Source organism: Microtus oregoni, unplaced genomic scaffold (genome assembly GCF_018167655.1).
Source record: "Microtus oregoni isolate MIOR12 unplaced genomic scaffold, Mior012 000080F_ref0000499, whole genome shotgun sequence".
In the NCBI taxonomy this organism is placed as follows: domain Eukaryota; kingdom Metazoa; phylum Chordata; class Mammalia; order Rodentia; family Cricetidae; genus Microtus; species Microtus oregoni.
Genome location: NW_024544538.1, coordinates 1,172,455 through 1,244,543, shown reverse-complemented (window position 1 = coordinate 1,244,543; position 72,089 = coordinate 1,172,455). Strand labels below are relative to the sequence as shown.

At 40.4% G+C, this 72,089-nt stretch overlaps 1 protein-coding gene across 5 annotated transcripts; it reads right to left on the bottom strand.

Annotated features, from left to right (window-relative positions):
• Positions 1-47,651: 47,651 nt before the first annotated feature.
• Igsf1 (immunoglobulin superfamily member 1) lies at positions 47,652-63,152 on the bottom strand. Of its 5 annotated transcripts, none has more exons than XM_041642881.1 (20): positions 63,041-63,152; positions 60,550-60,672; positions 60,372-60,398; positions 59,707-59,988; positions 59,151-59,438; positions 57,037-57,321; positions 56,511-56,804; positions 55,760-56,011; positions 55,324-55,450; positions 53,224-53,327; positions 53,098-53,130; positions 52,450-52,740; positions 51,963-52,241; positions 51,099-51,386; positions 50,051-50,338; positions 49,571-49,858; positions 49,146-49,433; positions 48,738-49,016; positions 48,209-48,332; positions 47,652-48,057 (listed from the first exon to the last, which is right to left on the bottom strand). In XM_041642881.1, the coding sequence occupies exons 2-20, from the start codon at positions 60,587-60,589 to the stop codon at positions 47,922-47,924; spliced, it is 3,993 nt and encodes a 1,330-aa protein (XP_041498815.1). In that variant the 5' UTR covers positions 60,590-60,672; positions 63,041-63,152; the 3' UTR covers positions 47,652-47,921. The 5 variants fall into 5 exon arrangements, with proteins under 5 accessions (XP_041498815.1, XP_041498818.1, XP_041498819.1 ...); XM_041642884.1 differs by having other exon boundaries at positions 52,450-52,737; XM_041642885.1 differs by having other exon boundaries at positions 53,224-53,294.
• Between the last annotated feature and the right edge of the window lie 8,937 nt (positions 63,153-72,089).

Here is a 72,089-nt window from a genome sequence, read left to right as displayed (position 1 = left end):
CCTGAGATATATACATATATATGATATCAAATATTGATTCTAAACATGTATATGAGTTTGTAGAAAAAGATCTGAAACCAATGAATTTCAGAAAACCTTCTGTAGTAATCCTAAGGAAGAAAGTGACAAAATTGAGCTTTAATGAGTTTGCTTTTTAACCAGTAGCAATTTAAAATTGGTTTCTTTTTTTCCTCTTGCCCTGAGGGGAAAGAAAGTGCATTTGATAGACTTCCTATACTTATTACACTGACTTATATGGCAGGAATCTGACATGTCCCAATCCATCACTTTAATACATACATGATCAGATCCTTGTGACTGTAGGTATCTGAGTAAGACGGATATCTTTCTTGCATCTTTTAGTTTTCATTCTGATATTTGACTTGGGTGATGGAGAAAACTCAGTTTTTTTTCCTGCTACTTCCTCTACTCTATAACATTTGAGTGTTCTGGTCATCACTACTCAAAGTTCTTTATTTGAAGATTCTTGTTTCTAGATTCTTATCCCTCTGTGACAAATGCTAAGCTGCTACCACACTCACACTGACATGGTGTCTTTTCTTCGTGTTAGGACAGTGGTTCTCTACCTTCCTAATGCTGCGACCCTTTAATACAGTTCCTCATGTTGTGCTGACCTTCAACCATACAATTATTTTCACTACTATTTCACAATTGTAATTTTGCTACTGGTATGAAACATAATATAAATATCTATATTTTCCAATGGTCTTAGGTGACCCCTCTGAAAGGGACATTTGACTCCCAATGAGGTTACAACCTACAGGATGAGAACTGTTATGCTAGAGGATTTGTTGTGTCACAGAGAAACAGTAGCTAAGTGCATAAGATTTCATGTCATGCAGAACTGAGTCTGAGTTCTTGCTCCATTGCATGCTGTCTGTTTGACTTGGGGCAACTAACTTAGTAGCTTGTTGTGTCAATTTTTAATGCATAAAAATGAAGAATAGGAACAATAGTGAAATGACCTCATAGACATGCATGCACTTTCTATAAAGTCATGAAGTAATCCATACACAGTGATGACAAAACCCATCAGCAGCTCCACTAAACTTTGACTTGTAGGTGATTACTCCAAAGTTGTTGTGTGTGTCGTCTCACTTTGTGTTCTCTTGTTTTCCTTCATAGAACTAGTGCAAGAATGGAATGTCCTACGCATTTTCAGTAACTGCTGATGGGACTTGTACATATCCCAGTTCAAATATGGAATTTTCACTTTAGCCCCTGTGATCAGAAACCTAAATATATGTTTCTTACCTTGAATGTCTTCTTTTCCTCCACTCCAGAAGACTGGGCACCATAACCTCCTCATTTGGATGATTCATTCTGACATAGAACCAGGCTCCAACTTCTAGGGCATTCTGAGTCTAGCTGCTGTTCCAATGGCTCAAATTAATATCCTCCTGGAACTTCCTTCCATTAGAGATTCAGGTCCTGCCTGTTTGTTTAATATGTTGTACTCATGAAAATCGATTTCCCTTAAGCCTCTTTCCCAGGGGTAATATTTCCCCCACTTAACTGGGAAAGTTAAATAAAATGGTAGATTATCTTGCACCAGCAAATGCCTCACTAAACCTTGAATTCTGAACTTGGTGAGCTCAGAGGAGCCAACTGTAAGCAACATTTTAAGGGTCATTCTTCACCTCTTCAAGAGAGCTGAGCAGGCGGCATATAAATCAATACTGATGCTTCTAAATGACTTGTGACTATTCATTAAAATACTCTTTGACAACCTTTTCAAAGCTGTCAATTCACGTTATCGAATCCACTCAAGAGGAAAATAACTGCGTTCTGCAGACAGAGAAATGTACTGAGTGCTTGACGCAGGTACAACTCACCATAGGTGCAATTTGAATTCGATATTGAATATTTCACTAAAAGCATATTATTGTAAACGTTGGTAGAACTATCCCAAAGTCAAATGCATTCAGAAAAAGCAGTTATTTATTTATTTATTTTCACCTCCCTCCCCTCCTCCCAGTCCCCACAACACGCTTCTGTTCTTCCCCAGATCCACTCCTCCTCCATTTACTTTTCTTATCTAAAAGTAGTCTTGTTGGAATTTTGGAGAAGTGAGAAATACTTTTTAAGATTGCTATTAGTCTGGATCCTAAGTCTGTCTTATAAATTTAAATTTTCAAAATTTTCATTAAGTGGGTCATCTCTGTCATTTAAATTGACTATTAATTCACAAACATTATAGTCTGTAAGTGTGGGACTCTGATTTCTCTAGGATTCAGATAGAATCATGGATGCTCTTATGTCCTTAATGTTGAGACACTGTCAAAGAGCACACTTCTTTTTCCTGCTCAGCACAGTTATCTTTCTCTAAGGTAGGCATTAAGAGCCAAAGATGCTTTCATGTTTCCTAGAATACTCCCCAGGACAACAACAGGTACATGTTAGGACTTTTCCTGTATCTTTATTTCTTAGGATAAAAAGAAAAAAATCAATCTGGAGGTGGCTACATGGTACAAAATCTAGATAATAGGTTTAGTTCTCAAAAATGCTGTCTGTACATAAGACTTGTATCAGGGGAGACTGGACAGTTGAACAGAGTGTTCTGAAATCTGTTGATGAGGCTGTGTTGCAGATTGCGGGAGGCCCTGTGAACTTTCATTTGATACCAGAATCTATTAGGAAGGCCCCATGCCCATTATTTAAGTGTTAAAAGAAAGGATTCTTCTGGAAGACAGATATTGATTTGCACAGTAGTGGTAGAGGAATGGAGAGGGCACATACTGTGACATCAGAGAGAACCCATCAAATCCCAGTCTGTCCCCTTAATAGATGCATGGCCTTGTACAAATTTCTTAAGTTCAGTGGAGAACATCTACTTCATGCTCAAAGTTTAAACAATATAGCTATCATTGGGTTTCTGTGCAGTTTAAATGGTAGTACCATATACACGAAGTCCATATTAAATAGATATTCAATAAAAAACAATTTTTCCTTCCATGTCTTATGCTTTGATGAAAATGCAGGGAGAATACCATGGGCCTCATTCATTACAAAGAAAGGCACATGAAATGTTAGTAATGGAGACTGGGAGTTTTAAGAGAAGCACAATTTTGTGTCAAAGTTCATAGGAGACTCAATTACTAGGTATCACATTTCCTGGGGCAAAAATCTGACCATAACTCACATGATTTACAGAACAATGGAAATTTCATAGAATACAAGTCAAGCTTAGCGATGATCTTACTTGGATGTAGCTTTGTCCTTCACAGGACTTACTTAAGAGCTGCCAAGAAAAGACATTTTGAAAATCGGATGATTGGTTCTCAAAGTTTACTGGTAGACTAAAATCAAAGTTTGGACTAGGCAATCTTTGATTGTTGAAGAATGCCATCAACGTAGAGTGGTGGCTGGGACCTGGGTAGGCAAGTAATTGCTGTTACATAAAGGACTCTAATTTCCTGTTCTGTATTTTTATCACAGATTCTAGATGGTGAATTGAATCATAAGTTTAATGAACCCCTCTTGTAAGAATTTGTAGTAAGTAGGAGGGTGGTTTTCATCAAAGCATAAGTGGAAAGGACAAAGGAACAAGATCTGAGGTTGTCATAGGAACCTCTTTCCCTTCAAGGGCCATCAGCAGGATTAAATAATGGTTTTGGTGCGTACTCGCAAAACTAAGCATCATGGAGAAGGGTAAAGCACAAGCTAGAAAAGAAGATGTGTGGGAGTACGAGACAAGAGAAGAAAAAGAAAAAGTGGTTGAGTGTTAGTGCTACCACTAGCAAGTTTAATCTCTCCACAGTTGGAGTTGGCCAAACTCAGAGCCCACTCCCTTTGTTCCACTTGAGTATGCAGTCTCCAGCTACTCAGCTGACTGATACTTACCAAGTAGTTATTTTGTACCGTGGAAGGCACTGTGGGCAACACAGGCAATATTAGAACACAATTGAGTGTGAAGGAATATTGGGTGTGTCATACAAGAAAATGGGTTTCATATAAATCTGAGATGGACAGTGCAAAGTACTAGAATTGCAAGCAGCAGAGAAAGTTTTCTAGAGTAGAATTCCGGATGTAAAAGACTTCACTCTGTATGATAAAAGGGGTCATTCAAAACAGATAAAATGGATTGATCATAGAGACAGAAAGATACTCTACTCTGTTTTATGTGTACTAGGTACCACGTTAAGAACTCCAGGAAGCATTACCCTACTACAGATCACAAAAAAACAAGATCCCATTTTTTTTTTACCTTGACTTTATAGATGAGGAATCTGAGGCCAGAGAGGCCAGGTAAAGTCCAATGTTACACAGATATGAAATATTAGATACTGGTTTCTACTCTGAGACTTTATGAGTCAAGAGCTAATGCATACAGTTATAACCACTATACTATTTGCAAGTCAGCTCACAATGTGTATGAAAGCTCAGTATGGCTGGAGTATAAGACATATGAATAGGGTGAATGAGAAGTAATGGGAAAGGCAACTGCTGCCCTACTGTAGAGCTTCTCCTCAGGAGCCAAAAGAGTGAAGGCTGCATCTAATAAGCAACAGGGAACCAACCTTATGAAGACTTAAAGCAGTGATCTGACAGTCTAAAAGGTACTTTAGGAAGTTTTATCTGTCAGCAGTGCAGAGGATGGATGGGAGCAAGGACTGGGTGGAATCACTTAAGAGGTTATTGCAATATACGAGCCTGCGTGTTGGATTCTGTATAAAGCACTCAAATTAAGAAAGGAAGGGAGAACATGGACAGAAATAAAATGTGAGTGAAAAGAAAAGCTAGACTAACTGGATGTGGGGCTGGAAAAAACAATCATTTCAGTGAGGTTGGAATTAAATAATGAGCACTAAGTGTTGTATTTTGTCACTAGAAGAATAGTGATGCCAGTCATGATATTGGGAGACTGCTAACCTGTAGAGAAATTTGAACTCAAGATCATGAAAACTACAGGAAATCTTCAGAGTTATCCTTACAATTATGGAAAATATGAGATAAACCTGGGCAAAGAGAAGAATGTAGAGTACAAGCTTAAGAGTCTGTATTGAGTTCCTGTGACAAGGGGTCACAGTAAAGGGATAGGTGAGAGAGATAATAGAGGGAGGACAACAAGAGAAAATTATACAAAATGGATTTGTAGAAAGGTGAATAATCAACATTATAAACATAACAGAAGGGTGAGTGTAGTAGTAGGAGCGGCGGGCCTGCGTCCCCAGAATCCCGGCCGCCTGGTAGCTTATGCCCCGAAATAACAACACACAAACTGTATTCTTTTAAACACTGCTTGGCCCATTAACTCTAGCCCTTACAGGCTAATTCTCATATCCCGATCAACCCATGTCTAATAATCTGTGTAGCATCAGTCTTACCGGGAAAGATTCAGCATGTCTGACCTGGCAGCTTGCTTCATGGCATCTGCCTGGGAGAGGGGAGCATGGCCTCTGAGCTCACTTCCTCTTCCTCCCAGCATTCTGTTCTGTTTACTCCTCCCACCTATGTTTTAACCTATGAGACCAAGCAGTTTCTTTATTACTTAACCAATGATCTTCCTCCATCAGGTGAGGAGGAAAATAAAAACAATGAGAAATCCTAATTCAGGTAATAACAAGATTTATAATGATTGGTGGGGATTAGTCCCAAGATAGAGCCAATTGTAAGGTGGTAAAGATGGGGATAAGTCTGACATATTGGAGAAAGTGAGCATACAATATGTTCAGAATTTTTCTGATGAACTTCAAGGACTAAACAGATACTCAAAGGATGCTGCTGGGGCTATGAGAGATCTCCTTGCAGTAAGAATGAACTTTGTAAATTTATTAACTAAAAATAAATATTCTCAGACTAACATTTATTAGTGCTGATGTAAGGATTCGAGAAAAGGCTATGGGGTCTGCCATCCCAGTGATTGGAACTAGGTCTTGATGATGATGATGATGAGAAGGGATAAAGCTAAGAATTAGGTGGAATGTCTTCTTCAGCAAATACAGTGGTGTGAGCTTCTTTGGAAAGTGAAAAGAGAGGAGAGAACAACTGGAGACACAGAAATCCTTGTGGAGACATAATGGGGCTTTAAACTGCAATCATTTTAACTTTTTAAAGAAGCCTGTGTATCTTGCGCAGGAAGATAGTGGTGACTGAAAAGATTCACTAAAGAATGAAAGGTAAATAAGAGTGAGACTGAGAATATCAAGAATATATGCTGCAAGCAAAAGTAGAGTATGTGGAGCCCAGGAACTGCTAATTCAGGAATATAGATTGAGTACCTATTGTATCTCTCTTTTTAAACTTATATTAATTTTGAGATTATAGTATAATTACAACATTTCTCCTCTTCCCCCCTCCCTTCAAAAGCCTTCCATATCCTGCTTTTTGCTGTCCATAATGACCTTTGTTTCTTTGTTATTGCATGTGCATGTTTATATGTATATACATATATGCTCTTAAATATACTTATTTATTGTTATTTATGTGCATGTATATGTGCTTGCATGGATTTATATGCATCGTGTTTGTGCAGAATGTGGAATTACATGTAATTGTGTGTTGTCTGATGTGGGCATGGAGTGTTGAACTTGGATCATCTGGAAGAGCAATAAATGCTCTAAATTGCTGAACCATCTCACCAGCTCTCATATTTCTTTTCTTACAGGAGCTATTCAAAGGTTTGTGGTAACTATCACAGATCATAATTTTTCTTCAATCAAGAATATCATATCAAGGCAGTGGTGGTGCACGCCTTTAATCCCAGCACTAGGGAGGCAGAGGCAGGCAGATTTCTGTGAGTTCGAGGCCAGCCTGGTTTACCAGAGCTAGTTCTGGGACAGGCTCCAAAGCCACAGAGAAACCTTGTCTCAAAAAATACCTAATAAATAAATAAAACTACAAGATGCACAATCTTTCAGTACTCAGGAGGCAGAGGCAGGCAGATCTCTGGGAGTTCGAGGCCAGCCTGGTCTACAAGAGCTAGTTCCGGGACAGGCACCAAAGTTACAGAGAAACCCTGTCTCGAAAAACCAAAAAAAAAAAAAAACAAAAAAAGAGTATCATAGCAACCCTAAACCCCAGGTACCAGTATTATTTTCCCCAAAGAACTTCTATCCTGGAATTTAATTATTAGTCTTTAATAAAAGCAATTCTGGACAGAGAGGACCTAACCAAGATAAATCTCTAGAAGATAAGACACTTTTAGAGAAAACCACATTGGATATCAAGATTTTGCTTGTTGTTACCACAATCCAAAAGCAGATTATTGTGGTAAAAACTTTATCATCCTGTGTCAAATGCCAATTTTTACAGTGTAGAAGATGAAAGAATGCTTACCTGCATCAAAGACAAATGAAACAAGGAAGAAGAACTGAATAATAGGAAACAGAGCATAAAAGAAACTCTCTGGGGGATAAGGAGGCCAGTGCTACTAATCAAAATATCTGTCAACCACAACACTGCATCTCCTATTATTTAATTCTCTCAAACAATCTTATTAAAATGGCTACCAGATGAGATCAGGCACATTCAGGACAGAATGGTTGTAGAGCAGAACTTCAAAGAAGAGCTAATACCTATACTCTTCAAAATGTTCCATATAATAGAAACAGAAGGAATATTGCCAAACTCTTTCTATGAGGCTACAGTTACTCTCATACTGAAATCATACAAATATTCAACCAAGAAAAATAATTACAGACCAGTCTCACTCATGAACACTGATGCAAAAATACTCAATAAAATACTGGCCAACCAAATTTAAGAACACATAAAAAATCATTTACTATGATAAAGTAGGCTTCATCCTAGAGATGCAGGGATGGTTCAACATCTACCAATATAATCCACCATATAAATAAACTAAAAGAAAAAACATATGATCATCTCATTAGATGATGAAAAAGCATTTGACAAAATCCAACACCTCTTCATGATAAATGTCTTGGGGCGACCAGGGATACAAGAAATATATATAAACATTATAAAAGCAATATACAGCAAGCTGACAGCCAATATCAAATTAAATGGAGGGAAGCTCAAAGAAATTGCACCAAAACCAGGAAAAATATAAGGTTTTCCACTCTCCCTATCTATACAACATAGTATTTAAAGTTCTGGCTAGAGCAATAAGACAACAAAGGAAATCATGGGAATTTGAATTGGAAAGAAAGATGTCAAACTTCTGCTATTTGCAGATGATATGTTAGTATACATAAGTGGCCCCAAAAAGTCTACTGGGAACTCCTATATCTGATAAATACCTTCAGTAATGTGGCAGGATACAAGATCAACTCAAAAAAATCAGTAGCCCTCCTATATACAAATGATAAAGAAGCTGAGAAAGAAATCAGGGAAACATCACCTTTTACAATAGCCACAAATAACATAAAATATCTTGGGGTAACACTAACCAAAGAACTGAAAAACCTGTTTGACAAGAACTTTAAGTCTTTGGAGAAAGAAATTGAAGAAGATAACAGAAAATGTAAAGATTTCCCAAGATCTTGGATAGCTAGGATCAACATAATAACAATGGCAATCCTACCAAAAGCAAACTATAGGCTCAATGCAATCCCCATTAAAATGCCAACACAATTCTTCACTGACTTTGAAAGAACAATAATCAACTTCATATGGAAAAACAAATAAAAAAAGGGATAGCCAAAAGAATCCTATACAATGAAGGAACTTCCAGAGACATCACAATCCCTGACATCAAGGTCTATCATAGAGCTACAGTAATGAAAACAGCTTGGTATTGGCATAAAAATAGATAGGTTGACCAATGGAATCAGATAGAAGACCTGGATATTAATCCACACTCCTGTGAACATCTGATTTTTGACAAAGAAGCTTAAATTATACAATGGGGGAAAAAAAGAAAGTGTCTTCAACAAATGGTGCTGGCATAACTGGATGTCAACATGTAGGAGAATGAAAATAGATACACATTTATCCCCATGCCTAAAACTCAAGTCCAAGTGGAGACCTCAATATAAATCTGGCCACACTGAACCTGAGAGAAAAGAAAGTAGGAAGTACCCTTCAGTGCATGTAGAAGAAGCGGCAGCGAGCCACTTCGCACCACCAGGCTAGCTTTACCCAAAATAATTACACGGAAACTGTATTCTTTTAAACACTGCCTGGCCCATTAGTTCCAGCCTCTTATTGGCTAGCTCTTACATATTGATCTAACCTATTTCTAATAATCTGTGTAGCCCATGAGGTGGCTTACCAGGGAAGATCTTAACCTGAGTCTGTCTGGAGTGGGAGAATCATGGCGACTGCCTGACTCGGCTTTCTTTCTCCCAGAATTCTGTTCAGTCTACTCCGCCTACCTAATTTTCTGTCCTATTAAAGGGCCAAGGCAGTTTCTTTATTTAACCAATGAAATCAACACAAAACAGAAGACTCTTCCCCCATCAAGTGCACTTCCTAAATATAACCCAAATAGCACAGACACTGAAAGCAACAATAAATAAATGGAACCTCCTGAAACTGAAGAGCTTCTGTAAAGTAAAGGACACAGTCAATAAGACAAAATAGCAACTAGTGAGTGGGAAAGGATCTTTACCAACCACACATAAGATAAAGAACTCAAGAAATTAGACACCAAAATTCCAAATACCCAATTTAAAAATAGTATACAAAAGTAAACAAAAAATTCACAACAGAAGACTCTCAAATGGCCAAAAGACACTTAAGGAAATGTTCAACATCCTTAGCCATCAGGGAAATGCAAATCAAAATGGCTCTGAGATACCATCTTATACCACTCAGAATGGCTAAATCAAAAAACACAAATGATAGCTTATGCTGGAGAGGATGTGGAGTAAGGGGAACTCTCATCCATTGCTGGTAGGAATGCAGACTTGTACAACCACTCTGAAAATCAGTAAGACAGTTTCTCAGAAAATTGGGAATCAACCTACCTCATGACCCAGCAATATCACTCTTGGGCATATACCCAAAAGATGCTCAATCATACTACAAGAACATTTGTTCAACAATGTTCATAGTAGCATTATTTTATAGCCAGAAACTGGAAACAACCTAGATGCCCCTCAACTGAAGGATGGATAAAGAAAATGTGGCACATTTACACATTGGAGTACTACTCAGTAGTAAAAAACAATGACATCTTGAAATTTGCATGCAAATGGATGGCACAAAAAAAAAAAAAAACATCCTGAGTGAGGTAACCCAGACTCAGAAAGAAGAAGATGGTATGTCTTCGCACATAAGCTGTAAAGCAAAATATATTGAGCCTATACTTCATGATCCTAGAAAAGCTAAGTAACAAGGTGAATCCTAAAAAAAAAAATGTACATAAAAAATGTACATAGATCCATTGGAAAGGGGAAATAGACAAAATCACCTGACAAAATTGGGAGCATGGGGTTGGGAGGAGAAGGGAGGATGAAAAAAGGCAAGAGGAAAAGGAAAGGGGGAAGGAGAGCTTGCGGTAATGGGATAACTGAGATGGAGGAAGGATAGAGATGAGAGCAAGGAATGAGATATTTTGATTGAGGGAGCCATTATGGGGCTAGCAAGAAACATGTAGGAATCCACAAGAATGACCCAAGGTAATACCATAAGCAATAGAAGAGAGAATTTCTGAACTGGCCTTGTCCTGTAGTCATATTGATGACTATCTTAAATATCATCATAGAGCCTTCATCCAGCAACTGATGACAAAAAAGGCAGAGACCCACAGCGGGGCGCTGGACTAAGCTCTAAGTTCAGTTGAAGAATGGGAGGAGTGAGAATATGAGCAAATAGGTCAAGATCATGATGGGGACACCCACTGAAACAGTTTACCTGAGATAATGGGAGCTCATCAACTCCAGCTGGACAGGGAAGGTACCAGCATAGGTCCAAAACAGTCCCTCTGAATGTGAGTGACAGTTGTATGGCTGGGGTGGACCAAGGAGCCAATGTCAGTGGCACCAGGATTTATCCCGACTGTTTGTACTGACTTTTTGCAAATATATTCTCTTTGAATGGGATACCTTGTTCAACCTAGATATAGTAGGGAGGGCCTTGACTATTTCCCAAAGTAAAGTGCCTTACCCTGTCTGAAGAATGGATGAAGGAGTGAGATGGGGGATTAGGTGGAAGGAATTGGAGGAGGGGACGGAGTGGGAACTGGGATTGGTATGTAAAATGAAAAAAAAAAAGATAGTTTGTTTTCTTTTTGAAAAAAATAAGAAAAGAAATTTAAAAAAAGAAATGGCTATCATAATTCTCATTATAACTGGAGTGAATTAGACACTTGAAGAAGCAAATGCAGTTGCCTGACATTGCAGAGTTGTGGTTTTCATTTAATCTTTAAGTTGCCAAAACTCTACCATTGTGAATTTTGTTGGCTTATGTTTTTTTTTTTTTAACATGTTGGGGGTTGGTGTTTTTTTAAGTAATGCAGTGCTATAGAAAAATGTTTTCTCAGTTCATATGCTGGTCAAGGCCTCATACTTTTCCCTAAGACTTAGCTAACTCCTTCAAATGAGGTTCTCTTCTCTCTAGGGGGTCCCATCTTTCTACCCCATTCAGAAAGCTCTTCTTGTTCTCCCACAGCACCAACCGTTTCCCTCTGCCCCCCCCCCCCCAAATTGCTTATTTCATCTCTCAAGCAGCCCCTTATCTCATCATTGTTGAGAGGAATCTTTAGTCCTGGGACACAGAGGATGATGGGCTAATGCACTGTCAGAAGCAGAATAGAGACCCTGGTATTTGTTAAACCGTTGATCCTATACCAAGTTGCCATCACATTTGTGGTTCAGAGCAATTACAACTTCTTTTTTTTTCTAGTTCTAGAGACTAAACACCTAAGAGGACTCTTTCAGACTCAAGTATAAGTGTCAACAGGGCCATCCTCTCTACAGAGGCCTGAACAGACTTCTAGAACTTTATTCCTGCTTGTTCCCTAATGAAAGACTTCTTGCATTTTCAAGGATAGTAACTTCAAGTTCCTTTTTGTTTCTGTCATATTGTCTTCTTTGTAGTTACATCATCCTCTGTTCCCCTCTTAGAAGACCCTTGTGATTACAATTATGCCCCACTTAAATAATGCAAGGTTAAACTCCCCCTCAAAGTCATTACCAAAATCACATCTGCATTGTCTCCTTTGTCCTATAAGGTAACATCCAGTAACTTGGATGTTTATCACAGCATCCAAGAATGTAATTATACATTTAAAGCTGGAACTTTGTTCTTTGCTTCAGGAGTAGCTAAATTACGACCTTGGGAGTGAGAGAATGAGGACATGTTATAAGCATGGGCTGCAGTCAGAAGAATTCTATAAACTTGAATTTTATGGAAAAGAAGCCAAATGTGGAGCATGGATAAAATATCTTTATTCACATGCAAAGGGTGGTGGAAAGAAAGTTAGGACTTAGAGGGAATGAAAAACATGCCTTCAACCTTCTTTGTTTTTCTCTCTTAATTAGTAGTTTCTGCTTTTCCCTCCTCTGGCAGAGGGAAGTTGAGTCAAGTGTGGCACAGTGGCTTTGGAGACAAAGGAAGGTGTCTAGAACTCTCCTTTCCTCTGTGTCATATCCAACATTTCTCACCACCACCCTTGCTGCCAGTAAGGCTCTTCTTGCTGTTTTGGAAGTGTGGTTGCTCATGGTAATGAATAGAGAACGAAGAAAAAAAGGAGGGTATTGTAGGAGATGCCCTTACATAACCCCAGCCCAGGCCAGAGCAAAGCTTTCCCAATGGAACAGTATTAGGGATGTGTGGTGTTTGGGCTAGGTGTTAAATGGAGTAACCATGAATTGCAAGACCATCCCTTCATTTCTACATCCATTTGTTCATTGGCCCTTAACATTGCTGTGTAATATATGGAACTCTGCAAAAAGATTTGCACACTTATACAATGATGCTTCTCTTGAGGTATAGCTTTAATTGCAGTTGGGAGGGTTGGGTTAAAAGCCTATTGATGGGAGTAGAGGATGGGAATTTAGGGTCCTCTGGTTTTGAAAGCCATAGAAGAATCGTTTGAATGTGAGTTTAGGGTATGTACCTCAGACAAAAATCCAGTGGTCTTGGAAGTATCAGATGCAGCATCATAAGCTCAGTGAGGGTTTGATTTATGAGCACCAAATGCAGAGTTCTGAACCGAAATTCTTTGTGGAGTTAGCAGCTGGATAGCCATATTTTGTTCCTATTCCAGGACATCATCTATTCTATTGTTCAATAATCCTCCTTATAGAAAACTCATGACAAATTTTTCTTCAAGATTGATACCAGGAAAAAAAATGGTTTGTCTTCATGAATGGGCTTCTCTCTTTTGCCAGATTAATGAGAGTAATGAAAAATGCCCCCTCATCTATCCAAGCCAAAGATTGAGACAAACTTCCAGGTGTGGGAGTTTGAATTTTCTAGATGAGATGGGCATCTAGTAATAGTCTGCTGGGGAAGCCAATGTAACATCCAGCTTACTGCAAATTGGGAAAGTAGGGCAAGCTACACTTCCAGAAGGAAGGGCTACTGATCCACATACCAAGACCTGAACAGAAAAGTCTTGGACAACCCCATGAAATGATGGTGGCACTGAAAATTTACAAGCAGAGATGTTTTCCAGCAGAAATGTTGTCTCTAAGCCGGGCTACGAGGGTTAGGAAAAACCAGGAGCACGTAGGAAACAAATCTCAGCAAGGTTACTGATTTGGAGGATTAAGAAGCTTTGGGAGCTGGATATCCTCAAGGAGAAAGTAAAGGTGTAATTATGCATGGAATGACTATAAAGACTACAGATCTGGTGGCACCACAGAATACACAGAACCTTCAGATACAGGGTCCATGGAATATTTGACTTTATAAATTCTTTCAACTCTCTAGAACAGTTCAACTGTGCCTTCCTGTGATCATTTTAATTGATTATGAGATAAATGGGTCACATCTCTCAGAAATCAGTACGAAGAACAGCATGAGTGGTGCTATAACAAGCCAAGTGTTAACATCATCTTTTGATTTTCACCGTGGTTGCTAGGATATTCCACTCAAAATTGTAGGCTTGATTGTTTTAGCATCATAGAAGTATTATGGAGTAAGGGAGGGTTCAGTAAATTCAATTTCTCTCCATCTTCCTTTTGCATCATCTTACTCTTTGGTAACAGATTCTAGTCAAATTGTATCAAGGATTAACCAATTGGAAAGCCCCGCGATTCCTTTTAAAAATAGGGAATGGATTAGGATTTAGATGCATGGATATTTTCTTCGTAAGCTCATCAAATTACTCAAGTGCCTTCTCTTAAATTTAATAGGGTAGAACAATTGACCTTACCTCAAGCTGTACTCAACTTTGTCCTTCTCATCTGTAGCTATTGGCCATGAGGGGTCGCAGTGAGTGTATACGCTGCTGAAAGTCAATGGAACCTTTCCTTTACAGGAAAGAAAATACCACATTCTGTTAGACGCTTTTATTACCCGTGGCATAGCAATAACATTTTCCTCAGGTTTCTTGCCTTGGGAACACCTAATGGCAAGATGCTTTTGATACTTCAGTAACTAAGGCTCCTTTAATGGAGTCCATGATGGACCTGCCTTGTTTTGTTCTATAGTGAAAAATGTTTTAAGGAAGTTGCAGTATATGTTTTGTTGGTAACGATGCCTTAAGCTATTAAGGCCATTTGTTATTTTCTGAAAGCAAGAGAGATAACACTAGCTAATAAAATTCACTGCGCTGCAGTAGCTCTAAGTTTCTTTCCTACAAACTTCTCTGTAGCTCTCACGGGTTTGTCTCCCCCTTCATTTTTCTTATGTCCTTAGCAAATGCCCCCCCACCCCCCGAGGGGCAGGGTGTCACTGCTCTTTCCGTGCTGAGGAATGCAATTCTGAATCATAAGCACATTACAAATTAGAGCTAAGGTAATGCTAGCCCCCTCTACATTCCTCTCTTATGGCCCTTTTGTCTATCTGGCTCTCCCTGTCTCCTGAGTCCAGCCTCCTCAGGCCACTGATTCTGGCAGCCCTCTGAAGACCTTGTCCTTGACTCTGTTCCTATTCTTTGTCCATGATTCAACTACCGAAGTTCCCTTAGCCCAATTTCTTTCTGAATTGAAAATGCAAATGTGCTGCTTTATTGTCTGTATTAAGTGTTTACATGAGGTTTTGTGCCAGGGCACAGCACTCTGTGTGGAGAAGCACAGGCAAGTGGGGGTGGGTGAGCATAACGGTCTTAGAATCAATCATTTGTAGTCAGCAATAACAGCACTTTGCACTGTGCAGGCATGTGTTTGGCATGAGAAAAACTGAAGGGGTATGTAAGAGAAGAGCAATGAGAAGCACTGCGTATATTCATTCCATCAGGAAACCCAGGTAAGCTGACTGGAGGGCTGGGAGACATCACAGAAGATGGGGGTGTGATTTGTAACTCAGTGCAAAACCCTGGGTACAACAACTCTATTGTTCTCGTGGCTGCAGCTTTCAGTAATGGAAGAAAAGAGTAAAAGAAAGATGGGATTTGTCATCTTTTTATATCAAATCCAGGCCATCAGGAACATGCATTTTTCTTGTATCTAGTATCCTATGATGTGATATAAGGGGGTCCTAACCTACCTCTACTGTACATGACTAGGACTTCATTAAATTTGTGTGCTAATAGTTTGCCTATACTATTAATTGGGGATGTTTGATTTTCTAGTTTTTGTTTTCAAAAAACCACTGGTAGTTTGACAATAGCACAGAAGCTTCAGCTAATGGACTAAATCTACTTGAGAGTGCCAAAATTTTATAAGCACTTTCTGACTGGTCTCAAGTATATGAAAACTGATTTCACAGAGGCAGTCATTCACAGGGGCACTCGGGCGGTGGTGGTGGTGGTATAAAATTCATGGATCAATTGCTGACTTCTTTAGATTACACACCAAAGCTATTTCTATCTGAAATTCTCAGAAACACTATAGGAAATTAGTGTAACTGATTGATGTGATCTCATCTAATAGAAATGGGAGTTGAAGCTTTATCCTTCCAGAACAGGTGATTAGAGGCAAATGAGGGGCAGGTTTCCATGGCAACTATGTGGCTATCAGAGGCCCAAAGGAGGCCTCTGACAGGGAAGCTTTGATAAAGAATATGAACTCCCAAAGGGAAAATGCCATATTAGGTCTTTGCATTCTTAGTACACGATGGATTCTGAAATAGATGTAGGCTGGGCAGGCATACACCGGGAGTTGTTCTGTGATCTAAGATACTAGTGCAATTCTTTTAGACTCTAAAGCTCATTTCACTGCATTACTCTTTTGTCCCTCCAGCCTTCTTTGAAGGGATATGACAGTGAAAGGCAACAGCAGGGGCTTTAGAAACTATTACAATCATGTTTAGGGCTTTGATGGGTGTGGATAGTGATGAATCCAGTATGCCTCCTACACCTTTCCTTTCTTCTCATCAAGATGTCTTATCTTCTTACAGTTCCCAAAGCCTACCACGGTGGCCCACCACAGTCCTGAGAGAAACACTGAAAGGCAGGACTTCTGCTAGGAGAGATGCATTTCATGACACCCCACAGGGGCCGAGTGCAAGTTAAAAGCAATCAGCCTTTTTCTTCTTCCTTTGAGGACTTTTCTGACTTCCTTTGACTACTTTGCCAAGCTTGACCTCCCTCCTCCACTTTCCATTCATGAACACTATGAAGTCTCTGGTTATTTACTTCCTGCAGATACTTTCACAACTTCATGGATCCTGTCTCCCCAACTCGTCATCCAACACACACTCCCAAAGACTTTGCTGGCATGTGACGTGTCACATTTGATAAAATGTCTGTCTAACCCTGGATTCTCAGAGGCCTGAAGTGGTTTCCAGTTTGGGTCAACTGTATCAACTAAAAACAAGAACTGGGCAAAATTGCAGCTTTTTCTAAATTTCTATTATCAGGTCTTCCTTAACACTGACACACTGATTCTGTAAACTAGCCCAGTAGAGTAGAGTTTTAACCATTTCATCCTGCTGATGATAAAACTCACAAGAATCATGGATGAGCAGTGTGAAGTTATAGTTCTGTCTGTGTGACAATCATGATTTGATTCCCAGTCTGATAGCTTCAAATCCATTTTGGGTTTTGCTTCTATTCTGATAGGCACGTGTCTGAAAGGCATGTGTAAGGCCTTAGCCACATCTTCCTGGGAAGATATGTTAATTTGTCCCCTGGTAGATGCAGAAGAGTAGGAGAAGCCACTTTGAAGATCCAGTCTGGTTGTGATAATTCCAAGGGCTTTGCAGGAGTCAAAGTCCTTTACCTTAGAACTTCTGGTCTGTTTTCCCAATCTATAAAGACAGCTGGTTCATTCTGTTTCCTATTGGAGAACATCCCATCCCTACTGTAGGCTTTGGGGAACCTGAACCACATGCCTCTCCTCTCTGGTTGGCTTCATGATTATACATTCATTTCTTAAGTTTTTATTCAATTATTTATTCAATTTCAGTGTCTCTTAGGTACTAAGAACTATGCATTCCATTGATGATGAAGTCATAGTCCCTACATTGCTATGGCAAGCTGTAAGGGGTTTTATCTTTGTGAGAATCCAACTATCTAGATTTCCTGTCTTACAGTACTAATCCCCTCTCCATGTGTCTATAATTCTTTGTCTTCCAGAGTAGCAAATATTCTGTCACAATTTTATTTTTAAAATAAAGTTGTTGTTTGGGGTGGAAGACAGGAAAGTATGCTCATCATATGAATCATCATTTGGAGTCTTTCAGGGAAAAATAAAATGTTCAAATGCCCTTTCCCATTAAAATTCTGGGAAGTATTCTAAGAAATTAGTCCGTAACCAACTAATGCGATCTCATCTAACAAAAACAGTCTCATATAAAGATATCCAATGAGAATAGAGGGCTTAGATGGTCTGGGTACATAGAAAAGTTAGTGGGTGCATTTTTTTATTAACCTCTTTTGTAAATAAGTGCTCCTGCCTCAGAAAATGATCAGTAAGTGCTGTCCTCTTCCTCTGTCCCTCTTCCCAGGGTGGGCACTTATGTGCACTACGGTGACCTCTCCTTTCCTATAATCACCTTCCTTGAAACCTAGTTTTCTCTGATTGTTTTTCTTAGAACAGGTTTGCTATAGAAATTCACATTGTGGCATGGCTGATGAAAACTACCTAATGCTGTTGCTACCCTTTGTAGGTACCCATTGCATTTTAATAAAGAACAGCCACTCAATTGGGAGACCTAAGTCTCCTTTCAACTTCCTATGCCCATAATCAATTATTTTTCAAAAACTGGAAACAGGGTCCTGAATTCTAGGCCTTATAGACTTACAATTAAAATGGGGAAAATAGAAAGCTACAAAAAATTCCAGTCATTATTTGAAACAGAGGGAGATTTTTGCCTTCTGCGATAAGTTCCAGCTCTCTCACGGGCGTGTGAAATGACTTGTGTGATTTTGCCCAACTTTAAAAGTGCATTTGTTTCTAAACATGTCTTATTCCTTTGAAGTCAGTCATTAAATAAACTTAACCCCATGCAGGTTGAAGTTGGGAATTGAAGGTGGGCCACCATCATCCTGGTGCTACGAAGATAGGGAAGATATTATTATGATGCTCTGGATAATGACCTGATTCTGATAGGTTGTTAACACATGAGTCTCTCTGCTTCCTCTTATGTGTGAACAGGCAAGCTGCACATATGTGCAGGTGACCATGTGGGCTTTTGTACATGTTTGAGGATAAAGTAGATGTGGGAAGGTGTTTGCTAAAAGATAGATGGTGATAACAAAAGCTTACCATGCTGAAAGACCTGCTATAATCAAAACCTCTGCATGAAGGAGGCATGTTCGTTGTCATTTCAAAGATGAATGAGTTGACATTCTTTAAATAAATCGAAGACATCATATAAAAATAGAAGATGAATTAAACTTAATTAATTTTAATCTTGTTCTAAAAGTAGTGCTTTTCCCTTAACCACTACACAGTCCTTCTTTTGAATGGAAATAGGTGGATGGATCTTGTACAGCACTCTAAGCCATGGAGAAACACATGTTTTACCATGAGTATATTCTATTTAGTGGTGATATTAACAAGATATTCTCTGAGGATATTAGCATCCACATCTAGTGATACTAGAAGCAAGAATTACTGGGGAGTGGTAGAAGAGAAAAGGTGATAAAATGGCTGTTTGAGGTCATGTTGTAGAGAGTTCAAGGTGTCGATCCAAGGAAGAATCTAGAATTTCAATGATTAAAGACAAAGTTTCAGGAACTAAGAAAGTTTTCAGAAAGTATAATTGAAAATATTTTCAGAATTTATACAGAGGACTTTGGAGGTAAACAGTAAAACCTACCAAAAATGTATTTAATAAAAGTAATCATTCAATACCACGAGGCATTAGAAGAGATCTATTGTGAATTGTTTTCCCTATGACTGTCACAGAGAAAACACCCAGTATTGTGATTACCAAGGTAATTTCTATTAAGGATAATAGGTGTTTGGAGAAAATGATGTTTTGTTGTGCTCCATTGTACAATGACCCAAAGATTCTGTTTTCACATATATAGCATTTACAAAGGAGGTACTGATCTAACAATCCCCAAATAACACTCCTGGCAACATCACAAAATGATTCCTACTGTTTGACAGAAAAAGTGAGATTTCGCTTATAATAGACATAAATTCCTTTGTGGCACTCCTTGGACTGGGAGACCAGAAGCCTGGACTCCAGTTCTAGTTCTGTCACTAATTAACTGTGTGACCTTGAAACACAGAGTTTCTCTTGAGCTCAGATTTTCTGTTTATAAAATGTGAGTGCCACAGCAGAGTCCATATTCTAGTCCCCCTTTCATTCTTTTGTCCCTTTTTATTGTATTTTTCAGTTTCCACAAATAAGACATGAATCTTTTCTCATTATAATAATGAGAAAAAATACCAAAATCTCCATTCAGCCCTCAAATTCACATCAATTTCAAGATAGAAAATATGTATGCTGTATATGACTCTATATGATCATTATGTGTCTAGAAATATAAATATATGTATGACATTGTTTTATATACTTATTTTAAACAAAATCAAACTATTTTGTGTTTATTTTTAATTTTTATGGCATTTATTTGCTTTCTCTCTGTCTCTGTCTCTGTCTCTCTCTGTCCCTAGATCAAACAGGTCATCAGACTTGGGGACAAGCACCTGTATCTGCTGAGCTACTTTACGTTGATTTGTAATCCAATACCATGTCTTGGGCATATTTTTTTCACACCAGTTACATATAAATCTGTCTCATTCTTTTAAGCTGTACATACCATCAACTGAATTGAACATTCCACATTTTAACATTTTGGTTTTAGACTGTAAAACTTCTCTCTAAAGTTGTGGTGCCAATTGCACATCGATTAGTGGTTTTACAACATTATCAACATTTGAGAAGGTAAGGGGACAAGACTGTTCTCTCTAATAACTTTTAAGGCTAAATATTTATAGTAGTATAAATATTTATATTTTAATACTATATTTATTGAAGTTTATGATTTATTACTATATAATTATTAATACTTATGTATTAATATAAATTCATATATCAACAAATGTGTACTCATGAGTGTCTATGCATGTGAGTGTAGGTGTAGGCTAAGGTCAGGAATGTTGGATGCCCTGCAGCTAAGTTTACAGGTGTCTGTGAGCCACATTCAATGGGTGTTGGGAAATGAATTCTGGTCCTGTACAAATACAGTGTATGTTTTTTTTTTTTTCAGATCTCACATTTTTTTTTCTTTTTTAAATTTATTTATTTATTAAGGATTTCTGCCTCGTCCCCACAACCGCTTCCCATTTCCCTCCCCCTCCCCCCGATCAAGTCCCCCTCCCTCATCTGCTCGAAGAGCAATCAGGGTTCCCTGACCTGTGGGAAGCCCAAGGACTGCCCACCTCTATCCAGTATGTTTTTAAAAACTGAGCTTTCTCTCCAGTCCTTGTTTTTGTGTTACTGTCAAAGATTTTATCTATTGGGAATTTGTTTCTGTTTGTACGGTGAAATATGATCTTTATCTTTGCTTCTACCTATCTCTGTCTTCATGTCTCTTTATGTAATACATATATACATATATTTTTCTAATTTTCAAGTGTCCTAAAGTGTGTATTGAAAAGTGAATGCCCTCGCCACTTATTTCACCTGCATCTTTTTCATATACAAAACTTCCACTTATTTACTAGCTCTAGTTTGGAGCTTTATATTCTGATTCTTTGATCTCTCTAGGTACATTTATGCTGGTACAAAATTATTGGAATAACTGATAACTGTAGCTTTCTGATGTATTTTGATATATGATAGAATAAATGTCTTTTTTTCCTTTTGCCATGCCTATTTCTGTAGTTTCTATCACTGATCAATTTTAAAATCCACTTCAAATTTTACAAATATTACTACCTGTAGTTTGATCATAAATATATTTAATTTATAGAGTAATTTGGTAATTAACAACATTTCCACAAAAGAAATTCATTCCCAGTAGCATAGACACTGAGAGAAACAATTCATAAATGGGACCTCCTGAAACTGAAAAGCTTCTGTAAAGGAAAGGACATGGTCAACAACACAAAACAACAGCTTACAGAATGGGAAAAGATCTTCACTAACCTCCACAACAGACAAAAGTCTGATCTTCAAAATATATAAAGAACTCAAGAAATTTGTCATCAAAAGAACAAACAATCCAATAAAAAAATGGAGTACAGACCTAAACAGAGAACTTTCAACAGAGGAATTTAAAATGGCTAAAAGACACTTAAGGAAATGTTCAACATCCTTAGTCATCAGAGAAATGCAAGTCAAAACAACTCTGAGATTTCATCATACACCTGTAAGAATGACCAAGATCAAAAACACTGATGACAACTTGTGCTGGAGAGGTTGAAAAGTAAAGGGAACATTCCTGCAATGCTGGTGGGAATGTAAGCTGGTGCAGCCCCTTTGGATGTCAGTGTGGTGATTTCTCAGAAAATTAGGAAACAACCTTCCTCAAGACCCAGCAATACCACTTTTGGGTATATATCCAAAGGATGCTCAATTGTGCCACAAGGACATGTGCTCATAGCAGAATTGTTTTTCATAGCCAGAACCTGGAAACAACCTAAATGTCCTTGGACCGAAGAATGGATAAGGAAAATGTGGTACATTTACACAATGGAGTACTACATAGCAAAAAAAAAAAAAAAAAAAAACCCAATATCTTTAATTTTGCAAGCAAATGGATGCAGCTAGAAAACATCATTTTAAGTGAGTAAGTGAGGTAACCCAGACACAGAAAGACAATTGTCACATGTTCTCACCCATAAGTGGTTCTGAAACATAAAGCAAAGAAAACCAGCCCACAAATCACAGTCCCAGAGAACCTCGACAACAATGAAGACCCTGAGAGACATAAATAGATCTAATCTACATGGGAAGTAGAAATAGTCAAGATCTCCTGAGTAAGTTGGGAGCATGGGAACCTTGCAAGAGAGGTGAAGGGAAGGGAGAGGCAGGGAGGGGAGCAGAGAAAAATGTAGAGCTCAATAAAAATCAATAAAAAAAATTCATTCCATGTATACTTATTAATGTGCCTTGAGTATTATTCTTTTAAAAACTTGCTTAGGATGTCTTAGACATTTTAATATGGCCTATATGGGTTATTTGAAGTTTAGATTTTTCATTATATTTCTTAAATATTTTTATGATTATTAATAAGATCCTTTTCCTGTAACATTTTAAAATTGGTTACATAGTTTATTTGTGAAATAAAAAATTTCCATGTGTCTATGTTGTTTGGCCCTATGGATTTAAAATAAACAAACCAGACCCAGAAAGACAAATATAATATGTACTCACTCATAAGTGGCTTTTAGACATAAAGGAAAGAAAATCCAACCTACAGTCCACAACCCCAGAGAACCTAGACAACAAAGAGGACCCCAAGGGAAACAAACATGAATCTACACAGGAAGGAGAAAAAGATAAGCTCTCCTGAATAAATTGGGAGCATTTGGGTCATGGGAGAGGGTAGAAGAGGAGGTGAAGGAAGGGACGGGACCTGAAAAATATATAGCTCAGTAAAAACAATAAAAAGAATATACCAGTACTAAATAAATAAATAATAAACATAAAGTTTTTATTGGATCTAGTAGATTTCCATTGGTTTATTCTGAATTTTCAGGATAAATAACAATAATTTTATCTAGTCTTTCATTATGGTTATGTGTCTTATTTATCTTTGTTTATTAAATTGGTTTGGGCTTCCATTACAATGTCAAGCAAGAAAAAAAATAATTGACTTCTTTTCTTTCTAACTTTTGTGGAGTTTCTATTGTTTCATCAGTAAATGTAATGTTTGTTGTATGTTTCTAATAGATATTTGTCACAGATTAAGGATATTTGATTCCTTCAGTCTTTAATTAAATATTCATTACTGGTAGGGCTGCTCACCATGCAAATGTTAACTGTCCAGGCAGCAAGCGTCAGGGCCTCCCTCCAGCCAGTTTTGAATTCTTCAGTGATTAGACTTATATTGGCATTGACGTGAACTATCTATAGAAAGTGACTATTTCATCATGGATTTAAATTCATTATTATGTATATTGAAGTATTAATTTAATCAGAGTTTTAATGGGTTAAAAACGTAAACATGCCTGTATTATATTTAAGGTCCCAGAGGAACCAGAAGAAATTGTAATAAAACATCAAATAAACTATAAGATAGGAAATATTTAGAGTTCAAAATAACAAAAAAAGAGTACCAAAGAAAGGAAATAGTCAAAAACCTGCTAATTAATTAACATGAAATACCAGACCCAGATTGTAAATGAGGCACGATCAGCAAGGAAGAACATAACTTGAGAAATAATGTGTTTCAACTGTAACTGCAATCTCCAGAATGAAAACAGTAATGCTTTATTAATATTAAAATAAGGTCTGCAGAATGGCGTATGTCATGTTGACAATAGTAAGTTTCATGGAATAATTTTTGGGCATTTATTGATGTGATTATATAATTTTTATCTGTCAGTCTGTTAATGTGAATTGCATTACTAAGTCACTTAATATGAGCCATATTTATTTTATGGGAAAATCCTTAGTGGTCATGACTCATGGTATATATTTTTTAATACATTGCTAAATTGAATTGCTGATATTCTATTTAGCATTCTGCATGTATCTTCATAAGCAATATTGACCACATAATTTTCTTTTTCCTTCTATGTTTGTCTACTTTTTAGCATAAAATCTTGCTAGACTTGCCACGTGCATGGAAGATGTTTCCCCTTTTTTTTCATAGAGCAGGAGAATGCTTTGTTACCTGAAGGCATGACAGAATATGTCCTTCTGAAGTTTGGGGCCCTCTGTCTTTTGTAAGGAGTACATTTATGATGACTTTCTTGATCGCTGGACAGGTCAGGCATTCTTGAGTCAATTTTAACAATTAATGCTGTCTAGAAAAGAACTTATTGAAGTTGAAATTTTCCTTGTCTTAAAATTGTACATAGCTAAAGTTAATACACACACACACACACACACACTACTTTTTCACTCGTTGTTTATTTGTACTTACATCTGGTTTTCTTGTACAGATGTCCACAAAGGTTTTTCTATTTGAATGGCCTTTCAAAATGAATTGTTCCAGGTTTTGTGGATTAGTACTTCCCTTTTATTTAGTGTTTGTCAAAATATCTACAGTTTATGCTTTTAGGTTATATTCAGAGTCAACCTAGTTCTTTCTCTGACATCTTAGATTTTCTCATTCATTTATTTAAGTTACATTCCCCTTGAGTGCTATTTTGATTCTGTTTCACAAGTTTTGGTGTACAATGATTTCAGTTATATTTATCTCTCGATACTTTACTATTTTAGTTTTCATGTTTTTTTCCTTTGGAGTCACAAAGAAGCAACTTTTAAATATACATAAAAGTTAATTAAAATATCTTAATTGTATCACTAATTTATAGCTTTGCTGTATATAGAATAAATTTTCCTATTATTTTGAATTTATTGAGGTTTTTATGTAACATTCTACATGAAGTCAAATTCTGAGGATATCCTGTAGGTATTTATATTAAGCACGTACACACACACACACACACACACACACACACACACACACAGTAGCAAATGCATTGTATTACCTCAATTAATTCAGTTTTGTCACTATTTTTTACTCAGTTTGTTGCTTGATTTCTGAGAGCACAATATGGAAGTTTCCCCTTGGTGTTGTTGATTGATGAGTTATTCTTGTTTTCTTACCCACATTTACTTTTACAGTTATATATTTATGAATACTTTCATGATTGATATATTCTTCTAATGGATTAATACAACATGTAATGTTTTTCATGGCTTCAGGGTATTTTCTTCCTGAATTTCCATTGTGTCTGTTAAACAGGACACTGCTGGAGCTCTCTTACTTGTCTAATACAAGACTGTTTTTCCATCGGAAACTTCAATCCGTTATGCTCTAGTACAGTTATTATTAGTATTTGATCATCTCTATCATCTTGTCTTCCTTTTCCTACTACCATGATTCATTGTAGTAATAGGAGCGGTGGGGTTGTGTCCCCGGCACCCCGGCCGCCTGGCTAGCTTATGCCCCGAAATAACAACACACAAATTGTATTCATTTAAACACTGCTTGGCCCTTTAGCTCTAGCCTTTACTGGCTAATTCTGATATCCGGATCAACCCATCTCTAATACTTTGTGAGCACCGGTCTTACCGGGAAGATTCTAGCCTACATCCATCCTGGGTCAGAGCTTCATTGCGTGTGTCTGCCCGGGAGCGGGGCTTGGCGTCTCTGTCTGAGGCGTCTTACCTCACTTCCTCTTCTTCCCAGCGTTCTGTTCTGTTTACTCCACCCACCTATGTTCTAAGCTATGAGCCCAAGCAGTTTGTTTATTACTTAACCAATGAAATCAACAGATTGATATATGACACTCCCACACCAATTCATTTTACTTCTGTTCAAGTTAGGGTAGTTTTCTCTACTCTGTCTTTCTGTTCTGGAGAGAAAAAAAAATATTTCACGTTTTAGTGGTTACCTTAGTTTATCAAAAAATTTAACATTTATTGCCCATGTATTCTTAGAATTGATGATTTTTTAGTTTCTCATTCTAGAAAAAGATCATAACCACCGTGACATTTTCTCCCTCTTTTTCTTTTCTCCTTTGTAGTGATGAGGCAAGCAGGCCTGCTTTTTGTCCCTCCTGGCTCCCACATGGTTAGCTTCACACCCTAAATAACAACACACAAATTGTATTCTTCTAAACACTGCTTGGCCCATTAGTTCTATCCTCTTATTGGCTAACTCTCACATCCTGATTAACCCATTTCTAATAATCTGTGTACCACCACGAAGTGGTGGCTTACTGGGAAAGATTCAGTATATCTGACCTGGTAGCTGGCTCCATGACATCTGACCCAGAGAGGAGAGGCATGGCGATTGCCTCACTTCCTCCCAGCATTCTGTTCTGTTTACTCTGCCTGCCTAATTTTCTGTCCTATCAAAGGGCCAAGGCAGTCTCTTTATTAACCAATGAAAGTATCACATAGAGAGAAGACCCACCTACATCATTTCCTCTTTTTCCGTTTAAACAAAAAAAGAAGGCTTTAACTTTAACATAGCAAAATTACATATAACATAACAGTTATCAAGTAAGAATTACAGTTACAATATTTATATCTATTTTATCTTTTATCGTAACAAAGGAAAACTACTATAACTATCTATCTATTCTTCAACTCCATCAAAGACTCCAGAAGGATATAATATTACCTAAGTAAATGAGAAGTAAGCAACTTCCAAAACTCTAGAAATCACAGAGACATCTCGCTGTCTGAACAGTCAACCAAAGTTCCTCTGTACCGTTAGGGCATCCGTCTTCGGCCTACAGGCCCATAGTTTTCAGCATACATTTCCATGAAGCAGGAAATTTCAAAGGCAGTTCAGTCACTATATGCTGTGTCCTGCAGAATGTCTCGCAGAGTCTTTCATGAATCAGGGACCCCCAAAGATCATCTCACCTTTAGGCAAGTTCAGCAGTCCTCTTTCTGCGGATTCTTTGTGTTCAGTTTATGCAACAGTCCAGGCAAGAGCAGTTTCTTGCCCAAATGGCTATCAAACTCCATAAGGAGCCTCCTTGATGCCCATCTTCCTTTTGAAGTATATTGGTGCTGCCAGGAGCAGACATGTCTCATTGTCATGAAAAGCCCTAAGTTATTAAAACATTAAATGCCATATTCTGTAGTCTTTGGAAGATATGAAGAATGTCTATCTAAAATATATCTATGCAATTTTCCATTTTGATCACCCTGAGACTTAACAAATTCCATATTGTTTTTACAATAATAATTATTTAGATTTACTTATAACTTTTACTAGTTACTTTTCTGACTGTAGTTCCTTTTACTCTAAATCAGACCTTTGAATTGATTTTTCATTTTGTTAAAATATAGTCTCCCAGTAATTCATTCAAAGATAAATAGCAGTTCATGAGACTACAGTCTTTGCATGTCTGAAAAATGTCTTCATTCTGCAACAGTCCTTCCCAGCATACTTAAATTTTAGTCTTTCTTAATATAATATTCTTGCTTTCAAATTACTTTTCTCATAAATTTGAAGATAATTACCATTTGCTAATACTGGACATTGTCGATATTCAGCCTGATTTTAAATTGTTTATTATTTCTATGTAGGCATCCTGCCTATTGTTCTGGAAATTTGCACAGATTTCATTGTATGGAATTCCATCATGATATGCCTTAAGTATGAGCATCTTTTAAATGTATTTTTTGATTGATTCATAGTCATTTTGTACATATTTATGTGGTACAATGTTATTCCAATACATAAATGATATAATGTGTAATGACTGCTCAGAGTAATTCCCTTATCTGTCATCTCAGATTATATAGAATTATTTTGGGTTAGAAAAATTAAGTTATTTTTTTAGTAATTTTTATCTGGTTCATATTGAAAGTCTTTTGTCTTTCTTCAACACTAGCCTTCATTTTCCTTTGTTCATCTGTAACATATTTAACCTACGGGGGCATTAATTCTGATTCTTGAATTTGGAGTCTCTAATTTACAGTACTGGCTTCTATTAAGTGCTGATTTTTGCTTACTGTTCACTTCAGATTGACAGGTCCTCACATTGCTTATAAATGTCATTTCTTTTTGTCACAACCCACACTCACCAAGAATTTGAGAAAAGGCATGACATCTGCTGAATGGAATGTTTAAAGAGTTATCTTCTGAGCATCAGTGTTTTCTTTTCTCCTGGGTGTGGCTAGCCATTGTAGTGCCCTCATCTTGCTTGCTTCTCAAGCTCAAGCATCCATAAGAATTACTCTAGTATGGCTGGGGAAGTTATGCTGCTATCTTCCTAATAGACTTAGGTAAAGAATTAAGACATAAAACCACTCAACTGCTCTAAATGGTGTGTCATAACAAAATGTTTACTCCCAATACCTCTTGAGACATATATTCTACTTACTTGTCTCTGACTTGGACATCCCCTGGAGTCAGACCCAGCTTCTTTATCCATTCTCTGCTATGTGTGCTCTAAGTTTTGATTTTCTCCATTAACTCTCTACCTGTGATTCAAACAGACTATTCAAGGTTTATAATATGCAACTACACTTCTTATTTTTATTTTATTGTGAATTTATTGATTTCGATTATATTTTCTGATGTTTATGGGTATCTATGCGGGGAAAGAAACCAGATATAGAAGCCCAGTCTTCCTTTAGTGTTAGCCCATAGGAATAGAACAATTATTGTCACACTTTCTCTCTTCCAACTAGTGAAGCACCTGAAGCTCAGAAAGCACTTCCTAAGAAGAGCTTCATATAAACAGGGAAACTGTGTACAAAATTTAACAATCTATAACTGAATATTCATGGGAGATGAACTGGGCATCAGAAGCGATGGTTCTAACAGACTAATAGGTTTTCTGTAATGCTATAATAGGTTTCTCCACCGATGCAGTAAGTCAGATCAATCCAAATTGAAAAAGCAAAAGAACAGGTTTATTTGAACAAAGAAACTCCCAGGTGAGTCCTCCAGCCCCAGAAATTGGGACTGGAGAAGTCATGTGCCCAAACTAAAGCAGGGACTTTATATACTCTGCAGACAAGGGGTTTATACCTAACCATAGTCAAAAGCTGAGCACTTTAGGCAGGGTCTAGGACTGCTGGAAACTTCAGGGGAGGAGCAGCCAAAGCCACTAAGAATGCAGAAATAGGTTTTTGGTGCCTTTCCTTTGTTGGAGATTTTCTGAGAGGAAAGGGTTTGGAGAGAGAGAGGAATGAGACTTTCCAGATCAAGCAGGAGTGAGCTGGAGGTTCCAGCCAAACCAAGACCTCTATAAACGAGCTGTAGTCAATTTTTCTCACTTTTAAAGGGGTTTTTTTTGGTATGAACATATGCATGCACCTAAGTGCAGTGAAGAATGTACTAATTATTGGACAGCTCTGTATGCAGATTATCTTCACAAAACACTGATTTAAGAAACCTATTGCACTTTCCTAAACCAGCATGATTCGATTCCTAACTACACCGTCCCGAGGCCTCGACTCTACAGAAAGAACTACAGGTAACTAAGGAATGCTGAGGGGGAGATGTGGTCTTCACCAGGGAAGGGCGTACTTATTGGTTACCCAATGCTAAATGGTCAGTCCTGAAAACACACATAAAAGTAACGTTACACAGACTGAGAACACTGTATTTATGCATTTAGAAATATATATAATATATATATATATATATATACATATATTTATGTAACAACAATTGCTGAAAAAATAGCAAATGAATTTTAAAGAGAGCAAATAGGGGTATATGGGAGATTTGAGAGGGTTCGCAGGGAGGAAACGGAAGAGCAGAATGACGCAATAATATTATCATATTAAAAACAAATAATTTGTGAAAAAGAAGACTGTTGTTGGAGCTTCTATTTATAAGGGATTTTAAAGGTCATTTTCAAAATTAAAACTTGCAAGAACACATTTTCAGTTCTTTCTACAGATCCAAAATCTTAGAGTGGAGATTAACCAGAGCTTTGGTGTGAAAAGGCAAAGAACCTTTCTTCTTCTGGAATAAGATCATATTGAAGGTGGTACTGGTTGGGATTTGGGTGAAGACAGAGGAGGAGAGATGACTTCGCCACATCAGAGCACCTTCATTAAAGAAATAGGAGAGGTGATTTGCATCTGAAATTTTCAGATTCAGTATAAAATTAACCTGCACGGCTGATGGGTTCTCATCTAATAAAACTGAGAGTAGGTGCTTGGTATCCTGAAGGCAAAACAACTTAATAAAATTAATCTGCAGTGCTCTGAGTGCTTAGGTACTGCAAAGCTTCAATGATGCATTTTTCATTAAGTGACTGGATAAATATCATTTTCTGTATTAGAAAGCCCGAGTTCTTTTAATTTATTGAAATTAGAAATAAAGAGCTTAATGACTCATCAGTGTTAGGGTGACAAAGGAGAAGGTGTTGCTCCATGGTAGTCTCCATCACAGGATGCAGGGATAATGGTGTTACTCCCCATTATTCCTTCAGGGCAAACCTGTTCTTTCAAGACACCTTTGCCAATTCCATGCTCTTCTGTTTAACTCTTCAAATTGGTGTTAAAGTCCCCATCTTTATGGAAAGACTGAGCCAGAGAAAAGAGAGCTGAACTTTTTTTTTTTATTTCTGCCATAATTTACAGCATGATCCCAGTCAGGGAATCAGCACTTCGGTGGCAGCACCAGCGTTGCTAGTGCTCATGTATGGAAAAAGGAAAGGGGGCAATGAACAAGCGCCTGCTTGGGCTCATGAGAAAAGGACCCTTGAGTAAGGCATCTTATCTTAAAGCCTATGTCTCATCTGACTTTTTCTTTGACACAAGGCTTCCAATAGTAGTTAGTCATTTGTCCTTTGAATAAATGGAAGTCTCCTTTCACTATGCAAATGTTCTTAACAGTTTAAATTATTCATGTCTCATATGTTCTCTCAAACTCCTGAGTCAGCAGCCCCACGTCCAAGTTATGACTTGTCTGAAATACATTCTCAACTCATCTTGGCCACGCATTTCCAATCTGTCAGATTGGAGCCTTGTCCTCAGAGGTCAGTAGGTTGAAGGAGAAAAACAAATGAGAAAATGTCTGGCTTTCCAGAGGTGTGTTCTTGCCTTCTTTTACTTGATCTGTCTCAGTCAGCTAAAGAGGAAGGTGGTAAGATATAGTTCAGAACTAACCCCAAAGGATATAGAGGAATAGGGCCCAGACAGTAATAGCAAAATACAAAAGGGCAACTGTGACTGAGAAGTAGGCCCAGAGTTGGGACTTGTGTGGACCAAAGACAATAGTTGAATCTTGCCATTGTTAGCTGACACTTCAGAAGTGACTCTATTGACCCAGCCTTGGTGTTCTACTGATTGATACTGGGCAGGTTACCAAATTTGTTGTACCTCAATTTCCTTCTATTTCAAATTAAAATAATAATTAAATCTTTATTAGAGTCATTGATAAGTTTAAATTATTTTAAATACATAAAGTGTGTACAAAATACGTTCTCAGTAAATTTATTAATATCAGTATCTCTTCTTCCTCCCACTGATCTTCTTTCTCTTTTTCCTCCCATCTCCTTTTTTTTGGTTAATAAATGATTTGAAAGTTGTAAATCATGGGACCAGATTCCAGACTAATTTGACAGAAACTGAACATTTTGGAAATGTTACTTATTTCTTGTTTGGGAATCTTTTTAGATCTGGCTCTAAACCAACCCCACAGCCAAGGACTCAACACCCTATTTCCTTTTCTCTTCTGTCATTTTTATTCCTTGTTATTGTGTGCACTTTTCTCAGTGGTTCTGTACAGAAGACTCTGACACTAACTCTCAGTAAACAATGAATGGGTACTAGTTCAACTATGGCACCTTCCATTGGATTTACACCTTTAATAAGTGTGTTCCCTTAATTTCACTCATTATTTGATTCCCTTCAACTCTGGGGATAGATTAACAATAAACAAGAGGCCCATGCACAGAGTTTTATAGTCAATTTTTCATACAAACTAGGAAATGAAATGCAGCTTGTGTTGCAAGAAGCTCAGGCTGAAGTGACCAGGGCATGTGAAGAATGTTCTGGACCCAAAGAGAAAGATTCTAATAAACCAGGAAATGACTTTCCTAACCCCCATTGCTCATTGACAGCAAGCCCCAACCTGTTGCTGTCTAAAAGCTGAACAGGCTCACAAGTTTTCCTAGTTAATATCCTTAAAATTTCTGGGATAATTTTCCAGCTTGGCAAAATTGGGGAAGCAGACTTTACAGTATGTGTCTTGTATCCCTAAATCAAAAGCATGCTGAAGCTCATCTTGGTATTTTTCTTTTGCCCCTTTCTTCTTCAAGGTACATGTTCCCAGGCAGATGTCAAATTTGAGGTCAACAGGGGATGAGAAGACATTTTGGACCCTAGAATAAGCTATTACACTCTTCAAAGGAAAATTATAATATCTAAATACTCTTTTAAGCTAAAATTCTCAGAAACACTTATAAGAAATTAGCCCTTAATGACTCATGTGAACTTATCTAATTGAAATAGTCTCCTACAAATATGCCCAATAAGCCTAGAGAATTTAGATTGCTGAGGTTCAGAGAGGTGAGCAGGATGATGTATTTTGTGATTAAGTAGCTTGGTACATTAAAGTGCCATTGTTAGAACATGAGTCGGAACTGACCTTCTCCATACACCTCTCCTGTTGTCCTGCCCCTCAGTGATGCCTCCTTTGCTCTTTCATGATGGCTCCTCCTTGTTTCTATTCTCTGTTCAAAACTTGCTTTTACAGACTTGTTTGTGTGTGCTGTGCTATTGCTGGTGTATGTGAGGGGGTATGTGTTGCATTGAATCACACAGCAAAAATCTGCACTGTGATGAGAGTGAATAAAAAATATATTCAAGAGGATATTTGCATTTTAATAAAGGACATGAAGTCCTAAAGATAGAATTTCAGACCCTGGTAATTATGGAGTAGGGGTCTTCTTGCCCGAATGGAGATTTATTCTGTTTCATTTTATCATGCAGGGCAACATTTAATTAGACTCTCGTCACATCTACCTGGTCCTTTTAATCATGTAGCTTGGATAAGAGGTTATAGGTACCAGACAGTAGCTGATGAGAACAGACTCCCACTGGGTCAGCCATAGACGTAGCAAAATGTGACACATATAGATTATTAATTACATTTAAGCAGATCTCCTTCACGGAGGAAGTTAAAAGAGTCTCTGTCTGGCATTGATTCTCTGTATCTCAGTTAGCACCACTATGTGCCAGGTATAGTGCTAGATATAAGGTTACAATAATGTATAAGGTATGGTTCTTTTCTGGGAGAAGCTCAGAATCTAGTAACAGAGAGAAGAGAGCATTAAAAACCTTAAAGTGGTTGAACAACTGTATAGATATTCAGACGAAATATCAAGATCCCTCCCTGACCCTTGTACCCAATTCATAGTTTACATATTCTAAAAAGAGAAAACATGGTGATTGTTGCTTACATAATGGCTAGTTCTCAAACCAAGAATGCCACAAAACCCATACAGAATAAAGGGAGAGACTGGCATATTTAACTGCATCTCCTCATTTCTCTGTGGTTATAGTAAGTGGACACCTCTAAAGGCAAGTGACAAAGGAAGAGACATGTGATGCTTCCATGATGGCGGGATACTTTAAAGAAATATAAAGAAAACACTCACAAGTTACTAAGGGGAATAAAACAATTGAAAATTGGGTAAAGAATTTTAACAAGAAATATTAATGCCCAGTGAACATAAAAATCCTACTCAAACTTTGTGCATAATTGTTTAAGATAAATCAGAGTACTGACAGTTTTTTTTTTTTAACAAACTGTTCTTGGGGTAAAGCAACAGAATAACTCTCGGTTGTAGTTGGTTGAAACACAAATTGAAGCTACACTTCTTGGAGGACAATTTGCCATATTTATCAACTGTAAATATCTGTATTCTTCAACCCAATTGTCTTGGCTTGAAGATTGATCTTAGAGTCATATTTACATAAACAAGGAAATATGAAAATATAACACAGTGTTCATCATTTCTAACAGCAGAGAAAACTCAAGGCAACAGGGAACCTAAACAGCAGAAATGGGCAAAAAGACAATGCACTAGAAAGGTAATGAAGTCAGGATATACCTATCCTATGGATATTACAACACATATATATGTGATATATAGATTGATAGATAAATAGATATTGATATTGATATAGGCAGATCTTCAAGATTCATGGAAACATAAAATGAGATACAAAATAACACTGTTTTATATGTGCAAAAACAAAACATATTTTTAAATATGTACAAAGCAACTCTAGAAAAAATAAACTGTTCACAGTCCCTTTGATAGTTCTTGATCATGTGCAGTCTGTATAGTTTAATCATGTGCCTTTATTATTACTGATCCATGTAAGTGAAATAGAATACATAGCTCCAGTATTACTCAGAATGGGTATAGTATACGCATCATTACACAAATACAAAACCAGAGAAATATCATGGGCTTTACTAACAGCACTAAGGATAGTCACCTAAGCCAACTATAAAGCTGTCATGATTAAGGGCCTGGAATTTGGACTGATAACTAAGCATTAATTGAAAAGAATTGTTGCAAGTATAGTTCAATACATATAGAACTGCTCTGACGCCTGCAGAAATGCTCAGTGGTTAACAGTGTGTTCTGCTTCTAACACCCACATAAGATGGCTCACAACTGCCTGTGACTCCAGTTCTAGGCGATCTGATGCAATCTTCTGACCTCCACAGGCTCAGGTTCCTACACACAGTATACACAAATTCACTCATAAATACATACATAAATAAAAAGAAATAATTCCCTTTTAAAAAATTGCCCTAAGGCCCATGCTTAATGATTCACACCTATAATCCAAGTTTGTACTGGGGTGGGAGGATTTTTGTGATTTCAAGACCAACCTGATCATCCCAGATAAACCTAAGCAACAGAATGAGACCTTGTCACAAAACAAAAACAACAAAAAAAATTCTTGGAGCTGGATAGTGGTGGGGGTGTTCAAATGGGCAGTGGAAGTAGCTGAAGTTAAAGATGGAAGTAAGAGTTTGGGAATATGAAGGGCTTTGCTTGTGATGCTAACTACATTAGACTAAAACCTCAGAGAATAGTTTTCTTGAAAATGATGAACCAAAAGATTCACACTGTGGTGTAAATGAATCAAAACAGGTATTTGCATTAATAAAAGACAGAATGTTCTAAAGGTCCAGCTTCAAGCATTAGTAATTAGGGAGTAGGAATTTCCCTCGTGTCTCTCAATTCACACATTTATGAGAAGATGACACACATGATTGTCTGGGTACCAGACTGTTCTACTCAGTAGGGAACCTGCCACCCTACTGGAGGTGACGGAGGATTCTATTTTCCAGAAGCCCCCTGGTCCAAAACTGGTAATAAGAGGCTTGGGAGAGCAGGTGGCTCCCATGGTAACCAATCTGTTGTGTGCAGAATCCTGCAGGTATTTGTTGCTGAGGGACTAGGAGGCAAACAGGTGTCTTCTCCAGCTAGGTCTGCTCCTTTTCCTCCATTGTCAACACACAGTGCAAGGGAAAATGAATAGATGTCAGAATCAGATCAGCTGTGTGTTCATACTGCCTTTCCCACTTGCTAGCTCTGTGCCTGAGGACAAGTTACTTAATCTTACTAAGCTGCATGGCCCTTATAGGGTTCTGAGGAAAATACATATTAAGTGCTTGGTGCAGAGTACAATGCATAGAGAGCCGTTAATAAATATAAGCTTTTTATAATCATGTTTATCCCCTGTTCTTATAAGCCCATGAATGTTTTGTAAGCTTTCGGTATATTAACCGAATTATCCTTAACCATTCTTATCCACGAGTCCTATGATAAATTTGAGCATATTCTTAGGAGAGCCCGTCAAGTATTATTTATTATTATTGTTGTTGTTGATTATTATCATTATTATTTGTTCCCTGACAGACATTACGGAAGATTGTTCACATTGTCCTTAATTTTTATGGTGGCCAGAAGCCATGCCTGTTATCCCTGCTACCACCACTACCACCACTACTCCTCTTGTCTTTAAGTAATTATCTCCAGACCCTACCACTAGGGGGAGTAGCAGAGTTGACACACCTTTTCTCCTGGCAGGAACTGCCCTGCTTAGGGCTGTTCAAGAGTGGGGCCAAGAAAACACAAGTACAATGACTTCCAGGCCTTCTTCCATCCTGCACTCCATTTGATGTTCACCAAATTCCAAGAGTCTCCTATAGATTTGGAGTTCTGTTTCTTCTGCTCCTTTCGTTTTTGGTAAATTAAACTGCTGGTGGCATATAGGTTAGCTCAAATTTTCCCAGAAAGCATAATCGTACCCAGGTCTGCCGAGAGAGGTAAAGACCTCTGTAAATGTGTGCCGAAACAAGAAGCTACAGACTCAGGAACCCTAAGACAGTATGAACACGAGAAAGCCAAATATCATACTGCCTTTCCCTCACACTGTATTAAGTCCACTGCGTTTTTACTGCCCCATGAACCAAGTACTCCTTTTGTCCGCTTCCTGCAGATGGAGATAGTGAGCTGAGAGAAACTGTGGGATTTGTGCAAGGTCACAGGCCTATGTGTGACTTGTAGGCCAGAGACTTCAATCTGTATCTTAGGCTATAGTCTAAAGATAAATTAAAGCAACCCCTTGAAGTTGAGGAAGCCTAAGGCAGAGACAGCTCAAGGTTACTTCAATTCATGTTTCGGTGTTTATCTCAGGTTGTGATATTTATAATGTTTTCCTCACATTTCTCTTTCAAATTTGTTGTGACTTTTTAGCATCCAGCCTCATCTGTTGTTCTCTCTATGGCTTTAATAAAGAATTCTGTAGAAAAGAGAATTAATACTATCATTTATTGGTTACATACTGTGTGCTAGGCAATGGATGGCCATAGACCCTATAAACAAGAGCCAGGATCTGAAATAAATGCCAAAATTATTCATTCTACTTTTTGTTTGGGGGAGTGGTTAACAAGCTGTCCGAACACATCCAATCGAAAAGTGGCCAAGTGGATGAGCTTTTTCCCCCGCTTCCTAAAATTGACTTTTTCTGTCCCTTGTTTCTCAAAAGGGTCTGTTGCTTGCTTTTCATCAGACATGGAGGGAAAAAAGTATTATGGATGTGCATATATGCCTTTTGGAGAAGGGCAAGAGGGGCAGCTTCACAGAGAACTCAGGCAATTCAAGCGCCCACAGAAGAAGGGAGTCAAGCAGCTGATAGACTAGGAACTATTTTTAGCCTTTTAGCAGAGTTAGTAAGTGACTCAAGGAGTTAGAAGTTTTGTGCTGTTTATCGTTTAGAGCTTTATATTTTATCGCTATGCAAAACATGGACATTATACATATGGATGTCGAGTGACGATATGTACACATTTACGTACACATTTACACTCTATATACACACAGTGTAACGTTAAATACATCTGTCTCCTCAAATATTTTGTCCTTTTGCCGTTTCTTTATGGTGAAATAAAATCTCTCTTCCAGTTTTTGGTTTTTTTTTTTTTTTTTTTTTTTTTTTTTTTTTTTTTTTAGCTCTATCGTACGTAATTGATAATCGTCACCTGTAGTCGTCCTTCTGCGCAGTGTTCTCCGAACCCTTTCTGAGCCTACTAAGCTCCACGGAGGAGATTGTTTGTGAGGTCTGAAGCGGGTGAAGAGTGGGACACACGTTCACTTGGGTGAAGCGTAGGGGGCCAAGCTGGATTTTGATAGAGGGGAAGGTAAATACGGTCTCACTTTGCTTCTGCCTTCGGAAGTTCTCCAGAAGCGGATGAGCGACTGACAAGCATTCGGAAAAGTACGGCAGAACCACTAAACTTCTCCCTTCCAGAGATTTCATTTTTAAATCCTCTTATGTGGGACCGGTGTGGAAAGTTAACTCTCTCCTGTGGCAGCCTGGTCGGTAATATAATAATGATGACCCTATCAGGAGGCTTCAATGTGGTCCGTTTTCACGCTGTCTCAAAGGACTGTCAGGTCTGGCGCCAGCAAGAATTGCTACCCAAAGAGGAATCTTGCCGAGAACTTTTTTGAGACCTGCCACCATCCAGTCTGCTCTTTGTTCCTCTTTGAGCTTCGCCTTCCTTGGCTGCACTCCCTCTGGTATGTCCCTGGCTGGAGTGCCAGCCAAACTGTTGCCCTTCACACACTCCGCCTGCACACCGATATGCTTCTTCCCTTTGCTTGGCTACCAGACAGAATGTTTCTGTCAGGATTGCTCAACTGAGAAATTGGGAGTTCCATACAATCCATTGCTTGCTCTCGGTGACAAGAATCTTCTCTCCTATTGCAGATCTGTAAACTTTGTGACGGGGGACCTTCATGGGCAAATCTACTTTTGAATGATTTGCTTTGGGTCTTAGGTTTTATGTTCCGCATCTCACATTCTTTCACTTGCTGTGACTAGTCTAGCCCCTGTCCTTGTCCTACTACCAAGAAATGAAATGTATTTTGGTCTATGTTTATGTTGATAAAATGACAAACATGATATTGAGGTCTGTGAATGCCTGAACCAAGCTAAAACCTGGTCATTTATTTCTACAGAACTTTGTAACTTGTTCTACAAGAGATGGTGTTATATAAAATGACCCACAGGGAAAATAAGAGTTTATTTCTTCCCTGCCCTTCCTCCCACACACGCCACCCTTCCAGCCTTTCAATTACTGCTGCACACAGAACTAGGAAAGCCATTAGCCCTAAAAATCATCAACATTGAAATGGAATATCTTAAGGCACGTCCAATTTATTTGGTTAGCAGTAGCTTGCCTGAAAGCATGGTCACATATTGGTCTGCCACAGCTAGGTGCCTGAACCTCAGCAGTTGAAAGAACAAAGGGATCTTGTTCTGTTTTGTTTTTTCCTAATTCATTGTTTGACAATTTAACACATTTATATGACGAACCTTGGTTATCAACAAATCACTTTCCTATTTTCATGTCTTTTTTTTTTGTGCCACCCATTGAGTCTCAATAGAGTTTCTTGTCCAAGCTGGTTTTTATTTGTTTTTCTTTTTGAGACAGGCTTTCATGTATCCCAGGCTGAACTCAAACATACTGTATAGCCAAGGATAACTTTGAACTTCTGATCCTTCTGCCTCTACTTTCTAAGAACTGGAATTGCAAGTGTGTACCGCCATGCAGGGCACATGGGTCATGTTCCCCATTCTTGTCTGAAGAGAAACCAGTAGCCAAAGACAAAACTCTGACTAGCTCTACATGAGCGTTCTAACTTAGCTGTGTCTGAAAATGAATGGAGGAACTGTAAGGTGCCAAGGCCTGACTTTCTGATATATTTCATCTCAGGGTAGTCTTTTATGGGATTTTTTAAAAGTTCATGAAAGGAATCATATGTGAAAACCAGGTTCTCTAATCACTAAGCTAGTATGTTGTTCCACAAATCATGGTCTGTGCAGCAAAAGCACAGGCATCTCCAGTGAGAAACATCAAGGTTCGGGTACAGCCTCGGACCTGTTGTACCAGAAACCCAGCCACACACAACACATGCACACCCATTAAAGAGCAAGAGATTCTGAGCTAGAGAATGTCTGAGGTCTATAAAGTACACATCGGAAGCAACACTTTTCTGTTGTCAACCATCCTGCCCAATTGGCCTTCTAGAATTTTTTTTTCAAAAATATCACATAATCTCTATGACCTTAGTTGTGGAGTTTTTATGTGGGTCTAACAAAGGTGAATCCTCCCACTTCAGAAAAAAAATGCTGAAGAGGTATAGCATACATAGCATACCATCTAGTATTGTTGGTTTTTGTTTTGTTTTGTTGTTTGTCTATCTGATAAGCTCTTTCAGGGCTTGGAAGATAGGAGAAAGACACCATAAGCCCAAACAAGGCTGTTCTTTTCTTCATGAAGCAAAGAAAGTTTTCAAACTTTCTCCTGGTCATTTTTACGTAGATCTCCAGCAGAGTTCTAGACTAGATTATTAAGAAAATGATTTCCGAGCCCTTGGAAGGAGATTCACCAATAACCAGGGACCAGCATGGATTCATTAAGAACAAGATGTACCAGACTAGATTCATGTCCTGTTGGATAGGCTTCCAACAGGAAACCACAAAAATCATTTACTTGGACTTCCAAGGTCTCTCAAAGACTTCCACAATGCATTTTCAGACAGGTTGACAAAAAACAGTAGTTGATAATATGGATAGTTGAGGGGCTATCATGTTGATTGGTCATATGCAGAATGGGTGGAATTAGTGAACCACAATAAACCAGGAAGATACATGGATAAATGCGTAGCATCTATGAAGGTCGGATGTAAGTATAGGCACAAAGCTGTAGGAATAAACATTAGCAAAGGGGTACTACTCCTATTTAAATGTATTTGGAAAAAATATGAAATTGTGTACTTCAGCTTTGAGATTAACTGTACAATCTCAGAATGAATGGAAGACTCCTACAAAAGGCCTAGTGCTTCCAGCTAACTTGAAATTTTATTTAATCCCACTTTGTATGAGTATAGTATGATCACCAAACATGCAGTTGAAACCATGGAGTTACATTAGTAGAATTATAAAGTGCATTGTATTGGAGCTGACAATCTAATTTTAAAAGTTAATAAAAAAATAAAAGCTCTAAAATAGATGAAAGATACCTAAGCATTGTTCTCCCCTTGTTGCTGTATTTGAGGAAAATTGACTTAGAAAATTAATGTCTGAAGAAAGAATTTCATGTTGCACATGTTCTATATGAGCCAAAGAATATGGAATCTGGAGCCGTTAGAATAATTTCATCACCTTTATAGGTGATTGAAAGTTCAAGAGGAAAGCACACCTATAGGTAATAAGCCTCTGCCCACTCCTGCTGCTGCAGGGTTCAAGCAGAGGGTTCAAGCAGAGTTGTATCAAACGCTCTTTAGATATTCGATGGACCATCTGTATGCTGTATCATCCCAGAGCCCTCTTGAGTCTCTCAAGTCTAGGATTCCTTGTCTTTATGTGGCAGTTTGAATGGGGAACTCCCCACTCCAGCTTCTGTTATAACACTCTCTTCCCAGCTTTTGTGGTACTGGAGCCCTTAGGAGATGGGACCTGACTGTTGTAAGGTTGCAAAGAAGATGATGATTTTCAAAACATGGAGCTGTTTTGACTGTAACCTATGTTCTCTACTTCCGGATTTGCCCACTATGTGAGTGAGGAGCAGCTTTTCATAATATTGATAGGGCATTTTTAAACATAATTTCTTTTTCTTAATTTTTGTTCTCTCTTCTCTTCCATTCTCTTATTCATAGTAAGGATGGGGCCACTGGCTAATACCAGTTAGCTAGTTATGACGAGTTTACTAAACAGCCGACAGTCTTTGCAGGACTTGCCTTAGGTAAAAAATGAATTCTGACTCCTATTCAACATGCTGTGAAATTGGTGGTTCTCAACCTATGGATCTTGACTCCTTTGGGGGTCAAATGACCCCTTTATAGGTATCACATATCAGGCATTCTAAATATCAGATATGTACATTATAATTTCTAACAGCAGGAAAATTACAGTTAAAAGTATCAATGAAAATAATGTTATTGTTTGGGGTCAACACAACAAAAGGAACTTGTATTAAAGGGGCACAGCATTAGGAAGGTTGAGAATCACTGTCCTAAATGATCATTTCACATAGATTATTTTGGGCCTTCTGGAGAAATAAGAGGTATTTTCCCCACAGGCATAAAATAAGTGTATAGATGATTTAACTACTACACGAGACACATGCAGTGTCTCAGTCCCCCAAAACGGCACCTACAGCCAGGCTGGCACACTCTGGGGGCTAAGGAGAAGGATGATGAGTTCAGGGCCGTCTGAGCTAAAGTCATGAAACTGGAAAGAGGACCACAAGTAAGGGAAAAGCAGTGTCAAGGGTGGGAGGAGGGCCACAGAGCACATGCGACATGAAAGTGGAAGAAGGCTATTGAAGGGGACAATGTGGGAGGGAGGGGCAGAAAAGCAGGGAGGAGAAAGAGATGAGCAAGAAACTCCATGCTCTAACCTAATACTTTGTATGCTAACTTAAAATTTTATAATTTAAAAAATAAGGCACCACAGACTTTACAACAAAAGTAACCTGTGATAGACCAATAAATCAGATGGGTGGTTTCAGCTCCCCACACATTCTGACCACAGACAGTTAAAAACACAACTTGAGCCAGAATTCCATAGAGTTCATTTGCCACAGGGTATGATAGCTTTGGCTAAACTACCACAGCTGACGGCAGGGAGGGGCTTCAGGGAGCATGTTTCTTCCCCAAGCCTACTGCCACCCACGGTGACTTTTCCCTCCCCGGGCTTTTCAGAAAATGGGTTTTCGCACATCTTGTTGGTTCTCCACAATTGCAGCATCATTTGATTTCCCCAGAAAGGAGAATCGGAAGAATTTCTTTGGCAACTGAGCAGAGAGGCATGGAGTCCTGGAAGGGAAGTAGAAAGATAAAGATTACATTTGCTAACCTGTGGAAGGATTCCTCTGGAAAGCTTAGAGGCCACTCTCTGTTAAGAAAGAAGGGAAGGAGGAGGAAGGGGTGAGCATTCTCACAGCAGGGTTGTGGGTTTTGCATTGGCAGTGGACAGCGAATTGGGCGGAGGCCCTTCCTTCCCTTGAGAGTGCAAGGTCAGGAGCTCACAGAAACCTGAGACAGCATAGTTCAGTGATTACAAGCATGAAGTGTGGAGCCAGACTGCCTGGGTCCAAATCCTGTCCCTAACACTTGCTAGCTGAGTGACCTACGAGCTTGCTTAACTCCAGTGTGCATCTGTTTCCTTTTTTGTCAGAAAAGTGAATAATGATGGGACCTATATTGAACATTAGTTGTAAGGATCAAAATGCTCAATAAATGTAAAACACTAAAATAGAGCCTTTCATGCAAAGTGAATATGAGTGTTCTTTAAGAAAATAAAAAAAAATAACATGGTGGGAAGGGGGTCAATCTAGTAAATACTGTACCTTCCTTCTGTTCTGGGTACTATGCTATCTGAAGTTTAGTATGGGGCATCTGGTTTGGGAAGCAGGTTGTATTAGTTTGACTTTCTCATGACTGAAAATATCTCACAAGGGACAACTGAAGGTAGGACTGGCTTCCATTGGCTTCTGGTTTGAGGTGACAGTCCATCATGTTAGAGAAGACATGGTGATGCTCATGGTAGTGTTAAGACTTATCCCAATTTCTAAAAGCCCCAGTAAACCAAGAGCCAGAGAAGGAAGAATGCTGTCACTCAGCTGTCTTTCTCCTTTCATTCTTTTTATTTGGTCTGGGACTCACAGATCATGAGATGGTATTACCCACATTCGGGTTGGGGTTTCCCTCCTTAGTTAAAGCTTATTGCGAACACACTTCCAGACCCAGAGTAATTCCGAGGACAGTAAAACTCAAAATTCAGGTCTATTTCCAGCTCCATTCTTGGGTAGGAGCTGATTGGGTGAAATACTTAATTTAGTGACTCTGCTTCCTGGTTACATTTGACCAGGGACAGTAGCAAGGAACTTCATGCTAAGTAGCTGCTAGGGGTAGATAAGTTTTATTATTTAGATATCTAGAAAGGGACTCATTAAATATAATATATGCTTTTGATAAGCTAGGGCTCACAAATCAAGACATAACAGGAGGTAATATCAGCTCTTAAGATTTTAGTTAAAAACTCAATTGCCAACCATGGCATGTGCATGAGTAAGGCATAAAAAATAATTGAACTGTCAAGAGCTTGTGTGAAAAAAAACAAACAAGCCGGTGAGGGTTGTTGGCCATGGAATTTGTATGAGGCAACAGTGTGAACTGACTACCTAAAATTAATGCCATTTTAGGTGATGGCAATGGTGAACAGGGATCTCGGAAAGTAATCATTTCAGTGTTTGTTCTCCAGCGCTTGTGCTCTTTGGACTGCTGCAGACACAAGAGACCACGTTCTGTTGACAATGTGTAGGGGTAGACCATGGAAAACACATTAACAAACTGTCCTAAAATGGTGTCCTGGTTTGAGAGGCATTGGAAAAGTCTTGAGGATGTGATGAAAATGATCCAGGGAGAGAAGCCCGGTGGCAGCATGTGAAACGTTTCTCTCTTCTAATAGAAATGTTTACAGAACACAGCCCACACCCAGTTATCAGCAAATCCTGTAGAGTCTTTCCACAAAACAAATCAATAATCTGCCTAGTTCTCGCTGCCCCTTCTGTTACCACGCTAGCCTAATACCGCCTCCTCTTTCCTGAATCAGTGCAATAGCCTCCTTGGAGATCTCTCTGTTCCCACCCCGATGCCCTCTACAGAGAAGGCTAGATGGTCCTATGCTAATGTAACTCCAGTGGCTTCTTGTTTTGTTCCCAGTGGAAGTCAAAGTCCTTATGGAGACATCCAAGGTCACTCTTGGCTACACTCCCATTGTCTCTCAGACGGGTATCTGCTTCTATGCGCCTCCTTACTTACTGTACTCTAGCCACATAATGTCACCAATAACTTGGAAAAACGAGGCAGGACTTCCATTTCGGGTTTTTTGCACCCATGTTTACCTCTGAGTAGAGCACTTTGCCTAAAAATGTGTACTAATTGTACTTTTGTGTTCTTTAAACCGTAACTTAAATGTTACATTCTCAGTGAGACCTTCCCAACCATCTTTTGAAAAAATTGTAGTGACATCACAAAATAAATCATGAGGTTTCTTTCTTTGCTTGGTTTTTCAATGCAGCACTTATTACCCTGGAATATTCCATATAACTTACTATCCATGATACTTATCATTTGCATCCCACACCAGATAGACAGGGGTTATCTATTTCACTCAGAGCTGTATGCAGTGCCCAGAACAATGTGTGATATATAGAAAACAGCCAATATGTATTTGTAGAAAACACAGATATATCAAATGTTTTATTATTTATTTATTTATTTATTTATTTTTGGTTTTTCGAGACAGGGTTTCTCTGTGGTTTTAGAGCCTGTCCTGGAACTAAATGTTTTAAAGTGCTGCTCTGGTTCAATCTAGAAGACTGAGGCAGATATAAACTCTGTCGTACCTGGAGCCAAGACAATTGAGAACTAATAGCACGAACACATTTCTAAATGGGAGTTGATTGAACTCTGATACCACCCCTGATGAAGATTGATTAGACTCAGACTTCTCCCATTTTCTATCCTTTGGGGGATTGTTGTGGATTTTGTCTGGGTTACAACTTGAGTAAGCATTAGGACCAATAAGTATGAAAGGGATGTACACAGGCAGATAGACAGTCCACAGACAAACTGGGAATTCTCAAACTGTCTCATGTTGGGGTGAGCTCCGTTTGCCTGGAGGTGTACAAGAATAGACCATGTGTCTACACACAGTATGACTATAAAGGAGAGATCCTGTATTGGACCATCTTCATACCTTTGGGATGCTGGAGCCAAAGGTGTATGAACTCAGAGATCAGCAGGCATTTACATCTGTTTTCTCAGATTTGGGAGAAGCATTTGGATTTTCTTTTCGGAGAGACAGTTTCCCCGTAAAGGTTCATTCCTTAACTGAGATTCCACTTCCCATAAATTACTTGATGCTGGGTGATGATTAGAGGCCAGCCAGGGGTAAAGGGACTGATTCCCATGGCAACCAGGTTGAGAAGAGAAAAAAAAAAAAAAAAACAGACCATGAGGAGAATTGTCAGAAACAAGCTACATTGGCATTATAAATAGATATTTAATTCATTGAGATAGTTTGTGACGACTTCTGCATTGTAAATAGATATTTAATTCATTGACATAGCTTTGACAGGGAATAACAAAGTTAAATTTCAGAGTAACTCTTTGTCTTATAAGTATTTCACGGTTAACTGACAACTATTTTCTCCCTTCTAATTCTTGTAGAGCTGGGTTCTCCGAGTGAAAGAACAGTGTGTAAATGTTTTGAGAAAGCCAACTGAGAGTCCAGTGTCACAGTATTTCTCAGTTTGTTTCTCAGGGCAAGGCTTCTAGGGCTTTTTTCCTGATTGCACATAAGTATCCCTCTTTGAACCTTGGTGACACAGGAGACCCCAGGTTCAATGTGTACATTTCACAAGAGTCTCTGGCATGTTTGTCTTTTTTAGGTTCTGCTTTTCTAACTTGGAGGCTTCTCTAAATTTCAGTTCATGGCTCTCACTCTCTGAACTTTCTGTTTCTCTCTCTCCCTCTCTCTCTCTTTCTATCTATCTATCTCTCTCCCCCTCTCCCCCTCTCTCCTTCTCTTCTCTCTCTCTCTCTCTCTCTCCCTCTCTCTCTCTCTCTCTCTCTCTCTCTCTCTCTCTCTCTCTCTCTCTCTCTCTCAACAGCTAGATCCCTTGATGACTTGCACAACTCTGACACTAACCTTGACAACATACACTTTGAAACCTCTAAAGATCAGAAAACATAACCGGGCCCCATCAAAAGGATTTTTTTTATCCTAAACCCAAGGACTAAGGACAGGCTTCCTTCCAGTGTTCACAGGGCACAGCTTGACTGAGGGTTAAGGATGTAGAGTTTGAGGGCAGAGAGTAATGTTAGGCACAAAGCAACAATTAGGTTTGACTGGATTCAAATGTAAAAGCACTTTCAAATGCAATTTTTAGAAACACTATAAGAAATTAGTGTAAGCAACTAATAGAATCTCATCAAATAGAAATCAGAGTGGGACTTTGTACTTATACATTCCACAGAGCTTATTACAAATTAGTCTATAATACTCAGCATGTTTCATTCTTAAGGATTAAGGGAAATAGGATGCACTCTTTTTCATTAACTTCTGGCACAAATAAGCTTCCTAATGCACAGATATAGGAGTTACTTTCTAAACTTTATTGTACCCAGGGTTAAATAGCTCACTGGGTGTTCAACCCTTGTGTATTGTTCTATTGAACAGTGTTTGCTTAGAATTACACAGTACTGGGGGCAAGGAACTTTAGGGTCATGTGTGAAGGGGTCATGAACTCTTCTAGGACCAACAAATCAATTCTTCTGAGGTCTTACACGAGGTTCAAGGAATTAGGCAACCCTCCCTCTTCAATCAAACACATCTAATATGTACTGAATTTCCATCCATGAAACAAAGTGTGTGTTAATGCAGGGGAAAAGGATCATAGGATAAAAATAAGAGCCAGTTCTGACTTGAATCCTGGGAGTAGACACTAAGAGTTCCCTGCATGCCAACTGCTTCCTCACTTCCAGAAATCCCACCACCAGAGACCAAGACTTTTGGAGAAATGGAACTTTCTTTACATGGGGTAAAATATCAGGTTTTATTAATTTATTCATAATTACTATGGAATTAGTGAATACTACATGGTTGCTAATAAGTGTCACAAGACATATTTTGCCAGTTTCAAAGTTCTATAGAGGACCAGATCCTCTGTTTGTAAGCCTCTGAACCTGAAAGTAACATAGAGGAAAAAAAATCAGTGAACTTCACTGTTTGTTCTTCTCATATTTAACCTAAACAGAACATTGTCATTCAGGGACAGGATGGAGGGGCAGAAGAACACCACGTTCAGTGCCCAGATTTAAAATTAAGTTGCGAAGTGGTATTTGGGAGACCTCTCATCCTCCTCCTCCACCACTAAATCCATGAACTGCTCCTAACAGGAAAAGGAGTTCTCTTATCATTTCTGGTAAGTCGTAAGTAGGAAACAGAATAAAAGAAGACCACTACCATGTTTTTTTTGCAGTTAAATAGTGAATACTCTCTTTATTCAGAAGAATATGGTTTGAGTAGGATTCCATGCACCAGTAACACAGTACAGCGAGGCGTTTGGGGGTAGAGGAAACATCTTGACCTAGTAGAGCTTGCCACTCCAAGAATCCTCTTGACCCCACTCAGGTGGTTAGAGGTCAAGAATCAGGAAATGCTGCTGCATTCCAGGGGAACCAAGATGGATTTCCAGGTCTCTGCAGGTAAAAGAAAGGAGAGGAAAGCTCTTGTAAAGGAGAGGGTAATTATATTGGGACTGTCACTTCCACTGAGATTCCCGGAGAGGCAGATGAAGGAGAATTGGTGGTGGTGCCTGCTTCTCCTTCTTGGTTGCACTCTTCAAGGACTACGGTCTGGTCTCTTCCATCTGTCTCAGAGCCCCTATAAAAAGAAAACAGATAGAAAACTAATGGGAGAGGGCAGCTTCTGAAAACGGCTAGGAGGGTGGAGCTCAGAAGCCAGAAAAGTAACTGAATCGTGGGTTTTTCCAGCGGCACTCCATTTCTGGAATTGAGCTGAGCTGAGTGTTTACCTAGTTCGAAGTCGAGGCCACTTCTTCCACTCTACAGCTAGCACTATCCCCAAGGCTACCACGACCACCACAATCAGGGTGCTTCGGACAATGTTACCCACAGTGCACTCTTGAGCAACAGGCCCTGTGGTGTATAAATGAACAGAATCAGAACTTAGCACATCAACGTTCTGTTTAACACTATGTTGTCCTCTCACTCTTACCTCTTCAGAGTCACTATGCAAGCCAAGTACTGAGCGGTCGGAGGGCTGATCAGTCGAGGCGCATATGCTGAGACACCCAGACCTCCTTTCTGGCAGACAGGGAGGCCTTAGATGCATCTATGCCGTATCTCTGAGTATACCTGAAGGCCTCCCTCCGCCTCATCTTTACAAGAGCTATGATGTATTTGAGGGCTCCAATTCCATATACTTCCCATCTCCTAACTTGACCTATCTTTGTGGGGGATGTCCTTGAGGTCGCAGGAACATCACAGCAGGAACTTGCATGGGGAGGGGCGGGGGGGGGGGGGGGAAGATAATCCACTCACCTGCTGCTCCCACCAGCTCCACGGCATCACTGGGCTCTGACCAGATGTTGGGGTAGTCCTGCAGACGGTAGCTGCAGCTGTAGTTTCCAATGCCTTTCCCTTCCAGGTTGTTGATGACAAAGTCTCCATCCTCAGAGAACTGTTGGGGTGCTTCTTCTCCATCATGCTCCAGCACAAATTCAACTCCTGGTAGGGGTCCTCGGCACTGAAGGGTGATGTCCTTCCCTAGTTTGAACACAGTGCTGGGCCAGGCTGACAGAGAGGGCTTAGGGGGCTTATCTGCAAGCAAAACAAGAACATGGAGTCAAAAGAAGTGGCCCCAAACCCAGCCATCTCTTGTATGGCTCTTAAGTCGTAAAAACCTAAAAACTCCAATGTCTAAATGCTTACTGGGTTTCAGAACCTTACCGGATACCCAGATCTCTAGAGAGTTGCTATGGTTTGAAGCCACAAGGGGAGCAGAATCCAGATAATAAACACAGCTGTAGACACCAGAATCTTGATCCCTCACCACTGGCATCCAGAAGTCAGCTCTGTACCCACTTGGCCTCTGCTGCTGTAATGGTTGTTGGTTCCCCTCTTTCAAAAGGACAAACGTTGAATCTGGCAGCTCCCCTTGACATTGAAGAGTCACATTTTCTCCAGGGGCTACCATGGGGCCAGGTTGAACTAACAGGCTGGGTTTAGGGAGTAAACCTATAAGAAATTAACAGCTGGTCAGAGAGAAGCCATTTTAGAGCGCATTTCTCCCTGACCTCCCCTAGTCTCCCATGAACCAGTCAATATGATCCTTTCTACACTACAATACCCATTTCACAGTCTAATGCCCTTACCTGTGACCATGAGTTCCAGCGTGTTGCTAGGCTGTATCTTGATAGAGCTAATCCAGTCAGGGTGGTAACAGCAGCTATAACGACCTATGCTTGCACCAGATATATTGGTGATAGGGAATGCTCCTTCATTGCTGGTGGACCCCCAAAGCTGCATTGAAGTGGCTTTTCCTTCTTTGTGCAAAATGTACCCAACTCCATGGACTGGTCCTTGGCACCAGAGAGTAACATTTTGTCCCATAGTAACCACAGAACTAGGCTCAGCAGACAACCATGGTCTGGGGAATGTATCTAGAAAGAACAAAGATAAATAAGGTCTAAGTATGCATGCAACCTTGCTACCCCCACACCATGGTAACTGATTTTCCTTGAATCCCCTCCATATTTTGGGCAAGCCCTTCTAGAAGAGAATAACCTCCTTAGTTCCTACTCTAAATGATCCTATCCCAACCCTGTTTTTTTTTTTTTTTTGTCTGTCCTTACCGGTCACCCAGATCATAAGGGGTGTACTAGGGTACGAGCCCCTGTTGGACATGGTTGTCTCATAGTAGATACAGCTGTAGTTCCCAGAGTCCTCTGCTCCAACAGTGTGGAGGAGGAAGTCAACTGAGGTCCCCGAAGCACTCTGGAACTGTATGGGAGCATGGGTCCCCTCCTGTAAGAGGGCAAACCTCATGGCCTGGAAAATTCCTTGGCAGCGCAGTGTCACATTCTTCCCAGGAAGCACGACAGGGCCAGGTTGTGCCAAGAGAGTAGGTTTGGGGTAGAATTCTAAAAGGAAAGAGATCATAATATAAGAGAAGACTGTGCCCCACATTCTGCAAATAGCCTTTATAATGTTGTTAAGGTAGATGATGTATGTTTGTTGTAGAAAATAAGAGAATGCAATAAAAAACTAATGAAGAAAACATAATTTTCTGAGCTCAAATATAACTATTTTCCAACTTATATTTTAACACATGACTATGTCCTTGGAGCTGAGACTATTTATATAACTGAGACCCCTCTATACTCAGAGTTGGAGAGTGGGGTATGTTTATATTGTAAATGCTTTCTTATGACGCTAAACACCCTTTGAAACGATCATTTTTAATGGCTGTCTAACAAGCAACTGGCATTTCAAGGTTTTCTCCTATTTCTCTGAGGGTCATCCAGCCCACCAATCCCTGACAACTCACTTCAGGAAAAATCAGATATTGAACTCAAAGTTGAAGGCCAAGCCTAAAAGGACCATCTCAGTAAGCGGGTGACTTGAGTTTGGTTCTTGGATTGGCTACCCCTATCTACCTCACTTCTTTCTTCAGAGGCAAATTTCTATGCCCCCCTCCCCACTCCTTTGTCTTTTCTTCTTGCGATGATAACATGAGCAGCTGTCCTCTGTGGACAGTTAGTTCATCTTGTGCTGAGCTTTATCCCAAGCACATTCTCTCTGTCCTTTGGAGAACACATTTCTTCCCCTCCCACTGGCAGTCCCTCCAATCACTCTCCTGGGGTCAACGCTATCTCCACCAAGATTTTTCCCGCCCCTAACCTGTCACAATGAGCTCCACTGGGTCACTGGGCTCAGACCAGATGGAAAAGTCATAATAACGGCAGCTATAGTTCCCTCCGTCACCAATGCCCACTGAAATGATCAAAAAGTGAGCTGCACTAGACCCCGGCTTTCCCCAGGCTGGGTCGCTGGATGCAATTTCAGTATCATCCTTGTAAAGAATAAAGCTCATGTGCTCATGAGAGGTGGAACAATTGAAAGTCACTCGGGCACCAGGAGCGACTACAGGGCTGGCCCATGTCTTGAAGAAAGGCTTGGGGTATGTTTCTAGAAGAGAAAAACAAAACATTACAAAACCAAATCAAGAAAACAGAAAATAAATACAGCAAATGTTGGTTTGGGGAAGCTGATCTCTATATGCATTTTCATAAATAGATGCATTAATGGTTTTGTTTGTTTTTACAGGAATCCCCCATCCAGTCCTTTTTTGCCTCTAGAGGAATCTGAATCCTCACAGTCACTGGAACAGGCAAGGGAGGGAGGCAATGAAAGGGGTAAATTTTCTTGGGACTCAATTAGCTAGTTCTCCGAGTCTCAGCTTGCCCATCCGGATAAGAGAAGGAATAGTACCTATTTCACCTCTCTTCAAGATTTCCTCTATAGTTAAATGAGGTAATCAATGGGAAAATAATCAGAAAAATTAAATCACCCTCCACAAACCCAAGCTATTAATAACAATTATGGCTATTAATATCGTGCAGCCAGAGGCCCTGGCACTCCCAGCGCCACGCCTGCCTGGCCCTAAGATTGGACACAGGCTCCTAGTACCAGCAGCGAAGTTTGTCGTGGTGTCCCACAGGCACTTTCCGCCCCTCCTCCCTCACACACCCCTTTCATCTCTACCTTTTATGACAAGCTCCAGGGGCTCACTCGGCTCAGACCACTTGAAGGGCTGCATTTGGGTGTGTGTGCGGCAGCTGTAATTGCCCTGGTCTTTATCCTCCATTCTTTGAATTGTAAAGAAGGCTTCTCTTCCAATGGCACCAAGTTGCTGGACAGGTTCCTGCTCTCCCTTCTTAAACAGAGCAAACCCTAAACCCTCCAGCCATCCTTTGCACCGGATCTGCAGTTCCTGGCCCCGGACTGGGAGGGAAGCCGAAATGACAGGTTTGGGAAGGATGTCTAGAAAATGGGAATGGCAAGGGAGTCAAAAGTTTGGAAGTGTCCAAGATGGGAAGCTCAGAATTACTTTCTCTACAAAGAAACGAAATGCATCCTGACTAGTCCCGAGTTCCCAAACTGGTCTCCTCTCACTCTTTTCCTCGCCCCTCCCCCATTCTCTCCTCCCAGCAGCACAGAGGTCCCAGGAGGATTCTCTGCCTTCGCTTACCTGTTCCTACTAGTTCAAGTGCTTCACTAGGCTCCGACACAGCCATCTCCTCCCATGAATGGCAATGGTAACTCCCGGTGTGACTGTGGGTCAGGGCGCCAAGGGGGAAGGCAGCCCGGACCTGCTCCGAGGCAGGGCGAGTTGCAATCCACCCGGTCCCGTCCTTCAGTAACACAAACTCCTTCGTTGAGCCAGAAGGGCTTCTGCACCAGAGGGTTAAGTTCGTCCACGGGGCCAGAGGGAAGTTCGTCTCTGCCCACAGTTCAGGCTTAGGAGTTGGCATGATTACTTCTAGAAACAGCAGAGTTAATGAAGCCATCCTTCTGGCATTCCCCTTCTCTTGAAGCCCCTACCCGGATCCCCCCCTCCCCTTCAAACAAAATCTTTTCTTTCCTAGCTTGCTTCTTTCTTCAGGTGCTGGGGAAAGGGGAAGCTGATGGCTCAGCTGAGCCTCACAAAAATGCAGGAGAAAATTTCACAGGCAGGAAAACAGAGTTGGAGGCTGAATTTTGCCAGTAGCTTTAACAAGTGCCCCTTCCTGGCCCTTCCCTCCCAACTAGTCACTCCCTGGGTACTGACACTGACACTCTGTAGTTATTTCGGATCTCCAGAAAGGAATGTCCCAGTCTGGAGCAGGGAAAAACTCACCAATCTCTTCTGCCAGTGCCCCAGTGCACAGTCCTGCAAAAGAAGCCATGGTCAGGCTCTGCCCCCTCCTCACCAAGACTGCCCCCAGTCTGCTGCCAGGACCCTGACCCAACACTTTGTACTCACCACAGCAAAGAAGAGCCATGATTATGAAGAGCATGGCGACCCCTTGAGCTGTTCCCAACAACCAGGCTTCTCTAACGAGACCAGAAATGAGATGAGAGGAGTTGCTGGGATTAGGGGGAGGGCGGAGAGAAGGGGGCGGCAATTTATGTCATTGGCTTATTCAGTACCCAATAGGGACGGGGTACGGTCAGGATAATGGGATATAATCTTTTCTGACACTGATGACTTTTCTTTTTGAGAACCCAACCACCTACAAACGAACCCCTTGTACTTTCATAGCCTACATGCCCCTCATCCCTGCCCCTCCCCCAGGAGATATTTTTTGTCAGTTTCCCATGACCTCTGATTAGGTTGTTGCAGCGAATGATATGTCATATGGGTAAATGCTTTTGTATCTCGAGTTCTTGGAACCCCTGGAGCTCAGCAGCTCTGGGTGGTTGGGGGTGGGGGTGGAAAGAGCAACCTTGAGTGTTTCTCAGTCATCAAGTTTAAGTTTGGAAGCAGTTGTTCCTATGGCAGGACTGGTCTTCAGACTGACCTGCCTCACCTGCCTCTGTTATGGAAGGGTTGCCTAGGCAGCCTTGCTGAATTACCAGAAGACTGCCTGTCCGTGCTGAGCTAAGCCTGTCAGAGAGTGGGATCTCTCTCCCACTACCTCGATTGTGATTACAAATGTGTAGCGCCATTGTGGGGCTCTGCCTCCTGTACAATTAGGAGGTATAAAACCAACATTCAATCGACTGCTTTTCCTTAGGAAACAGTGACCATCCTTAGCCTTTTCCTAGTTAGAAAACAATTTTTCAAGCTGCTTTCTATGAAATTTGAATTCTGATCTTATTCTTTGATGCAATTGTCTTGGAGTAGGGTCGAACACATGAAGATGTGTATGTATATATATATATATATATATATATATATATATATATATATATATATGTGTGTGTGTGTGTGTGTGTGTGTGTGTGTGTGTGTATGTGTAAATCCTGCTAAGAGGTTAGCCTAGAGCACATGGAACTTAGGGTAGAATCTATAGAATCGTACAATTTGACCTTGCTGAAGCTGTTTGAAAACTCCAATGGTGTTCTTTTATTTTTGTTTTGTTGTGTTTTCCAGAAACCATAAGTAGCTCTCCACTTGCTCCCCTGACACTCTATCCCTCAGATCTCAGCGGGGGAAAAACAGACACACATAGTCATAGTGATCATCCATTGTGTGTTAAATTTCTCAGACTCACAAAGGTGGAAGAAGGGTGTGCCCAGAAGTAGAGGACGGAGGGAAGTGGGCAAAACATTCAGGTGGTAAGGCCTCTACTGGTCAAGATCTATCATTTCTCTCTCTCTCTCTCTCTCTCTCTCTCTCTCTCTCTCTCTCTCTCTCTCTCTCTCTTTCCAACTGGAAGAGCCTTAAGAAACTCATGGGGATTAAGGAGAGAGATCAATGGTCCAAAGGACACTGGGGAATCAAACGGCAGGAAGAGCTGTTTTCAGGTCAGAGGAAAGAGTCCAATTCTGAGGCTCCATCTGTTGTCTTATCAAATGCCTATCCAGGCTAAAACTATATTCTAAGGATACTCTGCACAGACAATAGGAGTCTAGAGTAACAGAAAAAGTCGTTTCTAAAGAACCTAGAATGAGCCCAAATATTCACTCTAGCCATTGAAAATTGAAGGGGGCAGTAAAGTGGAAAAAACAAGATGGGAATTAGATAACCTGGAAGACAGAAGAACACAGATTCTTACAAGAATATATGTTCACACCATATGGGTGGGAAGACATCGATGATGTCTCATGGACAGAGTTGTTTAAGAGGAGATGTGGGCACTGTAGGAGGTATAGAGGTCAGGGAGCATGCTTCTGATTATTTCTGTAGCCTCTGAAAACTATACTTGACTCCACATTGTGGCTTGGGAAATAAGTTCTCTGTGAAGTGGAAGAGAAAGAGATGGAAGGAGAATATCTTGACTGTAATCCTAGAGGCTGAAGAAAAACCTAAGAGTTCGTCCCTGTGACTTATTGCAACTGGGTAGTGGCCCATTCTGGAGACTAGGGGAGCACAGAATCAGCTAGCTTAGGAAACAACAGACAGGGAAAAGACAGTTACCTTAATCTCAATCTCCGACACCTCCACCGTATCCATAGCACTAGCAACAGCAAGGAGATAAGCTGGACAAATAAGGACATCCTGAACACTTCATTCATAAAGGAATTCCAGGTGAGGAAGCCTGTGACTAGAGAAGACCAGAAGCAAAAGCCATGATGGGGATAAGGGCAGCCAGATCAATTCATGGTGGGGGAAGGGTGCTGGTTACTGAGAAAGCTCCTATTTAGAAGCTTGAGCTAGATGTGCCCTTCCTTTCTATGGAGTCTTCAGAATATTCTGCTTGCTACTTGCAATTACTATAGAATACCCAAGGGAAGTGTGCCTAGACCCCTGGGTCCTGACTTCATGCCCTCACTCCCCTTCCCGTATATTTCTGGGCACTACTTTAGGATTCCAGGATATGGAAATATATTCCTATGAGAAGTAATCCTCTCACCTCTTGGCCCCGCCAACTTCGGAGGTTTGCTGTGATCGGAGCAGATGTCGGTGTGTGCCTCAATACGAAAGATGCAACTGTAGGTACCTGTGCCTTGTCCTTCAATGTTAGTGATAATGAAGTCTCCATTTATTGAGAATTTTGGGAATGTTGCTTTTTCTTCCCATTCCAGAGAAAATTCGAGTACTGGATGAAATACTCGGCACTGAAAGGTGATGGTCTTTCCTATATTGAACACGGAACTGGGCCAAGCTGAAAGGGAGGGTTTGGGGGGCTTATCTGAAACCAATCCAGAGACCACAGTTAGAAGCGACATTGAGCTCAGCACACTTTCTCCTGCGAAATGTTTTTGGGCTTCTGTTTCTTTTCACTTACATTTGATTAGTGACTCCAAGCCTTGTGTGTTTAGAGTTCTTCCCCCCTCTCCTTGGTTCTCTAAACACTACTGGTTCCTACTCTCAACCAGGAAGACCTTGTACCTGTAAGATCTCCCTGGCTTGAAGGAAAATATTTTTTTTTTCTTGAGTCACAGTGGGGGTGGGTAGTGCCACGAGGTAAGACTTAAAGTAAATCCTTGGAGAGAAGGTCCCTAGAGGATGTAAAAGTCCTATACCACTTTCCTAGTGTTTTCTTTTTAGCTCATAGCTCTAGGACAGTGCAAGACACACTAGAACCACCACAGAGCACAGTAAAAGCAAACGATAAAAGCAAACAGATGACAACAACATTAAAGCCAGTTGGTATCACTTGCCTACAACCATCAGCTCCACAGTATTGTATGTTTCCATCTTAATGGATGTCTTCCAGTTTAGAAAATACAGGCAGCTATAGATGCCAGCATCCTTGTCGGTCACATTCGTGAGTAAGAATGATTTGTTGCCATCGTTGCTGGTGCCATCCAGAATCTGAAGGGGTCCTTCTTCTTCCTTCTTATAGAGGGCAAGCCCCACTCCATCCATTAGTCCTTGACATCTCAGGCTTACGTTTTGACCCATTTGAATCACAGGACTGGGTTGAACAAGTAGCCAGGTCTTGGGAAAAGTTTCTAGGACGAGACCCAAAATACAAATAGCCAATAGTAGAACTTTCCCCTCCTTCCAATACTTAGGGCTATTTTCCTCCTCTGTCTTCCAGTTTGCACTTTTCAAATCCCCCACTAAACTGAAGAAATTCTGCCCCCCCCCCACTATTAGTCCTGACCAAATGAATAGGTACAAGGAGGTAGAGGGAATCAGACAAAGCTTTGTGACTTGATCCATAGCATACCCCTGTCTTACCAGTCACCCAAACTTTCAGGATATCACTAAGCAGTGAGCCTCTGTATGACGCATCATAGTAAAGACAGAGGTAATGCCCTGTATCCTGGGTCTTCAGAGACTTGAAGTCGAAATACGCCTCATTTTTTACTGCCTTCTTGTAGTAAGAAGATTTCTTCAAGCCTTCCAACCTCATTAAAACAAACGTCATTCCATATATTGGCCCTTGGCACCTGAAACTCAGGCTTTCTCCAGGTGCCAGGATGGGCCCAGGATGGGCTGTCAGAGTTGGCTTGGGGTAGAGACCTAGAAAGGGAAGAGACCCTTAAGTTACAGTTTGGCCAATTCTTCCCTGGTCTATTTTTATTCTCCTAGTTTCTTTGGACAAAAGTGGCAATTTGAATGTAACCTTCCCTCCTTCTCTTTCCTTAGATTTATGCCTCCTTGCGTATGTAATCAACATTAAGTTACTGATAGCCTTTCCCTCTTAACTGACTCTCTTAGCTCCACTGTGAGCTCAGCCAGGTACAGGTGCTTGCCTCGGGGGACTGTCTACATTCATAATGCCCTGTATCTTCAGGTCTCAGAAATGACAAGTATAGTTCTTCCCATAGCCAGAAAATCCACACCTCAAAAATGACTTTGATTCCATCATGTAAAGCAAAACTTTCCCTGAAATATTAATGAGAACATCTGAACACATTAATCCACCTTAAACCCTTACTTCCAACACTCAAAACATGCGGCTGGAGGAGGCCAATAGGGGGATTTGGGGCAAAAACTCAGTAAGCCAGTGAGATCTGGTAACGCGGCCCACCCTCATTTCCATGGACTGTTTTACTGAAACAGTTTGTAGTATTAAACTTCAGCTCTACAAGACTCCGTCTTATTCCCCACTCAAATCCCAGGTACACCAATTCATCCACTATGGAAGGATTATCCCTGTCATTTACTCATAGGAGCTTTTCAGATGTGTCATGAATCATGCCAGTCTAGACGTATTGGGTGTAAGGAATATTATGTCCCTGCCAGAATAACACTAACAGACAAGTGGAAAATACTAGTGAACATGAATTGCAGAAGTATGTGTTTGTGGGATCTACGTTGAATGGGTATATGTACAACAGGCATCAATATACACCAATTAAACCGTCCTTTGTACTTTGATCCTCAAGAAAAAGCTATATTAATAGAATTATTATCTACCATTTATTGAGAACTTATATGCCAGGCACTGTACATGTTATTTAGGTAAATCCTCACAACCCTGTGAGGTAGGCATTATTCTTATACCAATTTTGTAGATTATTAAATTGAAGCACAGAGTGGCGGTATACAGTAGATTGGACAGATACTGGTATCCTGTGATAGAATGGAGAAAACCAAAGCTCAGAGAAGTAGCAGGACTTGCTCGACATCACAGAGGGAAGCAGTGTCACAGGTGGTACTAGCCATTCAGGTACTTTCTGTAGCATCACAATTTCCCTAGATCTATATTGCCTGAGTGGGAATTACATAAATATAGACAATTCCACCTGGAATCATCTAGGGCATGGGGTAGAGGAGTTGAAGCTGGAGTGTGTGACTGGAGGAGTTGCCTTCTGTGTTGGAGCGTGGTACTGCCTTTACTGGCTCTATTGATGTGGGACAAAGTAATCTTTCAAGCCATTTCTAGAATATAAAATATCACTTTCTTTGTCATCTGCTTATTTTTCATCAAGGAGAACAGTGGTTCATTATATTTCACACACTTAAATATAATCATCACAAATGCACTTAAACTTTTAAGGAATCAATTTCAAGACTATACTAGCAATGCCTGGCACATATTAGGTGCTCAATAAACATTGGATGAATGAGGGAATGAATGACAATCCACAAGTAAACGACAATAAGCCTGTGATAAGATGAAGCTATTGAATAGCTAGCTAGGCTCACAAACAGGCCAAAGGGTTATCTGCTTTAAAGCATGTGTGATTCTACGTTAGAGCTCAGGAAAATGTCAAATGACTACCTCATCAACCTTGCAGGGCCTAGAAACTGGCTTAGGTAAGTAATTTCAAAATCTTTTGCTCAACCAGCCATGATCCCTGGGATAATAATTGTCAGATGCCAGCAGCCATGGCCACACCCACCTGCCACCACCAACTTCAGGGGGTTGCTGGGCTCTGACCACAGAGTGGGGAGCATCTGGAAATGAGTGCGGCAGAGGTAAACCCCTTCATTCTCAGGTGCCAAGTTGTCAATGGAGAATATGGCCATTGTCCCAGTTGGGACTTGGTAATCTACGGGCTCTGTGTTTCCCTCTTTCAACAGCACAAATACTAAATCCTGAATCCATCCATCGCAGAGGATGTTAACATTGCATCCAGGAAGAGGAGGCGCCTTTGCCTCGATCCAGAAGATGGGTTTAGGAAGTTGGCCTGTAAGGAAAGAATGAACTGATATGAGTTAGAACAAGGAGACTGCGGGACAGGAGACTTTGAATGTAGAGGAGCCTTCTTTGACCCCACCCTTCCAGAGTAGCATCCTCTCTGTGCATTGTCTGACCCCAAGTAGGCACTTGGTGCTATCTGTGGCATACACACATGCATGAATTTGAAATAACATCAACAAACCCTTTTCTAGGATGACAATTTTGGGTCCCAAGTGTGGGAAAGTCTTCTTGAGCATCAAGCTTTGCCATCTCACCTGGTGATTGCAACTCTAGAACCTTACTGGGCTTTGACCAGCCTTTTTCCTTCCAGTAGCAGCATCGATAAACACCTGTAGTAGACTCACTAAGGGCCCCTATGAAGAATGACACTTGGAAGGTCTTGTAAGAAGAACGAGTCCAGGTCATCTGTGTGTTATCCTTCATCAGCAGGAACTTGCTGGACACCCGAGAGGGGCTTCTGCACAAAAGCGTGAGGTTGCTCCAGGGGGCATGGGGGTGGTTGGATTCTATCCACAGCTCTGGTTGAGGCTCCACTGCTGTTATTCCCCCAAAACACAAAGATAGCAGCAGTCAGCCTTCTCCCTCCCACAAAGTGCCCCACAGCATGCCTGAAAACTGTCTCTAACCCACCTAGATGCTACCTTTTGCCTTCCTGTGAAAGTGGGAGTGTCCCACTTCCTGTGGGAGTGGGAGTGGGGTTTGGGACAGAGATGCTAGGGCATTTGTTCAAAGGATCCAAATAAGCAGGGGAATAAGCAATAAGCTGCCTTCTAATGAGAGATAAAGCATTTCATAGTTCTTGGGAAAGTAAGTCATGATGGAAGAGGCTCTGATTTCCAAGCAGCCCAACCTGGCTTGGGTATCTCAAGGCCATGCACACAGACCAGCTCTTTCTAGTCTCAGGCAGGAAAGCACTTACCCATTGAGGCCACACCCAGACTGAGCCCTGGAAAGAGAAAATGGTAAAGGAGAGACTCTGTTCTTCATACTGCCCTCTCCAACCTCAAGAATCTCCCCCGCCTCCCACCAGGAGCCTGCTCACAAGAGCAGAGTCACTTTACAGAGTCACTTGCTTCTCACTCTTTCCTTGTACTTACAAATGCAACCGAGCAATAGATTGAAGGTCCGGGGCATCATGGCCTGTCTAGGGCTGTGGGGCCTCTGGTGCAGGATGTATACTGTGAGTCTTGAAGGCTTTGCTTCTTAAAAGATAGTAGAATCTAAAAGAAGAAATTGTCTTGCTCAGGGATGAGTTCTGCTCTTTCAGATCGAGGGGAGATCATTGCATTGCTCTTGACAACCTTCCATTCCACTGGTTCACAGGATCCTAGCTTGTTAATAAGGCCACTTGTCGCTTTCCTCGCCTTGATCCTTTTCCTCACTTCCCCATTTCTCCACTCAAGATCTGTTCCTGGAATCCACGATGTTGTTTTTGCTGAAATGTTTATTTGTTCCTGAGATTTCAAAGGCACAGAAGATGCCCTTAAACAAGTCTGAAGAAACCCTACAGAGTGGGGAAGGTGGAACCTGTGAATGCTCACCTTTTAGATCCTTTGATCAGATATCTGCCTGCATGTGCATGCACGCAAGTGTACACAAGAGCGCGTGCCTATGCTTGCACACACACACGCACACACACACACACACACACACACACACACACACACACACACACACACACAGCAGAATCTTCCAACAGCTTAATAAGGAAGGAATTACCGCTGCCCCCATTTTGTTGCTGAGGCAAATGGAGTTTCGAAGGGATACATAATTTGCTAAAAGTCAAAATGTTAAATCAAAAATTAAAGTTCATGTTTTACTCCAAGGTTGACAATGTCCAGAGGCAGCACATGCCCTCACCTCCATCTTCATCTTCCATCATCGCCCTGCACATCACAAAGACTGCTTCCTCTAAGGAGTGCTTCTGATATACTCTTGTCACTTAACCCCAAAGCTTAATACCCTGTTTTGAGTCTTTTAATCCAGCTGCCTCCGCAAAGTAGTTAACAAAAGTGTAAACTATCCCACTTTAGAGTTTGCCCTTAGCTTCTAAGTGGCTTGTTCACTACCGCTGAAGAAAATGGGATTGTTTGAATTTTAAGGATCACAAAGAGGTCTTTTCATTTCCCCAGAAGTCACTTCCAACCACGGGTACTCCGTATACATGAGGTGGATCTTCTCCCCTCTGGCTGCAAAGTAACCTTTGCCAAGGGAAGGTGTGCTCTCACAGCACAAACACAGGCGAATTCGCCCCTATGAAATCTGTACTCGTAGACGGAATCCTTGCTTTACCTCAGCTGTTTGGCCTTAGCTCCTCGGAGTGAGGTATAGGTAGCTTCCCCAAGAGAGAAAAAGAATGACTTTGTTTCTGTAAACTTACCATAGACTGATAGCCTCTAATATGGTCTAGCACTGACAGTGTACAAAATGGAGGAGCAGAAATACACATTTTCAAAACACCCGGGAGATAGACATCAAGTTGACACCGAGAGAGTCAAGTAGGGCCCTGTTTTTCATTTACTTGTATTGAAGGATACTTAATTTACTGGCTCTGAACTTTTCTTATGTTAAGTGGGGGAATAATATATACCTAACATTGTTGTTTTGGATTACAGAAAACCTATGTACAGTGCCAGGCATGCGGTGTACATTTCATGCAAACAGGTGTATTTCGTCCCATTTTTTTTTAAAAGAGGGGTATACGTTTGGCATAGGACCCTAATGAGACTCTTCCCATCTCAATTCCTAGAACCTCCTGTCCGCAATTTTCTCGGCGCCAGACCAGCTTGGATACCACCCTGTTGCACTGTTTCCCCTTGGGGCATTGGGCCAGGATCTAGTTGGGGGAAGCTCGGTTCTTTGCCAAGGCAACCTGGGATTGCACCCAGGAAATGCCATCTGAGAATCCAGCCTTACCACATGGACATCAGGGCCTTTCCTCTTGGTATCTGGAGTGAGTCAGAAAAGCTGAATTTCTCAGCATGGCTGACCACTCCTCAATCAGTTGTGGATTTTTTTTTTAAAATAGGTACCGTATCACTTCAGCCAACATAAAGAATCTTATGCCCAGGAGCTTGGAAACGACCCTGAGGTTCAAAATTGGCCACGCCCATTTTGCCCTTTCACCCCACCCCCAACTTAGGCAGTTGAGGCTGTTTTTTAATGATTCCCTCATACTCTATCCCATTCGCTTTCCCCACCATTAGGCAGCCCCGCAGTGTTTGCGAGGGTGAGAGATCCGAAATATCTAATGGCTAGCCCCCTTCATAGCTTTAAAGGCTCCAGAAATCAAAGGGTTTGGGCTCCGCAGCGTGCCGGGTACAAGCTTTGCTTAGGGTTTGGAGGGAAGACTGAGAAAGGAAAGAGGATGTATCCACATTGCCCAGAGGTTCTCATCGGAGGCGGGGCTGGGATCGGGGGAGAGAAGGAGAAAGGCAGGGATGAAGGGGGTGGAAGGAAAGACTGGGGAGCAATTCAATTTACAGCAATTAATCACATCAGGGGGCTCTTTCGGGGTTTTGTTTAGGATTTTGTGGCCAGTAATTAATCTTTAGCCACTGGACTATGCGCTCATTTGCAAGTACTTACGGTAGTTGAAGGCCCGCTCCGAGGTTGGAGATTCTCCAGAGAGCTCCTCCAGACGCAGCGAACAGCCCGGCGTGGGAAGAGCTGTCTAAGGACTGCCTCTCGGGCCCAGAGCCACGCCTCCCTCTCTCCTCCACCCGCCCGCCTTCCCGCCCCAGCCTCCTCCCCTCCCTCGCCAGGCTCACAAACCCACCTACACCAACTCTGCCTAGCACCTGCAGTCCTCTGACGACCAGGATTGGAAAGCCCCTCCCAGCTCCCCGCCTCTCTCCCTACTCCCTGCAGAGGTTGCCCAAGCTGGAGTTAGGCCCCTGCCCCCTGCCTGTCGCTCAGAGCTTCATCTGGTCACTGTATCCTGGAGGGGAGAGGGCCAGCTCCCAAGACAGCTGAAGCTGTAGATCCACCTCACCAGCTCCCCAGTGCTTTTTAAAGCGATCTCTGATTTTCCTCTGCTCCTTAAATGTCTTCATGCATGCATAAATGTCTACACAATAGTTGAGACTCCTACTGTGTGCACTTGTTGGCCCATACTCTGGGTATTTCTAACCTTCACAGCGATAATATCACTCTCGATAATACTGATGAGGAAACTGGCTCTTTCGGAGGGTTAGTAAACTTGCACAATCTTCAAAGTCCAGTTTGGGAGAAACGCCCAGGCTTTACAGACATGCACTTTCAGACTTTAGTTCAGGTTCTACATTTAGCAGCTGTGTGAGTGATTCCAAGCAAGTAAGTTAAATTCTCCGAGGACCACTTTCCCCGTATTTTAAACAAAATAGCAGAGCCCACTTTGCAGGGATTTAATGGGTAACTCAACTAAATTGTTAAGTAACGCAAGCCTGGCACTCACTAAATTCTCAACAAGTGCTGTGTCTGTGGCCACTACCACATCGACTACTGTTGCTAATCTGTAAATCCCTCCTCAGCTGCCTTAGGGCAATATGACTTTGAGGATATAGAGGCTTTTGGATTTTTGGTTGACTACAAAGGATTTTTCAGATTTTATTTTGTGTGTGCATGTGTAAGAGACAGAGATGGAGCATTACCATGCCATGACACTTGTCACAGAACATGTGTGGAGGGTGGAGGATTTCAGGGGGTCTGTCCACAGCTCCCAACTTGTTGAATGAAGCAGGATCTCTCCTGTTGTATCCATCACTGGACAGCTTATTCCAGGCCAAATGATATTAAAGCTTCTGGATAATTCTCTCCCCCCCCCCCCCAATCTCACTGTGGGTATACTGGGATTACAAACTTACACCACCCATATAGCTTTTAACGTGAGTTCTGGGGACTGAAAGTCAAGTCATTAGTCACATGCAGAAAGAACTGAACCACCCATGTGGCCTCATGAAGGATTTTTTTTTTTAAAAAAAAGATAATTATGGGTGAGACACTAACTAACGCTGTTGACATGTAATATGTAATGAGATTAAAGTATGGCAACCAATGGGCTCACTGAACAATCGATAAGAAATAGCCAGAGTTTCCTTCATATGTATTTTACTTTCATAGGATATCTTAAATTACCTATTGGAAATCAGCTAAATTCAAAAAAGAACTATGTGAAAAACAGACATGTCCTTTAATGAAGCCATTTGAATATCGTTGCTTCATGAAACAGGCGATGACAGTCACCATTTCCTGGCATTCTTAGATCGTACTCCGCATTTCCCACTGCAGATTGTGTGGAATGATTAGCCATATAAATATAAATATGCACGTCTAGGCAAGCTATCTAACCTCTCTGAGCATTATTTTTCTTATCTGAAATGTGGAGATAATAATTGAGCTTACTACTATACAAGACTGTGTGTAGGATTGAATGAAATCTCCCCTGGCAACCACTACCTAGGTTCAGGAGCACAGCAAGCAGCCTTTAATTTGACATATGCTCGCTACGTAGCTCTTTGTGGCAGCCATTGTTCTATTCTCTGACGATCCAGAGAGATGTTCCTCTTACAGAGTCTGTAGTCTAAGCATATCTCATGTTAGAGAATGAGTAGGAGGTGACAGAGGAGCGCTGGGAATCTGAGTGTAGTGCATGTGAGAAGAGCAGCAACTTGGGCGTGTTCTGAGAAGTGTAAGGAGTTTGCTATTACTTTGTGCCTCACCTAGGGCCCTTGTTGCAGGGAAGACAGAGAACAAAGGTTTTGAACACTTGAAGAGACAAAACTGGACAAATACGGTGTTGTTTGGAGCATGGTAATAACCATTGCTATCTGTGAGACTGGAAACACCAGGTCAATATGCTTTGGAGACAATTATCCTTGGCTGGCTTGGAACTCACTGTGTAGACTATTTTGGCCTGGAACTCACAGGGATCTGAGCCCTCCTGCCTCCCAAGTGCTGAAATTAAAAGCCTGGGCCAACCGCACCCAGCCTGACCATGTAAAATTTTCAAATACTATGATGGCACTGAGTATCAGTTTTAACTCATTTAATTCCCACAGCTACACAAGGAAGTAACGATCATTGAGAACCCCAATTTACAGACTAGGAAACTGAAAACACAGATAGTAAGCAAACTGTCTAAAGTTCAGTAACAGAGTTGGAATTCAAACCAAGGCAGACTGTGTCCAGAGTTCCATATTCTCAACCATTACCTTATGGCACTTGCATATCAAACAACTAGAATGACAAAAAAAAAAAACCCTGTAACTCTTTTTTTTTAAAAATACATAGGTGGGAAAGTACAGTATAACTTATAAAATCACCAATCAAATGCACGGCTAATAATGTGGGAAGAAAGTAATGTGTTGCTCCCTAGCTCTCTGCAAGTCCCTGGGCAGAAGCTTGTACTCTTGGACCAGCATCCTGAATTTAAAGGCCAGAATCACCCCATCTGTCTGGGGCAGCCTGAGAAGAACCTGGAGATGCATGGGTGAGAATACCACTCCCTTTTGCTCTGGGACACTATGGAGTTTTGAAAACGCTTATTATTCAGGCTTCATTGAAGTCCCTCATTCAGACCAAGGCTGTCAAATGAGATGCCAGGAACTCTGTCTCTAGGCTACCTCGTAGGTTTTGAACCCAGCAGCCTGCAGAAGGAGAAGCATTCTCTGGCCGACCTCCCTGAAGAAACACCAAGTGGCCCAGCATTATAAAACTAGCAGGAGAAGACAACAGGGTCTGAGGGGTGAGAGAGTAGGGATGGAGATTGGGTACCTTAACATTGACTGCTGGGCCTTGTTCAGCAGGAATCTAATCTATGGCTTTGTGACTGTAAATCTCTCTCTCTCTCTCTCTCTCTCTCTCTCTCTCTCTCTCTCTCTCTCTCTCTCTCTCTCTCTCTCTCTCTCTCTCTCTCCTTCCCTCTCGCTCTCTCTCTTTTCCTTTCCCTTTCCTCAAGAAACTTAGAGCTTTTTTCTCCTGTTTATTACTCTGAAATCAGCAGTTGTTAAATAACTCTTCTTTCAGGGATTGGATTGAGAGAGAGGACAGTCTCCAGCAGTAAGAGCCGGTGAGGAGTTAGGCTTTGCAGTTGAGAAGAGATTGGTAGAGAAGTGTTGGTGTGAACTATCAGAGCCCAGATTTCAACATATCCTGTGTCAAATATTTCCATTATTTAGGGCAAAGAGTCAGCAGAGAAAGCTGTAACTGAGGGCGCTTCCAGGACCATGCAAACAATCGTATAGAATCAATAAAAGGCAGACAATGACCTCAGACTGAAACTTGCCTAATCCAGGACCTCATTGCAAGCCATGTGGCATCAGATAGAAGCTTACATGATCAGACTACCAGGTAGTGCAAACCATGTACCACGCTAGTGTGATTGTGGGGGTGAAGTGAGCTGAAGGTTTAACAGCAAATGAAAGGAAAATAAACAAATGAGCAACTTGTTCAACGGGTGCACAGAACAAATACTATTTGGTCTTGCGCCAGTAACACAGGGCCACAAGGTTTTGCTTGATCCACTTACCATTCCCCACAATGTAACCTCCTGGCATCACCCAACACCTTTTTGTGTATTTGAGGAACAGTGTGCATCTGTGTCTGAGTACATTATGAGTGGGTGAGCATTAATGCAAAGACAGTCATGAAATACAGGGGGTGTTTTCAGGCTGGCCTGGAAGTGTTTTCATAGCTGTCTTTCCTGGGTTGGATGAAGTTAACCATCCAGAAGACAAAGAGCCTCCACCCCACTGTGGGCAGCCAGACAGAAATGGTGCCAGAAGTTAGTCTGACCCAGGCAGGATGCTTGATAATGCTGTTGCCACGGAAGCAATTTGTGCTTCAGAGTCAGCCTTACCTCCAGTGTGTCAAAATGACAGGCATTTTTCTGACGGTGGCTAGGGAATGAGAGGGGAGATGCCACTTAGGATGCAAGACTTGGCTTTTCTCTTTACTTCTAATCACTTGTCCAGAGGAAAGCGTGGAAGTCAACAATTAGGTTCTTTTATCCCATTTGTTGTATGACTAAACAATTACATAATTGAAGCTAAATAGAGATGTCTAATTTGCAAGAGGCATGGAGATTAAAAATCTAAAAGCATCACTGCAACATAACCCACTGTTTATATGTTGTTTCTGAAAATATTATTTTACAGGCAATATTTCAATGTTCAAAATTTTTCCCAAGGAAAGAATTTTCCTCTTATTCATCCTCCTCCTCTCTCTCCCTTTTTTCTCTCCCAAGTCTTACTATATTGTCCAGCCTCGTCTTGAACCCAAGATTTTCTGCCTTGGCCTTCCAAGTGCTACTATTACATGTATCTGTCACCGTGCCAGGCTCAAAAGTAAGGAAATTTTCTAAAATATTTATGCTACATTGACAGACACAAAAAGGACTTTCTGTAAAATAAATCTGTGAATTTTATATAGTAGATGGCATTTAAATTGACAATAGATTATTCTTTTCATCTACTCTATAAGATTTTGCTGACTCATGTTGCTCACCCTGAGTTATCTTGCTATATCTTTCTATATTCACTCATCCATCATTTTGTATCCCTTCATATGATTTTTAAAAAATTTTCTGTTCCTATGTAATATATTAAATATACACACATGCACAACTATGCACATATGTGTGCACTGATATAGGTACATATGCAAAACCATAAACACTTACTGTAATTGAGTGAAATGTAAAACTTGTAAATGTAAATATTGCACATTTTACACTATTTCTTCCAATCACCCTAAATAAAATGCAATTAATCATAATAACAGTATCTAAAATCCTATTAAAACATGTGGCTTTATAGGCAAATTTAGTCACTTAGCTCATGGTACACCTTTTCTTCGGGCATGAGCTGCTTTCAGAAAAGTCAGTAGTTCAAAATTTTTTTTTTACTGAAAAAAATGCCTTCAAGTTACCTTGACTGTCTCAGACATTTCTTGGAAATTGAATATTAAAAAATAGATAGGTAAAAAGTAAATAAATTAGCTCACATAAAAATAAAGACACTAAATAGCTGAATGCACAAATACAGCAAGACAGAAGCATTACATTGTACAAATAAACAGACATGGAAACAAATATGCACCCAAAATGAGCCTTAGCATCCACAATGCTCGGCTTTTGCCTGACTGAACTACGCAGAATAGTTCAATGAAACAACTAGGAGCATTAGAGTTATAAACGGTGAGCAGAGCTCACCAAAATGTTCCAACATTTTTTGAAAGGGATTTTGACTTTGTGTCAGAGGGTTTGAATTTCAGCCCTGGCAGAACTGCTTACTAACTGTGCAATCGTGTGACATTTGGCAAGCAACGGGAAGTTATTTGAGTCTCCATCTCCTCATCAGTGAAATGAGTATTCAATAACTATGAGCTAAGTCTGAATATAGAACTCTGTTTGCTACAACTCAATCATGCTCTCTCTACCTCTTTACTGTGGTATCTAGCATTTCTTTTGGTGAAAGGTGTAGGCAGGACAACAATTGAGAGGATGAAACCTAAATGACGCTTCAATGGACACCTACACAAGCACAAGACTCACGGCATGATCTTTTTGAGAAAAAGAAACCCTATTCAGCTTGATCATGCCCATGTATTGCAGACAGATGACATGTGTTCAAAATTACAAACCAGGGCTGGGAATGTGGCTCGGTGGAACAATGTGAAGTCGGCAGGTACAAGGCTCTGATGCAATCATCCGGAACAACAGAAGTCACAAAGCTTATGCTCCAGGGAGACATTCGTCCACATTTACTGCAAAGAATAATAGAATGCAAAGCATGGTAAGCTTTGACAAACAGTGCTTCAGACAAGAACAAGACACAATGGAAGCATAGAAGAGGAAAAGCATTTACTTCTGATTGAAAACACTGAAGACAACATTTCATTCAAATCCCCCAGTCTCAAGCATTCTTATCACTGGACATGAGGAAGGCATCTGTAAATTCCCTATCCCAAAACACCTTTCTTATCCATTTGATGCCTCCTGGACATTCTGCCATATAATTGACATCTTTAGAAAGTATGGTAGCATGTGGTATATGACGAGAGTACCTGAAAATGAGACGGGGGATATGGACTAAAGCCAGGCCATTAAGAAATATGTGATATGCAAAATATTCATCAGTATGGCTATAGGAGAGGATCATTTCAGGTTCCCTATCTTCAGCTGCCCCAGGAACTAACTGGGGACCTCGCCTTGGGCACCTGGAAGCCCCTCTAGGTCCAAGTCTCTTCCCAACCCTAAGATGGCTCCCTTAATTAAGATATGTGCTTCCCTGCTCCCCTATCCAACCTTCCTTTATCCCAATCATCCCGTTGCCCCAAGTTCTCCCCATCCTACCCTTCTCACTTTTCTCTCCCCATCTCCCCTTACCCCCCTCCCACCCATCCTTAAGATCCCGATTTTTTATAGCCATACTGATGAATATTTTGCATATCACCATAGAACTTTCATCTGGCGATGGATGGAGGTAGAGACAGAGACCCACACTGGAGCACTGGGCTGAGCTCCCAAAGTCCCAATGAGGAACAGAAGGAGGGAGAAGATGAGCAAGGAAGTCAGGACCAAGAGGGGTGCACCCTCCGATGGAGACAGTGGGGCTGATCTATTGGGAGCTCACCAAGGCCAGCTGGACTGTGACTGAAAAAGCAGGGAATAAGACGGGACTCTCTGAATATGGCGGACAATGAGGGCTGCTGAGAAGCCAAGGACAATGGCACTGGGTTTTGATCCTACTACATGTTCTGACTTTGTGGAAGCCTAGCCAGTTTGGATGTTCACCTTCCTAGACCAGGACGGAGGGGGGAGGACCTTGGACTTTCCACAGGGCAGGGAACCCTGACTGCTCTTCAGACTTGAGAGGGAGGGGGAGAGGAGTGGGGGGAGGGGGAGAGGAGTGGGGGGATGAGGAGAGGAGTGGGTGGAGGGGGTAGGAGTGGGAGGCTGGGAGGAGGCGGAAATTTTTTTCTCAATAAAAAAAATTAAAAAATAAAAAAAAATAAAAAATAAAAATAAAATAAAATAAAAAATAAAAAAATAAAAAAAAGAAATATGTGAGCCAAAGAGCATTTTTTTTAAAAAAAATTATACTTCTGTCAAATTGAACAGCCAGGCCATAATCTAGATCCATGAGCAATGTTTCTCACCAAGCAGAAAATGTCCCTCTCCAGCTTCTAATACTAGCCCTGACGTTAGTTATGCTATCCTGGTCACAGATCCTTAGGGACAGGGCTCAGAGGCCACTTTCTAAGCCGACAGTCCACCTGTCCCTCTAATTCAAGCTTCTCATAGTTCAGGTTTCTGTTTCAAAGGAAAACAAAAACTGGAGATGGCGCAGTTTACACATTGGCTTCCTCATAATTAAACATTCATGTATGACAATTTTAGTCTCTTGCAGAGCCCTGGTAATTCGAAAGTCAGGGTCTTACGTGCCAATGTATCCACACAGATAACTTTTAATGGGGTTCCTAGGAGCATATTTTTAGAGGGGAAATAGTGTATAGGGAGAAGAAAAACAAAATTAGTTCTTATGAATGCAAATGCAAAAGGTGATTTCATCAGATTCTCATATGAATTCTCAGAAATACTCAGAATTGTAATGGAAAATTGGTCTAAGCACCTGATGAGATTTGCCTAATAAAAATCAAAACAGGTGCTTGGTGCCCCTACACTCGAAACAATTAAAACTAGCCTTCAGTGCCTCCAGGGCCTTAGTACTTGGAGGTCTTAAGCAAACAGGACTTATTCACCTGTGCATTTACAAAATAATATTTATTGTACAGATACTTTGCTTTCTCATTTTGGGGACACATCAGTGAAGAACATGGAAAACTCTCACCTATTAGTCAAGGCACACTTTTATATATGGTATAGATATATCTAATGTTTTGATATAAGAAGGTACTCAGTTCCATTACCAAAGAAATACAACTAAGTTTTTGCTGCAGTTTTTATGGCACTCTGATATGTTTAATAACGACCAAGATTAGTTTGGGTGTCCACCACTCTGAGTAGACATTTGAGTGTCTCTGTCTTCATTCCTTTCCTTGAGTCCCTTTATTACAAATCCAGTAGACAAGAAAAAGAATTGAGGAGGCGGAAAATCCATGGAATTCCAACTACATATTTTAAAAGTAGTAGAAGAAAAGTTTTGTTCAAGACATGAAACTGCCTTTTGATTAGCTATGTGACCTTTATTACAGAATTTTTTCTTGTAATTTTAAAATAAGATCCCACAAAACTCATGGCAACATAATCAACTGGGGAAATTGTAGTGCCAAGGAAAGCTACACTGTGATTGTTGTTAGGCACTATGATGTTAAAAATATATATTAACTAATGGAAATAGTGCTGGACACTAATTAAAGTATCTAAATGACTTGTCATTATTAATAACCCTGGGTTTCAACAAAGAGCACTTGCCGTGGAAGTTCTGTAACTATCCTGGGCACAGCATGACAATATTTTAAAAATATGTGCACCATGAAAGAATCCCACTTGAAATAGCTGTAAGATGGCGCCAAAAAGTTACCAAATGGAACTTAGCACAGGCTCCAAATGAAGTGGGCATTTATTCTTATGACTTGTAATTAAACTAACAGAGTTTAAATTTTATTGCCTTGAAAAAACATGGCATTCTTAATA

Coding starts and splice junctions, on each gene's coding strand:
- Igsf1 (XM_041642881.1), bottom strand. CDS start 60,589: ATGATGCCCCGGACCTTCAATCTATTGCTCGGTTGCATTT. Junction 56,805..57,036: donor CCTGAAAGTTTGGGTGACTG/GTAAGACAGGGG, acceptor GTCTCGTCCTAG/AAACTTTTCCCAAGACCTGG. Junction 52,741..53,097: donor GGCACTGGCAGAAGAGATTG/GTGAGTTTTTCC, acceptor TGCTGTTTCTAG/AAGTAATCATGCCAACTCCT.